Source organism: Sus scrofa, chromosome 1 (assembly GCF_054392235.1).
Source record: "Sus scrofa isolate SSC_HxYL_T2T_F1_AM1 chromosome 1, Sscrofa_HxYL_maternal_Yorkshire_Landrace_v2.0, whole genome shotgun sequence".
Classification (NCBI taxonomy): Eukaryota; Metazoa; Chordata; class Mammalia; order Artiodactyla; family Suidae; genus Sus; species Sus scrofa.
This window is the reverse complement of record NC_139383.1, coordinates 158,254,102-158,326,021: the sequence shown is the minus strand read 5'-3', so window position 1 is coordinate 158,326,021 and position 71,920 is coordinate 158,254,102. Positions and strand designations below refer to the sequence as shown.

General features: G+C 44.2%; 1 protein-coding gene and 1 long non-coding RNA gene across 5 annotated transcripts; one reads left to right on the top strand and one right to left on the bottom strand.

Annotated features, from left to right (window-relative positions):
• Positions 1–27,067: 27,067 nt before the first annotated feature.
• Positions 27,068–43,940, bottom strand: LOC146406815 (uncharacterized). The gene is made up of 4 exons (XR_014840749.1): positions 43,836–43,940; positions 30,560–32,729; positions 29,185–30,458; positions 27,068–28,694 (listed from the first exon to the last, which is right to left on the bottom strand). It is a non-coding gene; the product is annotated as an uncharacterized LOC146406815 (long non-coding RNA).
• Positions 43,016–59,887, top strand: GALR1 (galanin receptor 1). Of its 4 annotated transcripts, XM_085017564.1 has the most exons (4): positions 43,016–43,190; positions 43,813–44,202; positions 48,725–48,790; positions 55,744–59,887. In XM_085017564.1, exons 2-4 carry the CDS (start codon positions 43,891–43,893, stop codon positions 56,059–56,061), a joined length of 696 nt encoding a protein of 231 aa, XP_084873690.1. In that variant the 5' UTR covers positions 43,016–43,190; positions 43,813–43,890; the 3' UTR covers positions 56,062–59,887. The 4 variants fall into 4 exon arrangements, with proteins under 4 accessions (XP_084873690.1, XP_003480474.1, XP_084873675.1 ...); XM_003480426.5 differs by lacking the exon at positions 43,016–43,190 and having other exon boundaries at positions 43,288–44,202; XM_085017549.1 differs by lacking the exon at positions 43,016–43,190 and having other exon boundaries at positions 43,387–43,896.
• The last annotated feature ends 12,033 nt before the right edge of the window (positions 59,888–71,920 follow it).

Sequence of the window (71,920 nt, the reverse complement as noted above, 5' to 3'; positions counted from 1 at the left end):
ATTATTTATGGTAGGATAACTTACTTTGTTCAGCTAGTCCCTTACTGAGGGATATTATTTTCCAGTTTTTATTTCCAGTTTCTTGTCAGCATAAACCATGCATCAACATCTCATACAATTGTCCTTGGTTTTAGCCATATAATTTCTATGGGACAGATTCTGGGAGATTTGGGGGTGGAAGACTTTGTGTATTTTTGATTCAACAACTGTTTTCACATTGCTTTTGAAGAAGGGCTACAAAGCTTCTCATTTCCTTGGTAACAGAGGAAGGTAACCATTTGCAAAGCAGGGGTTTCTGAAATCAGAACATAAACATCTTCCTGGCATGGCTGGATTTTATTTCTCTGCAGAAATACTCTCATTCACTGCATTAAGACTCTTCACAACCCTCCAGGAGAAAGATGGGGCTGCAATGCAAAATTCCTTCCACAATGATGAAAACACATTTATTTTATCTTGCCTTGGCCTGATCTCCTAAAGCTCCTTTCCCAAGGAGCTCTGGGGTCTGATCAGCTTTGCTTCCTTCTAGCAGAGCTGCTGGGTAAATCCGTGAACCTGGAGCTCACCTGTCATGACAGTGCATGCCTATCAGCTCACTTATGGAAATTTCACATGGGGTGTGAAACTCGCCACCTATAGAGCAGAGAATTAATGCAGCAGGGTCTGATGTGGTAACCCTAGCCTTTAGAAGTACCTTGTGGCTCTCCTCTTGGCCTCCCACTGTCACATTGTGTGTGTGTCATTACTTTATCATTTTATTATTTTTTTAGTTCAAAAAATTTTAGAGTGTTTTTATTTATTTGTTTATTTTTAGTGGAGAAGCTAATTTTTAAAATTTATTTTTAAGTGATTTTTATTTTTTCCATTATAGTTGGTTTACTGTGTTCCGTTAATTTTCTACCGTATAGCAAAGTGACCCAGTCACACATACATATATACATTCTTTTTCTCACATTATCCTCCATCATGCTCATCACAAGTGACTAGATATGATTCCCAGTGCTATACAGGAGGATCTCATTGCTTATCCATTCCACTTGCAATGGTTTGCATCTATTAACCCCATACTCCCAGTCCATCCCCCTCCCTCCCTCTCCCTCCCCCTCCCCCTTGGCAACTACAAGCCTGTTCTCCAAGTCCATGAGTTTCTTTTCTGTGGAAAGGTTAATTTATGCCATATATTAGATTCCAGATATAAGTGATATCATATGGTATTTGCCTTTCTCTTTCTGACTTACTTCACTCAGGATGAGAGTCTCTAGTTCCAACCATGTTGCTGAAAATCACATTATTTTGTTCTTTTTTATGGAAAAGTAGTATTCCATTGTGTATATATACCACATCTTCCTAATCCATTCACCTGTTGATGGACATTTATGCTGTTTCCATGTACTGGCTATTGTGAATAGTGCTGCAATGAACATATGAGTGCATATATCTTTTTCAAGGAGAGTTTGGTCTGGATTTGATTCTGGATGCAAAAGAGTGGGAATTCTATGTCATATGGTAGTTCTATATTTAGTTTTCTGAAGTGCCACCATACTGTTTTCCATGGTGGTTGTACCAATTTACATTCCCACTGACAGTGTAAGAGGGTACCCTTTACTCCACACCCTCTCCAGCATTTGTTATTCGTGGACTTATTAATGTTGGCCATTCTGACTGGTGTGAGGTGGTTGTGTCATTACTTAGATTGCCATTTCCAAAGTGACCCTTGAGGTTTGAAAGTTAATAAAAGAAAAACATACATAAGATTTTACTGTAATGGTATAAAATCAGGAAGAACAGCTTTTAAAATTCTGGGCCTGGTTAACCTTATGTGTTTTCCTCTTCGAAATAGCTTGATGATGAAAGTAAAATGAAACAGGGAGACAGGATTAAGATGGCAGAATAGAAGGACTGGAGCTCAACTTCTCTCCTGAAAACAACAAAATTCACAACTAAAGGCTGAGCAATCTCCACCCAACTGGACTGGAAACCTTAAAAAAGATACCCTACTCCAGAAGAAAAAGAGGAGGACACATCAAGAGGTAGGAGGGGCGATTTCACAATATAAACAACCCCATACCTCCCGGGTAGGAAGCTCCACAGACTGAAAACTAACTGGTTCACAGAGACTCACCTACAGGAGTGAGGGTTCTGAGGCCCATATCAAACTCTCACGTGTGGGGATCTGGCACTGGGAGAAAGAGACCCTGGAGCATCTGGCATTGAAGGCCAGTGGGGCTTGTGTACAGGAGCTCCACAGGACTGGGGGAAATGGAGACCCCATTCATAAAAGGCACACATGGACTTTCACGTGCACTGGGTCCCAGGGCAAAGCCAAATCTCCATAGGAACCTGGGTCAAACCTGACTACAGTTCTTGGAGGACATCCTGGGAAAACAGGGGTGAATGTGGCTTGTTGTGAGGGAAGGACATTGAAGGTAAAGCTCTTGGGAATATTCAGCAGCTGCCTTTCTCTGGAGGTGGCCATTTTGGGAAAATCTGGCCCCACCCATGAGTCAGCCTGAGAAGCCCCAGGCCAAACAACAATCCAGGTGGGATCAAAGCCCTGCCCCTCAGTAAACAGGCTCCCTAAAGACCCCTCAGGCACATAGCTTCCTCTAATCCCATCCAGAGACTAAGCCCCACCCACCAGAGGGATTAGAATCAGCTCCACCTACCAGTGGGCAGGCATCAGCCCCTCCCATCAGGAAGCCTATAGCAAGCCCCCATACTGACTTCAGCCACAAGGGGGGAAGACACCAGATGTAAGAGAGGCTATGATGCTATTATCTATAAAAAGGTCACCACACCAAAAACCTATAAAAATGAAAAGACAGAGAACTATAACTCAGATGAGGGAGAAAGGAAAAACCCCAGAAAAACAGCTAAGTGATGAAGAGATTCTCAGCCTCCAGGAAAAAGACTAGACTGTTGATGCTGAAGATGATGCAAGACATTGGAAATAAACTGGAGGCAAAGATGGATTACTTACAGGAAACACTGACCAAAGAGATACAAGATATAAACCTTAACCAAGAAGAGATGCAAAATACAATAACTGAAATAAAAAAAAAAAATTCACTAGAAGCAGCTAACCGCAGAATAGAGGAGGTAGAAGAACGAATAAGTGAGGTGGAGGACAGATTGGTGGAAATTACGGATGTGGAACAGAAAGGAGAAAAAAAGATTGAAAACAAATGGAGAGAGTCTCAGACAACTCTGGGACAACGTGAAACGCACCAACATCCATATTACACGGGTGCCAGAAGGAGAAGGGAGAGAGAAGGGGACAGAAAAAATATTCCAAGAGATAATAGCTGAAAACTTCCCTAACATGGGAAAAGAACCACTCACTCAAATCCAGGAAGCCCAACGAGTACCATATAAAATAAACCAAGGAGGAACACCCCGAGACACTTATTAATCAAACTAACCAAAATTAAAGACCAAGAGAAAATCTTGAAAGCAGCTAGGGAAAAGAAACAAGTAACATACAAGGGAACCCCCATAAGGTTATTGGCAGATTTTTTCAGCAGAAACTCTGCAGGCCAGAAGGGAGTGGCATGATATACTTAATGTGATGAAAGGAAAAAACCTCCAACCAACATTACTCTACCCAGCAAGGCTCTCATTCAGATTTGAAGGAGAAATCAAAAGCTTCACAGAGAAGCAAAAGTTGAGAGAATTCAGCAACACTAAACCAGCCTTACAACAAATACCAAAGGATCTTCTCTAGGCAGAAAAGACAAGACAGCAACAGGGAACAAAAATTCCACAAGTGACAAGGCTCACCAGTAAAGGTATATATACAGTAAAGATACAAAATCATCCATGCACAATTATGCCACCAAAATCAGAAATCGTGAGAAGAGATGGGTACAGATGCAGGACACTGGAGATGAACTTGCAATTAAGAGATCAACAACTTAAAACAATCTCATATACATATAGACTCTTATATCAAAACTTCAGAATAACTGCAAACCAAAAATCTACAACTGATACACAAACAAGGACTCTCCGGAGAAGAAATATATCTCATAGTAAATAAGTGCATAATCCACCATGAAGGGGGTCATTTGACATGATTCTTGGAATGCTGAAGTCTTCTTACATCTGATTCTGATTTCCTCTCCATCAAAGAATCTATGATAATTATAATTAAATAATGCAACTGTACAATTAAATAATACCGTTCTACAATTGTATTACTAATAAGCATTTCTCTCCATGGTACAATGTAAGGTCTATAATGTCTTGTTTATCACATCACCTAGAATGGTGTAATGCCTATGTTGAAGAATCAATAAGATGTAACCAAATGTGAGGACATATGTATATAGTTACATTGTTTTTTAACCAATTTATGCAATTTATATTTTACTTATTTTCAGAGGGTATATTATTTTTGTTATTCTTACCAGTTAGGTTATTCTTTTTATTATGCTATATAAAATATTTATTGGTATATAAGGCTTTCTTCTTTATAAACTTTAGTTGCACAATATACACAATTGTAATATAATGCTAATTTTTAAAGAAAAATGGAAATGTAATAGATAATACTAAATGGTAAAGATGAAAGCCACACAAAATGGGATAAAGTATAGAATAAATTTCCTATTTGTCTCAGCATATCTTCCATTCCACTTCTCCGGAGGGAGTCACTTAATCTGCTTCTTAAGATCCATGATATAATAATCTGTGTGAATGTAATTGTGTTTAAATATATGTATTTTATTCTGTAAAAAATAAAAATAAAATTTCAGAAAACAAAGACAAAAAAATAAAGATGAAAAAGCACATTTTAAATCAACTATAATAAAAAAATTAATACTAAAGATGATGCCAGTAGTACACAAGAAAATCTGAAAGTTCAGTTCACTCTGTTGTTGAAAAACAAAGTTTGATATTTAAAGGAAGGTGAAATAGAATGCCTTAATAAAGAAGAATGACCATATAGGATTGAGCTCACAATAGGAAAACAAACAAACAACTAAGTCTCAGCCATTTTATATCTAGGGTGAGTGGGAAAATGTCCCCGAAGAAGCCGTGATTGAAGCAGAGCCAGGAGGGATGGTATGGGCGCTGTCCAGTGAAAGAGATCAGGTGGGGTTTCCAGGCTGACAGCAGCCAAGCCAAGAGCTCCTGTGGGTGAAAGAACAGGTCCCGTGAGTCAAGGTTACTTGGGCTCCCTGGCACACAGTAGGTGAGCATAAAGGCCAAGCTGGATAAATCCAGGGAGGCGGTCCACTCACTCATCCATCCATTTACTCATCCAACAGGTATTTACTGGCAGCTACTTGTGCAGAAACCCCCACTGAGAGTGCACAGGTGACAGCAAGGGTACACAAAAGCCTGACGTCCATCTAGGTGGCGTCATGTGGGGGAAATGCTGGCAGGTGGCTGTGCCAACAAATGGGAAATTGTAACTGTGTCAGGATGGATGGCAATTTTAGTCACTAAAGGGTTGGAAATGCATGTCAGAGGCTCCAGGGAACCGATAGAGAATTTTACACCATGAAATAAATGTAGGGTTTTAGATAAATCTCTGACTGCTATATATGGGCTGGGTAGGACTGGAGGCAGAGTGATGAAGTCAGATTATTAGCAGTCCCCTTATCCACAGGGCATCTGCTCCAAGATCCCCTGTGGAACCACAGACAGTACCAAACCCTATAGACATCATATCTTTTCCCATAGTAACAAGTGTATAGAGTGTGGATAAGCTGGACAGAGAAATGTTTCATGTCCTGGGCAGGATGGAGTGGGACAGCTGGAGTTTTTGTCTCTCTACTCAGAATGGCTAGCAATGTCCAAGTTAAGAACTGTTTCTGGAATTTTCCATGTGATGTTTTCAGATCTTGGTTGACCAAGGGTAACTGAAACTGTGGATAAAGAGGTAGGGTGGGGCTACGTGTCACACATGCTGGGCAAGGGCTGATGAGAGCCTGAAAAATGGCACAGCAGGAAGACAGAGCAGTGGGAATGTGGAAGAACAGACAAAGGATGGATGGTGAGGAGTCTGCAAGAAAGGGAGCTGCACAGGTTGCTTATCTGGGGTAGCTGGTCCTGCTGTTACAGAAGAAGAGGGTTTGGGACACTTGAGATCACAGTTCTGTGGCTTCCTAGTGGCCCGAGGCATCTCTGGGTTCCTTCTGAACTTTGTACCCTGTACCCACCTTCCATAAACCTCTGAAACTTTATCACACACATTCATTTACATAGCCACCCCTTATAGTAAAGAGAGAGGAGCAGTCCTGTTCTAAGGGGCTTTGTGTCCTAATTGAAGAGTCATGCAAGGAGGCAATGAACAAACAGTACATAAATCAACAAATTACTTACCAAATCCCATTTGGGATGTACTTTTGATGTTTTTGAGCTCTTTGGAAATCTATTAATGTCTTTGACAGTCTAATTTATTTTATTTTATAAACAAGGGATAGTTAGCTCTTATGTTTTCAACTCCCTCAGACAATCCCTTTTAATCGGTATATCCAGAGAATTCACATTTAAAGAGACTATTAAGGAGTTTGTGTTGTGGTGCAGTGGTTAATGAATCCGAACCATGAGGAACGATGAGGAACCTAGGAACCATGAGGTTGCAGGTTCAATCCCTGGCCTTGCTCAGTGAGTTAAGGATCCATTGTTGCTGTGAGCTGTGGTGTAGGTCATAGATATGGCTTGGATCTGGCGTAGCTGTGGCTGTGGTGTAGGCTGACAGCCACGGCTCCGATTAGACCCCTAGCCTGGGAAACTTCATATGTGACCCTAAAAACACAAAAGACAAAAAAATAAAAAAAAATAAATAAAGTGACTATTAATACAGTTGGATTAGTATCTATTTTGTTTGCTTTTAGTCATTGCATTTGTTCTTTCTTTGCCCCAGTCCCTTTTTCTACCTTCCCTTGTTTTAAATGAGCATTTTATATGATTCTGTTGATTTCCTTTCTTAGCATATCAAATGCATTCCTTTAAGAATTGTCCTTTCTTAGTTACTCCCTTAAAGTTTCCAGTATTTTTAACTAATCTAAGTCCACCTTCACATAACAGGTATATCACAGATTCCTAATGCCAGAGTATTCCCAATTCTTCACTCCCATCCTCTGTGTCATTTATTTCAACTATCTGTGTCACAATAATTTCCCAATCCAGTCGTGCTTTAATTATCTTAAATCAGCATTTTAAATCAATTAATAATAAGGAAAATAAAATATTTTATTTTATGTCCATTTATTCTTTCTCTGATGCTCCTGACCATTTTTTTCTTTCATATGTGTGTTTCTGACCTATATCATCTTCCTTCTGCCTGAAGAACTTCTTTTAACATTTCCACCATTTTTATTTGTCTGAGAAAAGTCCTTATTTCTCCTTTTTTTTTTTGGCCTCATCCATAGCATGTGTAAGTTCCCCGGCAAGGGATTGAACCTGTGCCACAACAGTGATCAGAGCCGCTGCAGTGACAACACCACCCTTCTGTGCCACAGGGAAAGCCTAACATTTAAAATAGTTCATTCCAATGCTTCTACATGCATAATTCTTGACAAGAATTCTCCTGTAATTCTTATCTTTGTTCTTCTATACATAAGACATTTTTTCCTCTAGCTTTTAAAAAGATTGTCTCCTTTAAATATGGTGTGCCTGAGTATAGAGGTGTGTGTGTGTGTGTGTGTGTGTGTGTGTGTGTGTGTGTGTGTGTGTGTGTGTGTCTCCCACTTGCTGGGCTCTGTTCTTCCTGGACTTGCAGCTTGATGTCTGTAATTCACCGTGGGAACTTTGTGGATGTGGAGTTGGTAAGTGACTTGAGCACCTCTTGCTAATGAGCTGGTACCAGCTGTACCACCCATTGCCCTAAAAGTCCTCTATTCCCAGTCTGTTCATCCCTCCACACACCCCTTGCCCAGCTTTGGCAACCACTGATCTTTACAATCTTTCCACATTTTGCCTTTTCTGGAACATGGTATAGTTAGAATCCTACAATGTGTGGGCTTCTCACTTAGTCACGTGCAACTCCGTTTCCTCCAAGTCTCTTCATGGCTTGATAGCTCATTTGTTTTTTATCAGTGAATAATATTCCATGGTCTGAATGGACCACAGTTTATCCACCCACCTACTGAAAGGCCTCTTGGTTGCTTCCAGGTTTGGTAATTATTAATAAAGCTGCTATTGGGGAGTTCCCATTATGGCACAGTGGAGATGAATCTGACTAGGAACCATGGATTGCAGGTTCAATCCCTGGCCACGCTCAGTGGGTTGGGGATCCAGAATTGCCGTGAGCTGTGGTGTAGATTGCAGATGTGGCTCTGATCTGGCGTTGCTGTGGCTCTGGTGTAGACCCGCAGCTACAGCTCCTATTCAACCCCTAGCCTGGGAACCTCCATATGCCACAGGCGCGGCCCGAAAAAGACAAATAAATAAATAAAGCTGCTATAAACAACCACTTGCATAACACTTTGCAAAGGACCCTCATTCCTAGTACTTCAGTGGTTACTCGCAGGTTTACACTTGAAGGACTCAGGGTCCAGCTGAAACATGTAACTTTCTTCCAGAAATACAGAGAGCAGTGGGTGAAGCTTGGAGCACCGCAGGTGTTCTGATTCCTGCCCCCACCCTGCCCAATTATAAAAATATAGGATAAAATTTTGGATTGAGGTTATATACACATAATTAATAGGCAGAAAAAAGGACCCCTTACATAATTGAGATATTGCAGTGTAACTTTTCATAGCTCATTTAATTCACAAGAATAATTCCCCCCATTTTTTATACTTTCTTTTTGAACCAAATTTCTGGTCATAATTTTCATTTGAAAAACATTTATTTTATAGCTTCTAGTTTCTAAAATTAAGATTTCTCATTCTAGGATTTCTTATAGGATATATTTTATCTTGCTCTAGAGACAACGTTGAAGCTATTAGCGTTTAACTTTTAAAGAAAGTAACAACAGAATTCAAAAGTTGGATGTTGGCAGATTCTGCAGGCCCCATGTGACTTGGGAGAGCTGCTCTTCTTTGTTTGCTGACTGAATGTGTTGGCTTTGAGGCAGGCTGGGGTGTGGGGGCCTCAGCAGATGGTGGAACCACGTGGCCAAGGAGTGAGGGCCTCTGTCAGCATCATCAGTTAGGGTGACATTCCCTGATGATGAGTACGTTTCAATACCATAGAATCTCCAACGCGTTCTCTCTGCATGTTCTACCAAGTCGGACATTTTAAAGCACTGAGTCTATATCAGCTCATCCAACCACGTGTTCTGGTTATTGGGCTGTTTGGGCCTTTAGGTATTACTCAAGCAGACAAGGAAGGAGTTCATGGTGAATTAGTCATGCCATCTTAGCCTTTGCCTTTAGTATGAGTCAGAAACAGATAAAAATACATAGTGCCCATGGCAACAGGGTAATGATGCTCTTTTCTCTACGGCATGCTTTTATTTTAGCCCATGTATCAGAGAGTTGGCTCCAAAGCATATTGGGTTAAACTAGGACTTCTCAATCATGGCACTGTTGAGATCTGGGCTGGATGATCCTTTGTCGGGCTATAGGGAGAGTCTGTGTGCTGTGGGATGTCTAGTGGCACCCTTGGCTCTATACACTAGATGTCAGTAGCAGCCCTTCTCTGGAAGGATAAAACCAGCCCCCACTAAGAACCATTGGTCTGAATATCTTCCCATCAGTTTTGAAAAGAAAAAATCATCTTCAATTCTTCCCAGCAAGGTGTTTCTAATGGTCCCAAAACAGGGCATGTGGGATACTTGTAATGGGAATCAGCTGTGTGCCAGCCTACAGATGAGCCCTTTTCTGCCCTGGTTCAATTTCTTCTCTGGTTAGATCCTCTGAGAGAATCTACTTTCTAACCTTTGAAAAGTGGGAGAAGGACAGTGATGACTCGAGTATGTTGGGAGTGGGTGGGGACCTATTTCAACCCTATGTCCTACCTGGCGACCATCTGTGCTCTGAATTCCAGGCCTTTCTAAGGGTAATTCTCTGCAGACACCTGAGTCTTCCCTTGCTCTCTCTCCCAGGTCTTTTCCCACTTCTGCACGGCATTGTCTGCCTTCATACTTTAGGATTTGCTAGTACAGATGTTCTCCTAGTTTTGTTAAAAGGGCACTCAGTTTCTTATCTTTTTTTTTTTTTTTTGTCTTTTTAGGGCCACACCTATGGCATATGGAAGTTCCCAGGCTATAGGCCGAATCAAAGCTGTAGCTTCCAGCCTAAACCACAGCCACAGCAACGTGAGATCTGAGCCACATCTGAGACCTACACTTCAGCTCCTGGCAATGCTGGATCCTTAACCCAATGAGCGAGGCCAGGGATTGAACCTGCATCCTCATAGATACTAGTTGGGTACATTATCCAATGAGCCATGAAACTCCGGGTTTATTTTCTTGTTTTTATTCTACTGGAAAAATTTATGAAAAGTCATAAATGTGTTCATTCTGCCAAACTAAAACTGGAAGGGCCTGGTACATTTTCACAGAGGAAATTTACTGATGAAAGGAGAAAACAGCAAGCATCACAAACCTGACCACTGGAGTCCAGAGTGCCTTTCAGCCGGCTAAGTCCATGTGGATGCTTCCAAAAGAATTTCTTTTAATTTTCAAATGGAAATCTCTGTCTTCAATTAGTTGAACTTAATTTTTGTTTGCCTGTTCAAGAGGCGTCTTTGCCAAATTGACATCACTTATTGACATTTTTCAAGCTATAAATGTTGATTATTTTATTATTATTATTATTTTTTGCTTTTTAGGGCCACACCCATGGCATATAGAGGTTTCCAGGCTAGGGGTCCAATCGGAGCTACAGCTGCCAGCCTACACCACAGCCATAGCAATGCCGGATCCTTAACCCACTGAGCAAGGCCAGGGATCAAACCCGCAACCTCATGGTTCCTAGTTGGATTTGTTTCCACTGCGCCTCGACGGGAACTCCTGATTATTTTATTTTTAATTGAGATAGAGCTGATTTACAATATGATATAAGTTTCAGGTGGCCAACATAATGATTCACAATTTTTAAAGGTTATTATAAAATCACAGAATCACATATCAGAATTTATTATATTGGGAAGAAATGGGTTAGTGGCTTGTTGCTGCCTGTCTTACTGTGTGTGCTAGAAGTGCCCAGATCTGGCACAGTGCTGGTTGAGCTGGAGGTTCATCACCACTGAGACCCACATCTGTCAAGTTTGCACAAAGCCATGGACCTCTTTCCTCCAGATTCTTAAAAGCAGGGCTGGGCAGGGGGCCTCAAACTTGTCCTGATGAGCTTGTGGCTATAGTGAAGCATCAACCTGATTCCCAACTATCACCTGAGAAATGGATAAGGTGACCAGTCCCAGGGTGCAGAGGGAAGGGCAGGGAGGCCCCATTTTTTGGGACTGTGGGTGTGTGTGTGTGTGTGTGTGTGGCCCACTCCCGACTCTGCACCCGCCATGTGCAGAGGCTTCACAGTACTGCCTGACACCAGCCGCTCCAGGGCTGATGGGGACAGGTTCTTGCCATCACACCCCTCTGGCTCAGTATGGCTACTGTTTGGGGCAGGTCACTTGAGGGGGGCATCCTGGGCTGTGTCCTGACAGCAGCATTAGTGACTTCCACTCGCCAGGGGCCAGTACTCGCCTTTCACAGGTGTGGTGACCAGGATGGCTCCAGATGTGCTCTCTTTGCCAGCATGTCTTATTTCTCCATCAGTCTCTGGACTTTGGGACCAGTTCTCCAGGCTCCTCATTGTCTACACCCACCTCGGTGAACTGCACGCTGTCAGGCCAGCACAGGCACCTGTTTAGTGCCTCACTGAGAACTTGGTGAGCAGTGGCTTCTGGAAGAGACACACTGGGGAATCTCCCTCAGAGTGGGCTGCCCCTTGACCCCCCACCCCCTGATTGCTTATCCCACCCCGCGTTGGTGTCGCTTTCCACAGACACGTGTCTCTGAAGCCCCTGGGTACCCCCCACCCCCACACCCTGTGTAGATGCTTCTCTTTCTCCACCCCTCCCTCCCTTTGTCCCCGTCTCTCCATCTTTCTCTCTTCCCCTCTGCTTAGTCCTCTGCTGCTCTGACTTTGGCCCCAAAAGCACTTCCTCAGCCTCCCCATGTCCCCAGGTCACACTCCTTCATGGCTCCGTGCACTTTTCAAAGGCTAGATATGAAATGGCAGCTTTATTTTGTCACTGTTTGACTATTATCCATCTCTCCCCATAAGCTCCTTGAGGGCAGGAGAACCTCCCTCTTCGTTCTAACGATGATATTCATGGAGCTCAGGCAGGCTGTGTATCAGGCACGTCTGCATTGTCCAGGCAGAAAGCCACCAGCCAGAGTTGGCTGTTTAAATTTAATGAAATCAGAATTCCCTGATGGCTCAGTGGGTTAAGGATCCAGTGTTGTCACAGCTGAGGCTCGGGTCACTGCTGTGGTGTGGGTTTGATCCCTGGCCCTGGAATGTCCACATGCAGTGGGTACAGCCAACAAACAAACAAACAAAAGAAAGATATAAGTGAAATTGGCCTGTAATTTTCTTTTTTCTGCGTTATCCTTGTCTGGTTTTGGTACCAGGGTGATGGTGGCCCCATAGCTCAAAGTCAGTCAGAGTGAGACACCAATATCAAATGCTATCACTTACATGTGGGATCTAAAAAAGGGACACAATGAACTTCTTTGCAGAACAGATACTGCCTCACAGACTTTGAAAAACTTAGGTTTCCAAATGAGACAGGTTGGGGGGTAGGGGGATGCACTGGGGGTTTGGGATGGAAATACTATAAAATTGGTTGTGATGATCATTGTACAACTATAAATTCAATGGAGTAATAAAAATGCTATTAAAAAACAAAGAAATAAATTTTTGGAAATTGAAATTAAATTAAAAATTTAGTCTCATTCACAGTAGGCAAATGCCCCCTGCACGCTTGGGGACTGACTGCTACCTTATTGGGTTTACAGAATTATAGGGCGCTTCTCACTTGCCGAGTATTGTATCAGTAACGGTCTGGATTTTGATGAATTAGAGTGAACAAGGTGAAATCCTGCCTCTATGCAGTGTGCCCTCTGATAGATGGTCTCCTAGGAGTCGAGTCTGATAGAGGCTTTCCGGTGTAGATGCTCACCAAGAACTTGGGGAAGAAATGAATTAAGAAACAATTTTCCCGTAAGGTCAATGCTAGGATGTTACCAAGCACAGTCACATGCAGAGAATTTCTCCTAGTACCTCAAGTACGTGGGAATGATGGGCGCGCATTCAGCAAGCCTGTCTCAGTAATTATTTAATATACGCCCTGTTTCCCCAGGGTGCTGAACAGAAAAATAAACAGTGGGTAATTAGGGACGATTTGGCAGCTTCTGCAAGCTTCCTGATACTCAGAGAATGCCTTTTTAAAGTTTTTGCTCTTTTTTCTATAAATGAAAGTTCATCTCAAGCCTATATAAATTATAAAAACTGGAGCTTCCTTTGTGGGTCAGTGGGTTATGAACCCGAATGGTATCCATGAGGATGCGGGTTGGATCCCTGGCCTCGCTCAGTGGGTTAAGGATCTGGCGTTGCCATGAGCTGCAGTGTAGGTCATAGATGAGGCTCGGATCCCACGTTGCTGTGACTGTGATGTAGGCTGGCAGCTGCAGCTCTGACTCGACCCCTCACCTGAGAACTTCCACGTGCTGCAGGTGCAGCTGTAAGTATATAATATATAATATAATAAAAACTTTTCTCTGAGGAAATAAAGGTGAGAAATGAAAACATTTGTAGACAAGGTACGCAGTGGGCTGCAGTTGGATAATACTTGCCCTTTTATTTTGGTTTGCAAATGTATTGTTTCTTTCAGGAAAAAGTTAATGTTTTAGGAGAATTCCAGCCACCATCCACCTCCTTCTCTAAGTGCTTTCTCTTTGCTTCCTGGAATGAAGATGGGAACCTGGTAGGTGACGGCACCTTTGACCCTGCTGACCTTTCCTTTCACTGGAGATGAGATAGGACATTTCTGGAGCTGATGACTTGTTTGGGTTCTGGCTGGACAAGCAGCTGACTTACCTGTTACTTTTAGGCCAGTAGCACGGGGTGTGGGACACGGTTGTACAGGCAGGATCCGCTTGGTTCAACCTGTGCATGGTGTTCCAGAAATGCCTGAGAGCCTGGCTCTGCTCCCCTCCCCAGGACCCGGGGGCTGGGGTGAACCCCTGGGAGGTGCCATGAGTGCCAAGTGAAAAAAATTCTCCACTTGCTGAAACACATCAGGACAGTCCACTCACATCCTTCTTGGGCAGTGCCACCTCTGGCTCATCTTGGTTTTCCTGTCTGTTTTTTGTTTTTGTTTTTTAGGGCCGCACCTGCAGCATATGGAAGTTCCTAGGCTAGGGGTCAAATTGGAGCTGCAGCTGCCGGCCTACACCACAGCCACAGCAACTCGGGATCTGAGCTGTGTCTGCGATCTATACTGTAGTTCATGGCAACACCAGATCCTTAACCCACCAAGTGAGGCCAGGGATTGAACCCACATCCTCATGGATACGAGTCAGGTTTGTTACCGCTGAGCCATAACAGGAACTCCTGGATTTTCCTGTCTGTTGATTGTTCTTTATCATCCCAGCTACTTTTATCTGGCTCTTCTGATGGGTGATTCTGGATCACTCTCCCCAACCCCACTCTCTGAGTTCTTCTCAGGGTGGGCCTTTCACCCCTCAGCCTCCTTGTTTCTGAGCCACAGGGTAAGCCCAGCTCCCTGGCTTGTGGGTGGAAGCAGGCAGGGTACCCCCCAGGCTGGCCCACCTCCCATCACCTCCTCTGCCCATTGATAGCTGGAGGGGTGGGGCTCCCTACTCGGCCTCCCCTGAATTTATTTTCAAGGAGATGAAAGTAGTTGAATCCCCATTACTGGCCCCTGGAGTGACCTGTGGTCCAGCAGCGGGGTGTCCGTCGGAGGCAACAAGGAGGCCTTCTCCCTGGAACCTGGGTCTCTTTGCGTGGAGGTGAAAGCAGGTGTGTTTTTGTCTCTGCTTCATCTTTTTGTGTCTCTGAGGCCTGCGGTCCTTAGCATCTGGCCCTGTAGCTATTGACATTAGTACAAAAGAGGACTTAAAGATGTTCTGAGTGTAGGGTAACCCTGGGCTGTCCTTGCCTGCGAATTAGTGGGGTGTTGGTCTCCATTTGCGGCCCTGGTGGTGGGGGTTACTGCAGGATACAGTTAAGAAGCTCACAAACTCCATCACTTTCAATTTTCCACACACAGAAATACTCGTGTGGGTCGTTCTGAACAGTGATGCCCATTTTCTTTACTTGGACTTTGTCTTAGAATCCAGGGAATAAACATTGGTTGTGACGATTCATTTTATGTCAGGTTGGCTGAGCCAAGGGATGGATGCCTGGACATGTGGTTAAACATGATTTCTGGGTATGCTTGCGAGGTATTTCTGGAGAGATTAGTATTTGAAATAGGGGTTTGGGTTTAGCAGACGGTCCTTCCTGGGTGGGAAGGCCTCCTCCAGTCTGTGCAGAGCCTGCCTAGGATGAAAGGCAGAGGAATGTGTTCTGCTTGACCGGCTGAGCTGGGATGTTCATCTCTTGCCCTCAGGCCACCAGCTCCCAGGCCTTCAAACAATGCACCTGCTTTCCTTGTCCTCCAGCTTCCTTAATAGACAGTGTGAGCCAATGCCTTAGAGCATGCCTCTTTATAAACTCACACATGCACATATCAGTTGTGTCTCTGGAAAACCCTACTACAATGGCTAATAAAAGGTTTATTCTTGGAATCAAGGGCCTCTCCTGAAGGTGGACCACCCAGACTGCATGTTGCAGAGGAATCACTCTTGCTTTGTCACAGCTGCACCTGCTAGGCTCTGTTCCTCCTTTAATACTTAATCTGTGAATGGATGAAGATGTGATATATATATATACACATATATATATATATACACACATATATGGATATATATACACATACACACAATGGAATACTACTCAGCCATAAAGAAGAATGAAATAATGGCATTTGCAGCAACATGGATGCAACTAGAGATTCTCACACTAAGAGAAGTAAGTCAGAAAGAGAAAGACAAATACCATATGATAATACTTATATGTGGACTCTAAAATATGACACAAATGATCCTATCTACAAAACAGAATCAGACTCACAGACATGAGGAACAGACTCGTGGTTGCCAAGGGGGAGGAGGAAGGAGTGAGATGTTCTGGGAATTTGGGGTTACCAGATGCAAACTATTATGTTTAGAATGGATAAGCAATAAAGTCCTGCTGTTCAGCATAGGAACTATATCCAGTCTCTTGTGATGGAAAATGATAGAAGACAGTATGAGAATACGTATGACTGGGTCACTATGCTGTACACCAGAAACTTGCACAACACTGTAAATCAACTATACTTTAATACAAAATATATAAAAAAGAAAGAAAACTCAGGAAGAGATAAATGCCCTGGACAACATGCCCACATGGAGAATCTCAGGAAGGGTAAGACTTAAAAATTTCCAATGGAAACTCGCTTTGATACATATCATCCCAAATCCACTTACCACCAGGCCAGGAGAATATTGTGTATTACAAGCAAATTTTGCAAATGACATTTCAAAGATATCATTTTAACCTAATTTAGGTGCATTCCGTTATGATTCTCGACGTACTGCTGTGAATAAAAAATTCAATTACGGCAGCTAGACAAATTAAAGTTTTTCTGGAGGCAGCCAGCAATTTTTTTCTTCCTTGCTTCCTGAGGATGCCAAGGAGTGTTGCTTGATTTTTTAAAAAGCAGGGGCCAGCATATGCAATCATGTTGGAGGGTCTGAAATAATTTTCCTCTTCCTGTGAATTTCCATGGAACTGTCTTGAGCTCTGAGGTCACTTCTGTAAGAGCCAGCATAGATGGGTATAGAAGCTGCTAGCATCCCTAACTGCCCTTGCAAGTTAACCAGGTGGCCCTCAAGTGGCGACAAGAAGACATAGTTAGTCAACTGAACTATTTAGTTGAATTGGAGGCTAGAAATTGTAAATTTCCAAGCCCTTTATTAAGCAATTCATATGTTTATTTAAAATTTGAACTCTAGCTGGATAGGTCACATCTTTCACATATCAAATAAGAAAAAACAATCCCCCTTTCATGCCTTTAAATCTGTATAGAAATCTAGTAAGGAGTATCAGTGGCATCCCTGCAGCATCAAGGTGCAGGTTCGGGCCCTGGCCTGGCACAGTAGGTTAAAGGATCTGGTATAGCTACAGTGAAGGTGGCAACTGTGGCTTAGAACTGATCCCTGGCCTGGGAACTCCATATATCACAGGGAGGCCAAAAAGGAACAAAAAAAATCTAGCTGAATTATTCGTCTGTTTTGTTTGGAGCTTATCGGCTCAGCCTGTGTCTGCTCCTCTCTGGGACCCTTTCCTCTGCTTCTGGCTGGCTGGTTGGACTCAGCTCTTTGTCCCTCTGCCTAAGTATGTCACACTCTTTGGAGGATCTCTTCCTTGTTTGCCAGGATTTGTCTTACTCGAGTTCTTGGTACATTTTGGGGGTGGGGTATGGGAGAGAAACCAGGAGCAAAGGTACCCCAGTCTCAAGTTTAATTTAGGTCAAAGACAAGGAGGTGATTCTTTTTTCCCCTTGTCCTTAAAAGAGAAAGCCTATGGCCTCCTTTCTCTCCTACCCATGACCCACCTTCCAAAGAGTCAGTGATCTGCCTTCAAGTTATTTTCAATTTCGCCTTTCAAACTAATGGGGGATTTAGTAATATTAAGGCAATAGAAAATCAGACTGAATTTTCAAATCCTTAAAAAGGAGTTGTTTCCATTGTCTATCTAAAGTATCATAAAAATAAGCACAGTCACTGTGGAGAAAAGTCCACAAGCTTAAAGGTGAGAATGAATGTTCCTGACCTCGGCAAGACTCACTCTCCTGTTGGTCTGGGTCCCAGGTGCTTTGCTGCCAGCCACTCTTATATGCTTCTGACATCTCCTGGGATTATGCAATATGCACGTCTTGTGTCTGGCTCCTTTTACTTAGGATGATGTTTTCAAGGATCTTCAGTTTTGTTTTAAATACTATCTACTATCCCACTGTATAGGCAGACCACATTTTTTGTCTATTATGAATACTACTGTTAGAAACATTCAATTACAAGTTTTCCTGTGAATGTATGCTTTTCTTTTAATTGGGTATATACCTAGGAGTGGAATTATTGCATCACATGGAAACTTGATGTTTAACCATTTGAGGGGAGCTGCCCAAAGCAGCTGCAACATCTTACTTTGTCACCAGTGATGTAAGAGGATTCAGATTCGTCCACATCCTCGCTGATATGTTGCTATATGTCCTCTTGATTTTTGGTTTGTTTGTTTGTTTTTGTCTTTTTAGGGCTGCACCTGTGGCACATGGAGGTTCCCAGGCTAGGGGTGGAATTGGAGCTGTAGCTGCCGGCCTACATCATAGCCACAGCAATGCCAGATCTGAACTGTCTGTGACCTACACCACAGCTCGCCAAAACACCGGATCCTTAACCCACGGAGCGAGGCCAGGAATTGGACCCACAACATCATGGTTCCTAGTCTGATTCGTTCCACTGCGCCACGGCGGGAACTCCCCCATGTGTCTTTTTGATTTTAACCATCCTAGTGGGTGTTACTTTGTACCCTGTGGTTGTGATTTGCTGTCTCGGTTGACAAGTGATATAGAGCCTCTTTTCATGTGTTTATTGGCCATTTGTACATCTTCTTTGGAGAAACACCTGCCCACATCATTTCCAATATGAAGGATTTTAATTTCTTTTTCTTGCCAAGTTGCCCTCTAGTACAATGTTGAATAGCAGTGGTGAGAGTTGCATTCTTACCTTTTTCAATTCTTACAGAGAAGGCTGTCAGTCTGTCGGTATTACCCATGATGTTAGCAGTGGGTTTTTCCTGAGTGTTCATTATCAGTTTGAGGAAATTTTTTTTTTTAAAGAATATTTTATTTTATTTTATTTTGTCTTTTTGCCATTTCTTGGGCCGCTCCCGCGGCATATGGAGATTCCCAGGCTAGGGGTTGAATCGGAGCTGTAGCCACCAGCCTACGCCAGAGCCACAGCAACGTGGGATCCGAGCCGCGTCTGCAACCTACACCACAGCCCACAGCAATGCCGGATCCTTAACCCACTGAGCAAGGGCAGGGATCGAACCCGCAACCTCATGGATCCTAGTCAGATTCATTAACCACTGCGCCACGACGGGAACTCCAGGAAATTCTTTTATTCCTAGTTTGTTGAGTGTATTTTCAGTCATTAAAGAGGGTTTAATTTTGACAAATGCTTTTTCTGCCCACTTTGCTGTTTGTGCGTGACCTCCACAACAGATGCACAGTGACCAATCACCAACAGGGACTGAAAGAAGCAATGTGATTGGTCGCTGACCACAAGGCACATCTTATTTATGCAGTGATTTGTGGACTGAAGAGCATTAGTGATATTTGCCCTTCATACAGTTACTCACATTTCATTGTTCGCAGTAACTGAAATTTGAATTGGGTTTTAGTTTCGATGGTTAATTTTATGTGTCGGGTTGGCTAGGTCATGGTACCCAGGTATTGGTCAGAGGCCAATCTATATGTTATTGTGATGGTATTTTTTAAGTTGAGATTAACAGTTACATCATTGGAGTTTTGAGTAAAGCAGATTGCATTCCACAGTGAGGGTGGGCCTCGTCCAATGAGCTGAAAGCTCAAGAGGAAAAGCTGAGGCTCCAGGAGAAGGGATTCTGCCTCCGGCTATCTTCAGACTTGCCTGCAATGTCTGCTTTTCCCTGATTCTCCAGCTTGCCAGCCTGCCCTGCAGAGTTTAGAATTGTCAGCTCCTAGATTATATGAGCCAGTGCCTAAAATAAAACACATGTCTCTTTTCCTCTCTCTCCATTCTTCTACCTCTACATCTACACACACACACACACACACACACACAAATACAAGCATACACATGTGCCCACATCCTCCTGACTCTGTTTCTCTAAAGGGCCCTGGTTAATACACGGGGGGCGCTGATGTGTAAAGTGTGGTGCCTGACACTTGCGCATAGCAGACCATATAAAGCAATGACTTCCTGTGTCATCTTTGATTTGTTCTTCCAAACTGGGAGAAATGTTCAGAGGCTTCCACTTAGCCTTCCCACTCTGATGGCACCAACCTCACCGACAAAGGCACTGATGGAGGCCTCGGCCCTCTGAGGGGGGACTCAGGGGACACCCCACGTCCCAGCTGTGTACGGGATGCTGGGCGTGGACGGCAGGGGCGTCACCATAAATGGCAGTGGTGCAGACGGCTGTAGATGCAGAACCTGGTTCTCTGGCTGTACTGGAGAGGAGGGGATCTGGACGCGGCAGAGCCAGGGGTGTGCGTGTTCACTGGAGGCCAAGGGAGAGCGATGATCTCGGTGAGGAGCACGGCTTGGAGTCTTATTAAGCCGCAGGGAGTCATCAGCTACTTGGTGCCAAGATTGTGCTGAGAGCAACATAGTCAAATAAGTACTACTTCTTTCCAAAGTAAACTTCTCAGTTAAGTATTTTTTATATTATTTTAACTATTCAGATAAATACTTTTGACAGATAAAGGTTTTTCGGGGATTGACGCTGGCTTTTGGTTTTTAGAAACATCCCCGCCATCAGTAACCACCCGGTTCAGTACGTTGTTTGCACTTCTCTAGAAATTTCTTTGGAACGAACTCAAGGGGGCGCTATAGAACCACTATCGAAAAAGAGCCGGCGGATGGTCGGTCTGTTTTTGTGTGTCATAGAGGCATATTTCAGAAAAATCAGAATTATCCTCTGCTGGCTTTGTCGTGGCAACTACAGATTCAGGGCGTTTTATCAGCTGGGATTGGTGAGTTGTTTGTCAGAGCAGGCAATGAATAGCAATTGATTGTATTGGTACCTAGAATAATATTTGAAACTTACAGAATAATTGAACATTTCTTTTTTTATCATTAAAACATTACAAAATATCCACTCAGTTAATAAAATCACACAGTATACGGTTATTTAGTAAAATGTGGAGGATCCCATTGTGCTTTCCCCAGAGGATGGCCTGGGTCCTTCCATATTCACGTACAGACGTGGCTGTAAACATGTAGAAATATTTATGTTCATATATGAGATTTTTTTAAAAACGTGACCAGGCTATACATACTGTCTTGTAAATAGATTTTTTTTTTTACTAAGTATATTTCTTGCTGCATTCTCTGTTAGCACAGACTTGGATATGTCATCTTAGTATTTTTCAGTACGCCTTTCCAGTGGGCAGATGGAAGGCCATAGAAGGCATGTATCATAATTACTTTTTCCAGCATAATTTGGTTAGGCATTTAGATAATCTCCAATTTTCTTACTGTTACAAAGTACAGCAGTGAGCATCCTTTCCTATGAAGTCGTTGACCTTTAGTTATTTCTGTAGGAATGACTCCTGAAAGAGGGACAGCCCACTTTGAATCATTGCCCTCACTGAGATCACTCATGAGGCTTATTTCAGAAAAAGGCATGGCCTTTCTTACAATTTACTCTTCCAGCTGAAGTTTAGAACCGTTTTTGTCAAGCTCCCCCATCACTCACCTACAACTCCAAAGACGTTTCGATTGAACGTGCACTGAAATTACAGATTAATTTGGCGGGGGGGGGATTACTAAAGAGGGCTGTCACCATTGTTGTCTGTTGTCTTTTTACACCTGCGTCTAGATACTTGGCATATACAAAGAAATGAGTTCATAAGAAAGCTATGCTTTCTTGTTAATCTTATGTTGAACTACTTTATTTTTTTTATTGAAGTAGAGTTGATTTACAATATTGTATTTGTTTCAGGTTTACAACATAGTGGTTCAACATTTTTATAGATTATATTCCATTTAAAGTTCTTACAAAATAACACCTCTATTTCCCTGTGCCATACAAAGGTATCCTTGTGCTTATTAATGGTTTATACCATCAATGCAGGCCCCTTTTTTTTTGTTGTTTGTTTGTTTGTTTTTTTTTTGTTTTTTAGGGCCACACCTGCAGCATATATATGGAATATGGAGGTTCCCAGGCTAGGGGTCCAATCAGAGCTACAGCTGCCAGCATACACCACAGCCACAGCCACACAGGATCCGAGCCACATCTGCAGCCTACACCATAGCTCGTGGCAACACTGGATCCTTAACCCACTGAGCAAGGCCAGGGATCAAACCCACAACCTCATAGTTCCTAGTTGGATTCGTTTCTGCTGCGCCATGATGGGAACTCCACCAGGCCCTTTCTTGGTTGCCTGTGGTCAGCCTTTTTTTCTCTGTGGAAATTGCCATTTTCTCCTTCTATCACAAAATTCTCAGGATGTGTCTAAAGATAAGTGGGTGGGGGGATGTGTTGGGGTTGTGGGATAGAAATCCTATAAAATTGGATTGTGATGATCATCGTACAACTATAAATGTAGTAAATTCATTGAGTAATAAAATAAATAAATAAATAAATAAATAAATAAGTACAATAAAATTTCATCTTACTTGAAAAGGGGACCTTTTCAAGATGAAGAATTTTTCTCTTTCAGATATTCTGGACAGGCCCTTTCCATGATTTCTTGGCAATTTCTTTGCCCCCATTCCCTCTTTTGAGGTCGCCTAGAGCCTGACACTGGAGCCCAGGGACCCTACTTTCTCTTTTCCCTTTCCCTCCTCCTCCTTAGTTTTTCATTTCCTCTTTCACTCTGAAATCCCTCCTTGGCTCTATTTTGCAGCTCCCACTGTATTTTACAGAGTTATCAGTGTATTTTAATGTCTAAAAGCCCTTTTCTTCTCTGATTGTTCCATCCAACTCATTTTGTGAATGTAACATCTTCTTGAATCTCTTTGTAATTATTTTTTTCCCATTCCCTGAGTTATCTCCGTTTTCCCTGTGTCATTGTCGACTGATCCTTCTTTCCCAGGTCACCGCTTTTTATTCACACGTCTTTGGTGACCATTCACGCTGGATTGATTTTCAAGACTGTGTGAATCATACCGCAGGGGACAGCCGGTGTCTCAATCTCACTACACATTTCCTCCTCCAACAAGTGGAGACGTGCACGCGCAGGCAGCGGCTGTGTCAGGTGCCTGGTCTCCCTCCCTGCGTATGGACACCCCCCTTCTGGGTTCATCCCCACAGCTGCCAGTCCGCCCCTGAATTTATCTTAGCTGTTCCCACTGAGATTTGCTGAGATACAGCATTTTCAAACCCTGATGTCTCTCTGTATTTTATACTCTCCGTGTGTGACAATTAAAAATCTTAGGCTTCTTGTCCACACGTTACTCCAGACCCAGATGCCAACATCTTAACTGCCCTTTGAATGCGACTCCTGTCTGTTTTCTAACACGTTCTGTCTCACCCTTCACCTCATTTCTTCTCCAGATTTTTTAAGTCTGGGATCTGCTGTACCCAGGTGTAGAAAGACTGGGTTAATTGGTGGAAGCAGTGGCCCCAGGGGATATTTTGGGTAGAGCGCTGCTCAGCGCTTAAGGGAAGGGACAGGGGACAACTCCAGATTCCGAGTGTCTTTGACCTCTGCTTCTTTATGCCAGGAGCAGTGTGTATTGAGATTTATAAAGACTCTGCCAACTCCACTTAATTTTTTTAGGTGATTTCATTTAGGAGGGATATATCATGAAATGTTTAGGCTTATTTTTGCTTATTTTCATTTCTTGCCAGGTTTTGATATGATTTTTTTTTTTTTTTGTCTTTTTGCTATTTCTTGGGCCGCTCCCGCGGCATATGGAGGTTCCCAGGCTAGGGGTCGAATCGGAGCTGTAGCCACTGGCCTATGCCAGGGCCACAGCAATGCGGGATCCGAGCTGCGTCTGCAACCTACACCACAGCTCATGGCAACGCCGGATCCTTAACCCACTGAGCAAGGGCAGGGACCGAACCCGCAACCTCATGGTTCCTAGTCGGATTCGTTAACCACTGCGCCATGACGAGAACTCCTGATATGAATTTGATTGTCGGTCTTCTATTTTGGTGTTGTGAAACGTTTTGCATTCTGTCGCAATTTGGCAGAGACTTTATTAAGAGGCTGAAAGTGAAGTGAATGTCCCTTAGAACTTGAGAAAATATTAGCTCTTTACTGAAAGCACAAAATCTTGAATGTCAAGATTAATTAGGTTATTTATTTATCTGAGTTATTTCAGCAGAATTTGTTCTGAAATAAAGATACCACAGTTGCTTCTGTCAACGCTCGCTTGTTAAAATCTATGAAGGAGAAACAAAGGAGGCAAGATTAGGGAGCAGATACAAATGAATCGAGGGGCAAGAAACTAACACAGTATGGAGTCATTACCTTCAGGGCTCAAGATCTCTTGTCATTATTGGGATTTGGCTTTGCATAGGTTAGGCTTTTTGTTTTGTTTTCTTTTGCTTGTTTTTACGGCTGCACCCCAGCATATGGAAGTTCCCAGGCGAGGGGTTGAATCGGAGCTGCAGCTGCTGGCCTACACCACAGCCACAGCAACACCAGTTCCCAAGCACATCTCTGACCTACACTGCAGTTTGTGGCAACACCAGATCCTTAACCCACTGAGTGAGGCCGGGGATGGAATCTGGATCCTCATGGAGAGTATGTTGGGTCTTTAACCCACTGAGCCACAACTGGAACTCCTGGTTTTGATTCATTAATAAACCACTTTTATTTAACTTAAAAGCATTATCCCAAATCTGGGATACAGGACTCTCCATGTTTGGTAGTAAACATTTTAGTGATGGTCTGATGATGAAGTGATTTACACTCAACCTGTTGAAAATTTTATTTTTTCCAGTGACATATTGTCTTATACCCTCAGGACTAAGACTAACATCACAGAATGAGGTTGCTAAACACTTTGAATAGTATGAATGTCTTTGAAATATCTTCTCAATCCAGCAGCTGGAAAAATAAAGTTGGTTACAGGATGCAGCCAGTAAAAACGTCACTCTCAGAAGGTGATTCTGTGTGTTGCCCTTTTCTGTTTCTTTTCCCCAACTCTAGAATATTTGGGAGCAATTGATTATTTCCAGTGACTTAACTGCTTTTTCAAAAGTGCATGTATTTTAATTGATCAGAAGTAGGTTTCAGATATGACAGCATTTTACCGTCATGGTCCTTTCCCAAACAGTCAACATTCTATGTCATGCAATTCTGATCAAATGACTTATTTCACACATTGCTTATTTTAGAGGTGTCTTCTCCGAGATAAGTCAAATAGTCACAGCATCTCTATGACCCCTAGTCCAAGCTGTGTTCATTGGCAGACTGAACTCATTGCTGATATTAGAGCAAGCCCAGTCTTCCCCGGCCAAAGTGCAATAAGGTACTATGACCATTTGCACTTCTCCTTCAAATGTGCTCCTCTGGGGTCAGCCCGCCTTAGAACACATACCCCTTCTGGATGGGGGCTTTATGATTTTAAATCCTGTAGTTGCAAAAGTGAAGACACAGATAGACACATGCCAGGCATTCTGTAAATAGTTCTTGTTCAATTGAGGCAGAACCAGAGGGAGCCTTGAATGTGATCCAATTGCTTCTTAATATGAGTCTGTCTGGGGAGCTAAATAGCCACTTAACAGTGATAACATCTTCACTGTCAAAACAGCAATCAGTGAGTGTTGACATTGTCAAGATGGAAGTGGTTCCCATCTTGGCATCAGTATCATTTAAAAACCCTCACAACTGCAACCTGAAAATATCTATCATTTGTCTTACATCTATCGTCGTATGAACGAGGCATCTAAATCTAAATATCCATTGGCAGTAGACTAGAGTAGACTAATGAAATAAATTATGATAATCCATATGATGGGCAAAGACACAGGCAAGAAAAAGAATAGGTAGATATTCATTCACTGATGTGAAAGATTTTTAAGGAATATTAAGGGAAAGAACCAAAATCCAGATTTTTTTTTTGTATATGCTATCTCCTCATTCATTTAAATAAAAATATGTTTATGCTGTATATTTATATATGCATATATGTTTTTTTCTCAAAGGGTAATTTTTAAACCATTTCAGTGCTTTCTTGGGGGCAAAAGCAAAGACTAAAGGGGAGGAGGCTTTTCTATCCATTTTTTGGTACTTTTTATGTGTTGCCAACTTTTAACGTTTATTTTGTTTTGCTTGAATATACATAACATAAATTTTACCTTTCTAATTGTTTTTTAAGTGTATAATTTAGTGACATTCATCACATGGGCCATGCTGTGCTGTCACCACTCTCCATTTCCAGAACTTTTTTGGCATCCCAAACTGAAAGTCTGTGCCAGTTAGACACTAACTATCCAGCCGTCTCTCTCCAGCCCCTGGTAACCTCTAATCTACTTCCTGTCTCCAGGAAGTGACCTGTTTTAGGTACATTCAATTTTACATCTTTCCTCATGACTTGAATTTTCTAACCATGTGCACGTGTTACTTTCATTTGTTACAGAATGTCAGCATGATTATCAGGGCAAAAAGTTATGGGCCATTTTCAATTCTTACTTATGCTTTTCTGTTATAAAATCACCCTGGTAAGATAATTGAATATACCTGGGTCAGAGAGTGAACCAATGTACCATTGCTTTCAAAATACAAGAAGACACTCATTTTTGTGTAATTCCCAGTGATCCTGTTACATTATTGGGCAAGTCACTGCACACATAAAGGAAAGGGGTTATTATCGCATTAATATGCAGCAATTAATTAAGTTAAACTTCATTATAACAAGCTGATTAGAACATTAGGTCATGAAACGTGAGCAATTCATTCCATGGCTTTCAATGAAATTGTTAAACTACCTTACTAAATGAAAGGATTTGATATAATAAATTAGCAGAAAATAATAGATAATTTTTGATGGCATAATTGTCACTGGCTCTAAGCACCGCATATAAACTCACCACACTTCTAGGTAGTTAATCTTAAGGATATTTGTTTTATACTTTGGGTCACAATTCAGGGTCATTTCTGCCCCCCCCATCCTTTCTTTCTCTCCCTCTTCAGGTTCTTTCTCTCCCAGATCCATTTAAAAATGAATCAAGGCCTCGAGCCAAATGAATGAAGTGACTAGTTAAAATTTCAAGCAATACTGAGTGATGGCAAGTTTCAGAGGCAATAAATCCTGTCTTCATTTTTTCTTTTTGGTCTTTTCAGGGCCGCACCTGTGGCATACGGAGGTCCCCAGGCTATGGGTCTAATTGGAGCTACAACTGCTGGCCTACGCCACAGCCACAGCAATGCAGGATCCGAGTCCCATCTTTGACCTACACCACAGCTCATGGCAACACTGGATCCTTAACCCACTGCGCAAGACCAGGGATCGAATCCGCAACCTCATGGTTCCTAGTTGGATTTGTTTCTGCTGCGCCATGACGAAAACTCCAAGAAATCCTGTCTTATTTGACAGAAATTTTGTTCTGCTCTGGCAATCACTATTTCTTCATGCATGAGACATGCTTTGTTGGGCTGAAGTGTACCTTTCACCAGGTTTATTGCCAGAAGTTCTAGTGATAGTAGACAGATACTTTTTCTGGTTAATGCTTAGCAGAGCTTATTTTCAGCAACCAGCTGGAAACAATAAATCAAGAAACCTCTGATTTAAGGATTTAAATGTAAGGTTGAAGGACAAAAATACAACAAACAAACAAAACACAACAACAAAAAAGCAAATTCAGAGTTCCCATTGTGGTGCAGCAGAAAGGAATCCGACTAGGAACCATGAGGTTGGGGGTTCGATCCCTGACCTTGCTCAATGGGTTAAGGATCCGGTGTTGCTGTGAGCCATGGCAGACATGGCTCAGATCTGGCATTGCTGTGGCTGTGTAGGTGTAGGTCACAGCTGTAGCTCCAATTTGACCCCTAGCCTGGGAACTGCCATATGCCAAGGGTATGGCCCTGAAAAGACAAAAAGACAAAACAAAAACAAAAATATAAATGTAAGGTTGAAGGATTGCCTTGGTGAATATCTTACTTAAGGATTACCTTGGTGAAGTTAACTTTCTACAGATGCTGAGTATAAAGTTCAAGGAACTTCCTCAGATCTCCATACATACTTATTTCCTAGGTAGTTGATTTCTTTCTTTCTTTCTTTCTTTTGTTTTTTTAGGGCTGTATCAGTGGCATATGGAGGTTCCCAGGCCAGAGGTCAAATCAGATCTATAGCTGCCAGCTTATACCACAGCCATAGCAATGTGGCATCTGAGCCATGTCTGTGACCTACACCACAGCTCATGGTAATGCCAGATCCTTAACCCACTGAGCAAGCCCAGGGATCGAACCCATGTCCCTTTGGATACTAGTCAGGTTTGTTAATCACCGAGCTATGACAGAAACTCCAGGAATTAATTTCTTTCTGTTACATCTTGCAGGCCAGGATCTGTCTGATCTTAGTGAGCGGGGTGTGTCTCTTAATTCTATGACTGTGGAATCTTACAGCTACGGCTTATTGATTCACACTCAGGCTCTGGTTTTAGTCTCTCTTTGGAAACAAGGACCTCGTATTCACAGGTCGTGGTATTGAACTTGGGTTCCAATGTGCATCCTCTGCAGGAGACCCTAGGAGGTGAGCTCTGTGTCTTACTGACTTCCTTGGCCCCCTGTGTTCTCCTGCTGCACTCACGATGCTGGCATCAGCTCTGAATTGAGCTGTGAGCACTGTCCAAGGTGACAGTCGCATCCTGAGGAAGAGGCTGCCTCTGCTGATGACCTCCTGGATGTCCCTGGATGCCACTCACAAGGTGTTTCGTGTGCATTATCTCCTGCAATGATTAAAACAAACCTATCACACAGGTCGATTAACACAGGTCAGCTTAGAAAAACTGAGTCGGCTGTCCCAGTGCACTCAACGAGTACGCTGGGACCTGAATCTACATCCGCCAAGTGCAAAGTTCATGTTCTTTTCTGCTGTGCTTCTATGGCTTCATCACAATGAACATTTCCACAGTTTCTTTCGCAAGTTATTGTACTGTGTACATACAATGAGAATAAGACACACCTCAGAGATATTGTGGGTTCAGTTCCAGACCATAGCAATAAAGCAAATATCATAAAAAAGTGAGTTACAGGAATGTTTTGGTTTCCCAGTGCATATAAAAGTTCCCTGTACTGTATGCACTATAGGCTATTAAGTGCGCAATAACACGATGTCTAAACAACAACATACATAATTTAAAAATACTTTGTTGTTACAAATGTCACCCATTACTTGAGCCCTTGATGAATAATATTTTTTCTGGTGGAGGGTCTTACCTGGATGTTACTGGTTCCTACCTAAGCAGGGTGGTGGTTGCTGAAGGCTGGGGTTGGTGTGACAATGTCTTAAAATAAGACGACAATGAAGTTTGCTGTGTCGGTTTTCTCTTCCTGTCATGAACAATTTCTCCAGAGCCTGCAATGCTGTTTGATAGCATTTTCCCCGTAATAGAACTCCTTTCCAAATTGGACTCAGTTCTCTCAAAACCTGCCATTAATTTACCAACAAAATGTATGTAATGTTCTAAATCCTTCTTGTCATTTCAACAAGCTTTACAGCATCTTCATCAGTAGATTCTGTCTCAGGGATCCACTTTCTTTGCTCATCTGCAACTTCTTATCCGTTAAAGTTTTATCATGAGATTGAAGCCCAGTCCCATCTTCAGACTCCACTTATCATTCCAGTTCTCTTCTTCTTCCACCATGTCTACCATGTCTTCCGCCAAGACCTCCACTGAAGTCTAGAAGACCCTCACGGTCATCCACGAGGGTTGGAATCAACTTCTTCCAAACTCCTGTCAATGTTGGTATTTGGACCTCTTCCCAGACATCATGTATGTTCTTAATGGCATCCAGAATGGTGAATCCTTTTCAGGACGTTTTCAACTTACTTTACCCAGATCCATCAGAGGAATCAGTCTATGGCAGTATAGCCTTAGGAAATGTATTTCTTACACAATTAGACTTGAAGTTGAAATGACTCCTTGATCCATGGGCTGAAGAGTGGATGTCGTGTCAGCAGATATGGCAACAATATTCATCTCATTGCCCAACTCCATCAGAGCCCTTGGGTGACTGGGTGCCTTGTCAAAGAGTGGTAATACTTTGAAAGGAATCTTTTTCCTGAGCAGTAGGTCTCAACAGTGGGCTTCAGTAAACCATATTGTAAATAGATGTGTGTCATGCACGCTTTGTTGTTCCCCTTAGAGAGCACGGGCAGAGTAAGTTGAATGTAATCATTAAGGGCTTTAGCATTTTCAGAAGGGTAGTGAGCACTGGATTCAACTTGAAGTCACCAGCTGCATTAGCCCCTAACAAGAAGGTCAGCCTGTCCTTGGAAGCTTTGAAGGCAGGCATGGACTGACTCCTCCTCTCTAGCTATGAAAATGCTAGGTAACACCTTCTTCCAATATAAGGATCTTTCATCTAGATGGAAAAATCTGTTGTTTAGTGATGTGCGTGGTTATCATAGCTGGATCTTCTGGGTAACTTGCTGCGGCTCCTACCTCAGCACTTGCTGCTTCACTTTGCACTTTATGTTATGGTGACAGCTTCTTTCTTTTTTTCTTTTTTTTTTTTTTTTTTTTTTTATTATTTTCCCACTGTACAGCAAGGGGGTCAGGTCATCCTTAGATGTATACATTGCAGTGACAGCTTCTTTCTTTAAATCTCATAAGACAACCTCTACTGGCTTCAAACGTTCATTCTTCAGCTTCCTTACCTCACTCCGCCTTCATAGCGTTGAAGAGAGTTAGGACCTTGCTTTGAATTGGGCTTTGTCTTAGGGAATGTTGTGTCTGGTTTGTTCTTCTAGTCAAACAACTAAGACTTTCTCCACATTGGCAAGAAGGCCGTTTTGTTTCCTTAACATCTGTGTGTTGACTGGAGGGGCACTTTTAATTTCCTTCAGGAACTTTTCCCTTTGCATTGACAACTTGGCTGACCATGGTGCAAGCTTTCTGCTTTTATCTTGCCTTTTGATGTAACTTCCTCTCTGAGCTTAATCATCTCTGGCTTTTGATTTAAAGTGAGAGGACTGCAACTCTTCCTTCCACTTGAGCACTTAGATGCCATTGTAGGTTTATTAATTGTCCTAATATCAATATCATTGTGTCTCAAGGAACAGGGAGGCCTGGGGAGAAGGAGAGAGATGGGGCAAAGGCCCGTCTGTGGAGCAGTCAGAACACCCACTGCATTAACCCTTTAAGTTCGCTGTCTTGGATGGGTACAGTTCATGGCCCCCCAAACAATTACAAAAGTAACATCAAAGGGCACTGATCACAAATCACCATAACAAACATCATCATAATGAAAAAGTTTGAACTATTTCGAGAATTACCAAAATGTGACGCAAAGACACAAATGCTGCTGGGAACATGGAGCTGATGGACTTGCTCAGGGAAGGGCGGCCACACAGGTCCAGTTGGTAAAGAACTCAGCATCGGTGAAGCACGGCAAAGCAAGCTGTGCCTGGAACCACTGTTACAAAGCAACCGTGCAAGGGTTACATGTCCACGATCAGGTCCTGTGATGTGTGTAGCTTTGAGCTTCCCATTGCCTCCCTGCCCTGAGCAGACTGCCCTGCATGACTCAGACACAGAGAAGGAGCGAGCTGGTATTGGATGTCAGGAGGCCAAGCTCAGGATTTGGAGAAAGTTCTGTGTCACAGGGCTGCTTGCTCGCGTCCATGGATAACATGTGTGAGATGGCAGGATGGCTCACCCAGATGCCTCTGTTTGGTTTTTCTCAGTCTGCACCTTCCACAGTGACAGCACCTGGGGCTGCATTATTAAGCAGGGGTGTCATGCTCTCCGCCACCCCCTGTGCAGGAGAGACGTCCTGGCCCAGCCCTCTCCTCTAACTGGCCCAGGTGACTGCTTGGGCCAACTCTCTGTGAGCAGGGCAGATGGACATTACATGTGCTGAGTTAGATGTGCTCCCCCAGTGGGGACATACAGCTCTGATTGTCCCCAGTGCAGGCTGGGAACCAGGTGCATGGGGGCCAGGGTTGGATGCCGATGGCTCGTGTTGAGTAGTAGCCGCTATGCAAGGCTGGCTGGGGCCAGGGTCAGCGGTGCCAAGGAGGTGCAGCGCATGAGGCAGTTGACAGCCTTGCAGCAAGGTGGCACGGAGTCCTGAGAGCAGTGGGGACACTCAGGACCCAGGAGGGCAGGGGGAGCGAGGCTTGGTGAGATGCAGAGCTCTTGCCTCCCACTCATCCTCTCCTCCTGCTTTAAGTCCCAGCTTCCAGGCCTGGGGGACAGATGGAAGCCCTTGGAAGCTGGTCCAAGGCCAAAGTGGATTTCAGTCATAACCAAACAGTGGGAATTCAGGGTTTGTGGAAGGGGCTTGTGACCTTTCACGGGAGCCTGGGAAGGAGTGGCTTTTCCACTGCTGAGACTCCTGAACCAGATAGGCTTACCATCAGAGTCTTCGCTTTCCATCAGCAAAGATGCTCATGAGCCCTGACATCGTGGGACAGGCCCTGGGTCTGTGGTCCGTAGATGCAACCTTGATGTTCACCCTCATCACTAGGTCCCTAGAGATGCCAATATGTCAGGACGGATCAGTGATATAGGACGAGGGGAAAGGGGGCGGCTCATAGGCTCTCACCAGCAGTCCCCACAGGCAGTCACCTGCTGGGATAGCTCCTCTTTGCCAGAAGTCGTGGTTCTGTTCTCGCAGTCACAGACCTTGGCATGATCAGTACTTTCTCAAGATGAACAGGGTCTTCCTTCACAGAGCGGCAGCCCCTCCTCGGCCTCCTCGCCAGTACATCACAGCTGACTCCGATCTCACGCAGCTATCGAAGGGGTCCTGTCCTAGGGACATTAGCACAAACCTCTGTTGGTCAGGAAGCTTTGCCCATTTCAGGTCTGAGTGTTATGGCTCCTTTGTGCCCCTCAAAGATACCATTCTAAACTCTGTGAGTTATGGGGTGGGATTGATGGAAAGATGAAGTTTGGGGGAAAAGTCTCAATAAAGTGAAAGACTATAGGCCTACACTTGACATCCTTAATATTTGTCTGTAATGAGTCATAGCTCTTGCTAAATTTGGGGTTTTGCCTCTCTTTCCGGTGCTTGTGAAGGAAACAAAAATATCGACTCTTCAACCTGCAGATGTGGACCACATTTTGGCATCACACAGGATGAAAAGAGTTCACCAGAACAATTTCTTGTTAAATGTTTATGTGTTTTATTAACCATGTCCTCTGACCGGCCCCATGGTGAGTCTCTTGGTTATAGTCTGTAGTTTCTAGTGTAAGTGTCTCCACATCACATATGGAGAAAGGCTTAGGGAAAGTTCAGCTATCCAAAGGGTAGACACAGTGAGCTTCTAGAATTGTTTTGAAGATAAATAGGATCGTCTAGGTAAGGTAGGTAAGGATGAAAACTATCATTTATAGTACTGTCATTCATAGACATATCTTTGAATATGTCTATGAATTATATTGCAGGACTATGATATGTCCAAATAAATTCTAAACCAGACTTTTCTGATTCCATAATTCATTTTCTTCTCTTAAGTGTTTTATGAACTCTTCTAAATATGTAATTTGGAATTTTCATACATTCTTGACTATGCTTAAACAGATCTGAGAAAGTATCTTTTCAGTGATATAGTCAACACTGTAATAGGTCCTTAGTGGGTGCTTTACCAAATAGGAATTTATTATTTAATAAATTTCATCCAAGTAACGCTCATATTTAGATGGGGATTGTTAGGTTTCACTAACTGTCATTTGATTTTTTTTCCTTTTTTTCAGTGGCACCCATGACATATGGAAGGTCCCAGGCCAGGAATGGAATCCAAGCCACAGCTGTGGCAAAGCCAGATACTTAACCCACTGTGCCACAGTGGGAACTTCCTGATTTTTAAAAAACTGAGATTGGGACTTAAATAAACCACTAACCTAAAACTGACTCTAACAGTAGAATAAGGAACAGAAATGCAAAATTTAATTGGAAAAGATGAGAGAATTTGATCCCATGTCTTAAAGGTGTTGTGGGCTGAGGGGTGGGCCATGGAGACACAGCCACAGGCTGGTCCAAAGTTTCGGGGTGAACATTGCCCTGACCATGGTAGTCTTCACTTGTCTCATCTTTAAAAGCAGCTCAGAGGAGTTCCCGTTGTGGCTCAGTGGTTAACAGATCCAACTAGGAACCATGAGGTTGCAGGTTCAATCCCTGGCCTTGCTCAGTGGGTTAAGGATCCGGCATTGCCATGAGCTGTGGTGTCGGTCATAGACATGGCTTGGATCCGGCGTTGCTGTGGCTGTGGTGTAGGTCATAGACATAGCTTGGATCCAGCGTTGCTGTGGCTGTGGTGTAGTCTGGCAGCTGCAGCTCAGATTTGACCCCTTAGCCTAGGAACCTCCATATGAGGAGGGAGTGGCCCTAGAAAAATCAAAAAGACAAAAATAAATAAATAAATAAATAAATAAAAGCAGCTCGGAGATGGGACCCCTGTGTGGTGGTCCTTCTGGGATGCCCCAGCCCCACCCGAGGCCATGCTCTGTCACCAGAGAGAGCAGTGACACAGGTCCTTTTCGGGAACCATCTCCACTAGATGAGGATTTTGAAAGTCATGAGAACAACAGGGCCATGAGTGCATAATGCACATTGATGACAGAACTGGGCAGAGGGGATAAGAAAAGTTCACAATACCTGAGTGAAAGCAGGTGCACAAAACCTTTTGTGCAGCTCAAGTTGGTTTTATGAGCAGTAAGTCCTAAAATGTTGAAGGTAAACATTTATACAGGAAAACAGCAGATGGAAACGATTTTCCTTAACTTAAGCAGATGGCTGGCTGTCAGTGAAGTTCTCAACTAAAATGTCTTTCCAGAAAACCATGTCATGGTGGCCCTGAATCTCGTATTCTTTCTACCCACTGTGTCCCTTAGGAAAATAAACCCATGGCCCACAGATCCAAGTAGGGCTATTTGAAAGCTTGTCTTCATTCATTTAACAAATGGATCAGGAGACCACAAAATACGCAAGGGCTTGCATCTCTGAGATACGACCTCTTTACATGATTAACAGAACCCTAAGTTTTGCAGCCTCTGCTTCTGCACTTTGTCGGCGGCCACAGCTACATCTACACATTTGGCAATGCTCTAAAGCTTAGATGGTTCCAGAAATGGTTACCCTGCACTGTCTCCATGGCAGGCAGATCTGCCTTCATTAGATCAAATGTCCTTAGTGTTCTCAGAAGGGCCACCTCCCGACCCCTGACCCTGGGTTAGGTGTTAGAGAAATGGAGGGAAATCCAGGCCAGGGGAGGATGTTTCTCCTCAGTGCTGAGGTGAAATGAAGGACTGTGCTCCCCACAATTGCTTTAACAGAAGCGTAGCCTGGAACCGAGGGGCTAAAGGAGTACATTTACGATAGAATTGGAGAAATGAAACCAACGACGCCTTCTAAGTAGTGGGATGCAAATTGATGTTAAAGAAAGAAAATAATGAAGCCAGATGTGTATTTCAGAAAGAACAAGGTGAGATATCATCGAGTTCCAGTTATGTAAGTGGACTCGGAGGCATTTCCTCAGCATAATTAGCCAGAAAGTGTCTGTGAGCCGCAGCAGGCGACAGGCATCGTGGGCACATCAAATGATGCTGGAAAGACTTCTGGCCCACTCCCTGCCCCCGGGAGCATTAGCAGACAGGAGTAGGGACAGCTCACTAATGACATCATGGTCTCCCAAGTTATTGCAAGTATATTTTGCTCACTTATTATTTTTATTTTTATTTTTTTTGTCTTTTTGCCTTTTCTAGGGTCGCTCCTGCGGCATATGGAGGTTCCCAGACTAGGGGTCTAATCGGAGCTGTAGCCACTAGCCTATGCCAGAGCCATAGCAACGCGGGATCTGAGCCGTGTCTGCGACCCACACCACAGATCATGGCAATGCCGGATCCTTAACCCACTGAGCAAGGCTGGGGATCGAACCCGCAACCTCATGGTTCCTAGTTGGATTTGTTAACCACTGAGCCATAATGGGAACTCCAAGAATATTTTGCTCACTTTTGATGAGGTTAAAGGGGTGTGTCAGGGTAGCAGTGACATTGTTCAAGGATGCTTTGCTTTCCGCCTCACCTAAGTTTTGCCTGTCACAGGACCCAGGCCATTTTCTAGACGTGCAAATGACTTTAATTTCAAGGCCCATGTTTTTCTCATCTTTGATTTTCCAGCAGCATCTAGCACGGTGGACTTGCATTTCACAGGAGGCTTAGGAATACAGCTTTCATTAAAGAACTTGTGAAAATTTGTCAGTTTATAGTTTGCACACTTTTTTGGTGTGTATTTATTACAATTCAGTAAGAAATATTTCTTAGTAAAAGATCCATGGAGAGTAATCCCTTCTTCATGTAAATGGCCTGTATTCATTCCCAGTGCAGGGACTGTGCACTGATTCAAGTGGTTTCCTTCAGGGAGTGAATGAATGAATGAAGGAATGCATTAGTGGAAAAAAATTTCTTTACAAGGAGGGTTTTTTTTTTTTGGGGGGGGGGTGCTGCACCTGCAGCATATAGAAGTTCCCAGGGGTCTAATCAGAGCTACAACTGCCAGCCTACGCCACAGCCACAGTAACACGGGATCTGAGCCGCGTCTGCAACCTACACCACGGCTCATGGCAGCACTGGATCCTTAATCCACTGAGCGAGGCCTGGGGTCAAATTCGTGTCCTAATGGATACTAGTGAGATTTGTTTCTGCTGTACCACAATGGGAACTCCAAAGATGTGACTTCTAAATTAAATGTTGAGTAGCTCCTCACTATTTTTTGAGCTTGATTTCCTTAGAAATGCTAAGAGTAAATATAATGATTACCTTAAATGTGAATAAAGAGAAATGAACAAAAAGTTAAACAATGTAAAAATTGGAAATTTTTAATCTGGAGAATGGACCAAAAATAACTGGTTTTAAGTATCTGCCCATTTAAAGTACATCGGCTTTTACATCCTCTGCTCTTTAACACAGATCTTACTTCTCAAATTAAGCTAAATATCTAAATAGCTGAGCCCTGTTATGTACGTCTCCCATGAAGCAGTCTATCTCAGGCCATTTTCAGAAACTGAACTAAAATTCACTTAAAAAAACAGAACAAAACAAAACAGGAGTTTATTATGTTATGTGATTGGTTGGTCTTCAGACATGGCTGGATCCAGCAGCTGTTGAACTGCGGTCAGGGCTCCTCTCTAGGCTGTTATCTGTGGTCTCAAGGGGTGCACTTCCCAAGGCAAGAAAGGCAGTTCTCACCTGTGTAGATCTCTCTGCCTGGCTTGCCAGAGGGGCACAGCCTCTGGCATCTTATGACCCACCAAGCATGGACAGGTGCTCTTTCTGGTGCTGGATGAGGATGTGGGAGGGATCAGTCAGGATTGCTACAGAATGTGAAGGTGATGCTGCTTACCCCTGTGAGGGATGCTGGGCAGATCAAACATGTCACAACAGGGGTTTTCTACACAATGCCCTCACAGGGCATTTTCTCTAGAAGACAGCAACCACCTTACAGTTGCCAGGACAGCCACACCCCAAATATGTACCAACAGTGTCAGATTAAGAATTCCACACATGGAATGGAATTGGTCCTGCTGAGAGCCTTGGGTGGCAGGACCTGGGGCTCACTCGGGGGCAGAGGACTGGTGTCACAGCCACTGTCATCTCATGTCATCTGACCCTGCAGCCCAGAGAGGCCACTGTAGTGGAAGAGCAGGTGGGGCTGTGCTCCTCTCTGGTCCTGGGGTGGGGAGGGGAGCAGGGGCCCTAGGTCAGCTTGCACCCTCCCTGTGAAGATGACGGGAGTGAGCAGACAGCTGTCCTGAGGAGGCCCCAGTGTGAGCAGAAAGGGAATTCAGGGTACACAGAGTGGGACAGAGCCCGGGACTTCAGCAGGAGCTGCAGGGGACTGTGGCCACCTCTCAGCAGAATATAAAACTAGCACGTTTCAGATATCTGAGTAATTATTATTTCTAAGGATAGAGAAGTCATTAGAAACATGAGTGATGAGAAATAAACAATTTATAAAACTAGTTCTGGTGAATTAAAAAAATATATCTATGAGAACTCAAGGGAGAAGATGAAGAGAGGATTGTGGAGCCTAAGGAAAACTGACAAATTGGCCAAGAAAGGAACTGAACTGACAAGAAAGCGATGAAGAGACACCAAGGCAGAGAGTGACGAGGCATTGGCCCTGTCTCTCTGAAACCCAGGACGAGGATGCCAACCTTGAGAAAGTCAATACTTAAAGAGATACTGGCTGAGGATTTCCCAAAATTAGTGAAAAAATTAATCCCCAGCCTCAAAATCTCAATAAACCCCAAGAAGGACAGAAAATGAAAAGCATCAAAAACACTGATGATAAAGAGAGGATACTAAAAATGGAGAAAACAGTCAAGTGAGCTACAAAGCAATGGCAATAACATGGCAGCTGACTTCTCAAGTGCAGAAATACAAGCCAGAGGAAGGTCAAATAACTTCTTTGCTGTGCTGAGAGCCAAGAGCTGTCCCTCTGGCCGACCAACAGTCCATGACAAGCACCAGCTAACCACAGCTTTAGGAATAAATGAGCAATTTTTATCACTGGCCCTTACTAAAGGAAAATTTGAAATCTGTTCTTTTTTCATTTTTTAAAGTTTTATTGAAGTGTAGTTGATTTACAATGTTGTGATAATTTCTGCTGTACAGCAAAGTGATTCAGCTATACATGCACACACATCCATTCATTTTCAGATTCTTTCCCCATACTGAGTATCACAGTATATCAGGTAGAGTTCCCTGTGCTATACAACAGGTTGCCCTTGGCCAATCATTCCACATACCTCAGTGCGCATGTGCCTATCCAAACCCCCAGGCCATCCCTTCCCCGACCTTTCCCCTTTGGTAATAATAATTTTTTAAAAGTCTGTGAGCCTCTTTCTGTTTGCAAATAAGTTCATTTGTGTCCTTTTCTTAGATTCCACATTTAAGCAATATCATGATGTTTGTACTTCACTGTCTGACTCACTTCACTTAGTATGATAATCTCTAGGTCCATCTATGTTTCTGCAAAAGGCATTATTTCATTCTTTTTTATGGCTAATATTCCATTGTATCTATGTACCACATCTTCTTTACCCATTTCTCTATCAATGGACATTTAGGTTGTTTCCATGTCCTATTGTAAATAGTGCTGCATTGAACATAGGGATGCATGTGTCTTTTTGAATTATAGTTTTGTCTGGTGAGCTGCCCAGGAGTCAAATTGCTGGATCATATTATAGCTCTATCCTTAGTTTTCTGAGGACACTCCATAATGTTTTCCATAGTGGTTGTACCAATTTACATTCTCACCAACAGTTTAGTAGAGTTGAAATATATTCTTCAAGAAGAAGGAACACAATCTCCCCCAAAGGCCTAAGAAAGCACAAAGAAGGGTGGACATGTCAATCAGCAAGCACTTGGTTGCATAAGGTGGACACTGATGTGTAACCCAACAATGATAATGGCTAATAAGGGGGAAATTCAAGGACTGAAACACTGCACAACAAAGCAGGACTGAGAATGGAAAGGTGGGAAGAGAAAGGGTGACTGATCTGTACTTCCTCCTGTTTATAATGTTTGGTCATGATAGCAAATGATTTTACCTTCTATCAATTATGAAGGTTTTAGTAACTTCTAAGCCCATGTTCCAGCCCTGATCTCTCCCATTGACTCAAGACCAACCCATGCCATGTCTAATAAACATTTAAAGTTTAACAGATTTCCCCCATCTCTAAATCCATTCCTTTTACTCTTTGTCTTGATTCAGCAGATGTCATTTCCCCCATCCAGGCTGTCTGGATGTCCAGCTAAGACTCTAGGACCATCCTTTCTTGGCTCCTTCTCTCCCATCTTAAAACCACCCACCCACACATCTTGCTGGCTCAACCTTTCAAATATCCTGAATCTGAAATTTCCTGATGCTCTTGGTGCCTCCTGTTGTCTATATTTATGCAAACTTCCTTGCTGATCTTCCTTCTCTTTCTCTGTTCTTCTGCAGTCTGTTCTGGAAAGCAGAGCAATGATCCTAACATGCAGGTAGAAGTGCCCTGGTGGTTTTCCGTCTGAGTCAGAATAAACCCCAAGGCTCTTTCCTTGATCTCCAAGGTCTGGGAGCATCCCTACCACTTTCTCCATGTGATCTTTTCTGACATCATGACTTATAAAATGCCCAGATATTTCTATTTACACACTAGGAATGCAGGTGTGATTGTCCTTCAAACATGCCACGTGTACTTGTCCCTCAAGCATGTCCCTGCCTGATGCTTTTTCACTCACTAGGATGGTCTACCCTCAATGTACAGAAGGCGACCTGAATGTCTGTGTGCCCCCTCACTCATATGTTGAAATCCTGTCCCCCATGTGAAGGTCTTAGGAGGTGAGGAATTTGGCAGGTGATTAGGTTTTAGGGTGGAGCCCCAGGAATGAGATTAGTGCCTTTATGAAAGAGACCATTTAGAGCGTCCTCAAACCTTCTCCGTCTAGGACCACAGCAAGAAGGCAGCCATCTAAGAACCAGAAATCAGGCACCAGATTTGCAGGTGCCTGGACCCTGAACTTCCAGCTTCCAGAACTGTGAAAAATAAATTTCCATTGCTTATAAGCCACCTGGTCTATAGAATTTTGTTGTAGCATTCTGAACAGACTAAGACAAATGGCATTCTTCTTTACCTCCTTCAGGTTCCTGCTGAAATGTCAGACCTATTTCCTGAATACTACATAATTGCACCCTATGATCATCCCACTCTTTCTCCTGGCTTCTTCTTCATAGGATTTGCCATATGGTGTATTATAGCTTTATTTAAGTTAATATCTTCTCTCTATAATAAAAGATCAAATAGATCCATGAGGGAAGGGACTTGGCTTTGTTGGTTGCTCTATCTTTAGAACCTAAAACAATTCTGGGCACATAGCAGAAGCTAAAGGGTAACTAGTAAAAGAATAAAAATAGACTACATTCCTTCCCCTTCCAAAAAGAGGGAGTAGTGATTGCATCTTTAGACTCAATCCTGAAGAAGTCAAAAAAAGAGAGGGAAAAGAAACAAATAGTATAAAATAAAGCATTAAAAATAAGTCCACATTGACTAATAATAACTTATTACAACAATAAATGTAAACAGATTAAATTCACCAGTTAAAAAATTAGAGATTATCAAGTTGTATTTTAAAGTAATTCAGTTATGTTCTGTTTCTAAGAAATACCTGGAAATCACAGAACACAGGAAGATTGCAGAAGGTAGAGCAGGCCAGTAAGAAAAAAAGAAGGTTGGTATATACACAGTTATAACAGGCAGATTACATCTTAAGGGAACTATAATACCAACCACACAATATTAAAATAAGGCAAAACCCCATAGTATATTATTTAAGAACATATGCATGTGCTGTAATTGTATAAGTAAATGACTGACAGATGACTCATATAGGTTACCTGGACCTGGGGATGGGGGAGGAGGTGGAGGTGGAGGTTGTGATTGGGGAAGTTTATAAACATGGTTTCAATTCTTTTACTCTTTTATTATTCTATGCTGTGTGCTGGGTATATAAGTATTTGATATAGTTTCATCATATCTGTTTTTAACTATGTTGAAAATAGATCATAATAAGAAAACTCTTCTCCAAATCTAATGACAAACAACTTTTGATTCAACAGGCTATCCAACAGGCTATCCTCTGAATGCATAGGTCAGAGAGCCTCTTGGGAAGGAAAGTGACACTGAGGGGCAAGACAACTGAATGAGGTTTCCAGGCATCCTCTTAGGAAAGGCAAGGGCATTCTTGCTTTAGTAGGGTACTTGGATAAGAAAGTTACTTAAACTCAGTTTCATCCTCTGGGAATTATGTGTGGATATAGCAAGGGAATTGTGAGTATTAAATGAAACAATGATGCAGGTAAAGTACTTGGTACATAGTAGGTGTTCAATAAATTGCATCAAAATCTTTCTGGAAATGAAGTGGAATAATAAAACTAGCAAGATAGAGGGCTTATATAGCTCTTACTTTCCAAACTTCGCGGCGCAAAGTCTGCCTTGCCTCACTTCCCTTACAACACCTGCTGGAGGGAACGCTGTACCCTGTTCATCTCTGCATTTTGTGCATTGTGTCTGGTGCCTAATAGACAGCATCTGGAGAAGGTTGGAAGCATACTGAGGTTCTTGAAAGTGAAAATGAACAAATCATATAAACACAGAAAATGAATGAATCAAGTTCAGCTCTCTAGTTGGGAACTAGAGAGATTATATACAAGGATAATATTTATAATCTAGACTTAAAACAGCTCTTTTTGTTGTTGTTGGCCGGTCCACATTTCTCAACAGCGGTATTAAAAGCATCCTTTTCACCTTACAAATGTTACAAGTCTTCTGTTTATGTCACTCAGATGGATAACACAAGTCAAAACTGATGATCTCAAGTTGAGCGATGTAAACACAACTCCTTCCCCTTACGTCTCATCCACGTTCATCCAGAAGACTCAAAACAGTCCGCTTGTTTTTCTTTCCTGTTTATTTCCTCCCTAGCAGTGGGCAGGGTGGGAGTGGGGATTAGGGATTTTACAAAACTCCAGAGAGCACCAGGGCCAATCACCAATTTCCTGGGCTTTATTCCTGGAGGGCGGGGGGAGCACTCTCCCCGACCGCCGCCCCAGGAGGGAGAGAGATGGACGTGTTGACGGGTGGGAGGCCTGCGTGCCACTGGCCTCCCCGCCCAGCGCACACTGAGCGCGCCGGGCTTCCCTGGCCCGGGGCAGGGGCCGGTGCCGGTGCGGTGCGGTGCCGCACCAAGAGCCTGCTGCCTTCTCAGGACGCTGGCAGGTCGGCACCGAGCGGAGGCGAGCGCGCGCAGCTGATCTCAGCGAGGAGGTGGGCGGCGACCCATCCCTTTAGGATCCGTCCAGTCTCTGAGCGCGCCTCATTTTCCGGTGGGACGGGAAGGCCCCCGCAAGCGGCGCGTATTTCAGCCCGGCGGAGCCCTCACTAAGTCCCAATTGCAACTGGAGAGCCCCCGCCCCCCACCCCCCAGCACGACCTGCCAATCACCGCGAGTGCGCAGACTGCGCTGGCCCGGTTGGCCAAAAACTGCGAGGGTAGAGAGGCGCCGGCAGGTTGGGAGGCGCTGGGAGCCCTCTCCAGCGACCGCACGGTGGGTGCGTCGCTGCGCGCGGGGCTGTGCCCCTAAGCGCCGAGGAAAGGCAGCGGCTCAGAGCAACAGGTGCAGCCCGAAGCCACTCCCGGGACGAGAGAAACGACCTGCAGGGGTTCGGAGCTGGTAAGGCGCAGAGAGGGTTCTCTACCCCGAGGGCTGCACGGGCAGGTCCCTCCTCCTCGGCTCTGTTGCCACTCAACGGGCGGTGGTGCTTGGGTAGGGGGATTCCCGCCTCTTGGGACAGCTGCCCGGGTCGAGAAGGTCCAGATTCTGCCCGCGTCCCCTCTCCGGCGGCTCCGTACAAAAAGACGGTGCCCCTAGGCACAGGCTCCCGGGCGCGTGCCCGTCAGGGACACTCAGGCTCGGAAACTCGCGCTCTGCGTGCCAGGGCTGGGATCTCGCGACCCCCCGGCTCCCTCCTTCCCCGGCCCGCACCTCTCCCTGCGCGCCCCGGGCGACCCCGTGGGCCATGGAGCTGGCGGCCGGGAACCTCAGCGAGGGGAACGAGAGCTGGCCCGAACCCCCGACCTTGGAGCCCAGGCCGCTTTTTGGCATCGGCGTCGAGAACTTCATCACGCTGGTGGTTTTCGGCCTGATCTTCGCACTCGGCGTGCTGGGCAACAGCCTGGTGATCACCGTGCTGGCGCGCAGCAAGCCGGGGAAGCCGCGCAGTACCACCAACCTGTTCATCCTCAACCTGAGCATCGCCGACCTGGCCTACCTGCTCTTCTGCATCCCCTTCCAGGCTACGGTGTACGCTCTGCCTACCTGGGTTCTGGGAGCCTTCATCTGCAAGTTCATCCACTACTTCTTCACAGTGTCCATGCTGGTCAGTATCTTCACCTTGGTGGCGATGTCGGTGGACCGCTATGTGGCCATCGTGCACTCTCGGCGCTCCTCCTCCCTGCGGGTGTCCCGCAACGCGCTGCTGGGCGTGGGCTTTATCTGGGCATTGTCCATCGCCATGGCCTCCCCGGTGGCCTACCACCAGCGCCTCTTCCACCGTGGCGTCGGCAACCAGACCTTCTGCTGGGAGCAGTGGCCCAACCAGCACCACAAGAAGGCCTACGTGGTGTGTACCTTCGTCTTCGGCTACCTGCTGCCGCTCCTGCTCATTTGCTTCTGCTACGCCAAGGTGGGGTGAGGGGCGCGGGGCGGGCGGGCGGCAGGCCCGAGGTCGCTCCTGGGTCTCTGCGCCCCTTCCTGGGCCCCTCCCCTCTGTCCCCATTCCGTCGAATTTTCCGCAGGGATTGCTCGGAGAACTCTCATTTGCTCTGGCATCAGCTGGAGCTCTAGGGTTTGAGATGCTGCGCCAGAAAGTTACCTGGAGTTCAGGTGACGCCAGGGAAAGTTTGCAGGTCACTTCCCAGGCATCCTTCCTGCCCCCGCAGCAGTTAGCTCTAAGCTAGTCACCTTCTCAGCAGGTGAAACTCGCAGTTTTAGCGGCTCAGCCTGCGAGATGATCACCTCTCCTGGTCTCAGGGTCACCAGGCTCCGTCACCCAGAGGGCAAGTCAGCGGGGAGGTGGGAGAGGGTCCGCGCCCTTCTTCAGCCCTCCCCCGGGGCCTGAGGGGGGACACCCTTCCCCCGGGGACACAGGGTGAGGCCGGCGAATAGGCTCTGTGAAACCGACACTCCTGGCGACAGAGCTTTGAATTTTATGTTACACACAGATCAGGCGTTATAAATCCAACTGGTTAAACAGTATTTCTTCAAGGAGTCTTGAGCAGAGTCTGCAGAGAGCTTTGGATGGGTGGGTTTGCAGCTAGCTGCAGTGTTTCCATCCCTTTAGAAAGGGGCAAACAGGGTTAAGAGATTCAGGTAGCAGCTCTAAAATCCTAGAGAAACACTTTTCACACACCTCTAGTCCAGCTACCCCTGGCACCCGCTAATTGGGAAGCTTGCTATTACCCTCCTGGTTCACAATGCTTCCCCCAGCTCAGCACAGTCACATTGTCTTTCATTAATAACCCTAGGCTTTGACGCTTTTATACTCATCAGAAAGTCTTAAGCTTTTACACAATTTGTTTATGTTAGAGTGAAATTCTATGCTGAATAATCATGTGTGTGATTCATGCGGTGAAGCCCACTGTCCTTGATGTACCCTCGCCCGGTACCATCACCTTTAGAACCTGCTTCTGCAGCCAAATTCAGAAATTTCCACCATTTTATCTTCATCTCTCTGCCTCTCATTCTATTTTGGATACTGCTGTGACTATAGGGCTCTGAAGAATCAGGTCATTCATTTTTTTTTTCTTTTTTCTTTTAATTTTCCCACTGTACAGCAAGGGGGTCAGGTTATCCTTACATGTATACATTACAATTACAGTTTTTCCCCCACCCTTTCTTCTGTTGCAACATGAGTATCTAGACATAGTTCTCAATTTCTTATATTCATTCATAGAATGCCCCCTGCCCTCCCCCCAGAAATGCTGAAGATAAGCCTCCTGGTTTTATTCCCCCCCCCCCCCCCATATGCAGAGTTGTGTCTGTTTCAAAAGGTCATATTGCTGGATATGAGCTGAAAGAATGTCCTGCTTCAAAGGGCTCTGTATAAAGAGATGCAGTAGAGACTAGGTGATTGGGGAAGAACTGCAGCTCAGCTCTTTGGCAAATGACCTGTTTATGCATTTGGTCTTCTGCAAATGCACATCAAAGGTTGGTCTGCACAGCACAGTGATCTGAATGTGTGCACTGTCTCATTTAATCTGCAGGCAACCCAGTGGGTTGGAGCTGGGGTGCTTGTTTTATTGATAAGGAAAGAGGGGTTTGGAGGTGTGACCCAGATTATGAAGCTGGTCAATGGTGCAGGAAGGATTTTAGTGCAGGGATTCTCAGTCTGCTGAGGGATGGAAAGTTGCTGAGAGCCAGGAGGCCAAGAATGTTGTTGGGACTAGAGAGGTTCTTAAAATATTTGGTTCTTCATTCATAATTACATGTATTAGACTTGAAGCATATTCTTCCCTCATTTTCTGAAAGTCTTTCAGGCACATAATTTAGGTCTTAAGGAAAACCACAAGGTAAACTCCTAGGAATTAACTAGGCTACATTTCTGTCATTTGAGAAGTTATAAAAGTCATATACAGGCAAAATTTTAAAAAAATTCAATAAATACATGATCATTGGGATATTCTTTACATGGAAATAGTTTGCTTTTAGGCACAACTTGGAAATTTCTTTTGGATTCAAGGTAATATTTGCAAATTCACGCCAGAGCTTGAATAGGTGGGGCTTAATGACTTGGCGGTTGCTTTTCTTTGGTTCTGCGGTCAAGTGAACACTATCCATTAAGGATTTTGCTGCTTAAATATTACATTTAGGACCCATTGTTTCCCCAACGTCCAGATCTGATGGCCACCATGAAAAACTGCAAAGATCAAAAGCATCTAACATTTCAATGTTTTTCTTTCTTTCTTTCTTTGACTTAACAAAGGAATTCCATTCCAGAGTTGACTTCTGCACTTCCTAGTGTTGATTGGGATGGTTCTTTGCACGTAACACCCCTGGGGAACATGGGGCGTGGGCTGGAGAATGACTCTGGTGCTCCTTCTGCTGCCGTGGAGCTGTTCTTGTCCACGCTTTTCCTCCGGGGGAATGCTGGTCCTGGACGCTCCCTGGTCTCACATGAGGATGTCCTCTTGACCTGCCCGCCGACCAAGTTCCTCTATGTCCCCAGAGACATCTGAAGCCCAGGATGACCTTGGCATGGGTTTGAGTATAGGCCTTCCTAACACACTCCTAAATGCACAGAATCAGAGCATTGCCACTGTGCCAGCATCTTCCTCTTCCAGGGAAACCTACTCATAACTCATTGTGATCCCTGCTTTTTTCTCTTTTGATGAGCAGGTCTTCATTATGCACCTTGGTCATCAGTGTGGATCACAGTGCAGGCTCTTTAGGGGAAACGGAGCAAAGAGGAACATACTTGAGTGTTCTCTCCATTGACCACTCAGCAACTTTCCTTAGGCATTTTGCAGTTCCCGGGGTATGATCCCCTGAGCTTGCTGAAGGAATGAGTAGCCCCTAGGCAGCGTGGAGAAGCAGACAACATTCCACTTTTCTGTACAGAGGCCTCTCCAGGCCTCCCTCTCAGATTTTGTTTTGCAACCTCTCCTCTTGTCCCTGGCTTTCAGTGACCAGTGTTCTCCTGTGGTCTTCTGGGAAGGCTGCCCTCCCCATCCCCAGGAACCTTGCCAGGCCCCTCCTCTCCAGGCAGGGCTCTGCCATCCCTCTGCTTCCCCTTGAAAGACTTCCTCATTTGATCCTGCAAAAGCCTCTCTTCCGTCTTTGCCTGTCTTTCTCTTTTAATGGCCCAGTTCCTGTTGGCAGAGCAGTAAACCCACCGCTGGTCAATGCATTGAGCGTGATCGTAAGTGTTCCTGTAGCAGCTGAGAGGCTTGCCTTGCACAGGATGCTGAGCCGCTCTGAGCAATGAGAAGTGGTTCAGTCAGGCTGGGAATTTAGAGCTAGAAATTCACAGCCCAGTGAGGGCTGCTTGGCTTGCAGGGGGCTCAGGGCGTGGTGAGTAAATCCCGTGGCTTCTCAGGGGGTGATTGGTGACCCCAGAGGGGCTGCATCCAGTTGGGTGGAGCAGGCTTTCACCATGAGCCCAACTCATTTAATTATGTCCAGGCTGCAGTGTTAGAGGGGCGGGAAAGTGGCTGGAACACTGCTTCCAGTTTTTTTGGAGAGAAGCACTGAGCCATCCATAGACAGTCTTAAGCTCTTAGTCATCCAGAGCTAATTTTCCTTAGATTTTCCACTTAGATAGAACATAATGAACTCAGATCAGAAATGGTATATGTACAACTGTCTTGGCCCTGTTGTATAGCTTATGTTGTATGTTCTTATGTACAACCAAAATGTCTCACATCATTTCTTCTGAGCTTTACATTGGCCAGAGAAGACACAACTGGTTTCTCTAAGGAAGGAAGACAGTGTCTCCCAGGTAGCCCCCTTGATGGGTGTGTTAATTATAGAACTTCACTGAATGGTCCATTGAGCATCATGGATGCTGGATTCCCCACGTGTGAATCATCTAAAAGCATAGCACAGTGGTAGGATTAGAAGAAAGGATGAAAGGGGGCCTAAGAGACTCAGATTCGCTCTAAGGAGTCTTGCAATGGTGCAGTATGCAGAGGGAAAACAGAGGGAGTGCTAGCCCCATGGAAGAACTATTTTGTCTTTCTACGATCACTTGCTCCCTTTCCCCATCAGATGATACATGAGAGGGAGGTCTCATGTATCATCTCCCCATTTCCAGAATTTGACATACAGCAGAGACCTGGGGATTGTTAAAATGCAGAATCTGGGGGAGTCCCAGGTGGAAAGTAGGCCAACAAGGATGCATGTGTGGATAGTGGTGTGGCTCTTTCTGGGCAAAAACTCAGGCTGCTGGCACCAGAATTCTCTGCAAACAGATGCTGCAGCCACACATGGCACCTGGGCACCACACCTGGGCGCCTCTCAGTATGAGAGAAACAGATGTCCTTGGAATTCATAGTAATCATTATTCTGCCACCTTCTGTGAGTTCCAGTTTGAATGATTTTATAAACAATGGTGTCCCCGTTTCCGAATGCCAAGAGTCATCAGTGCAAAATGGACGATGCATTTGTGGGTCTGAGGCAAACCGATTTCACTAGTCTGTGTTTTTCAGGTCCTTAACCATCTGCATAAAAAGTTGAAGAACATGTCAAAGAAATCAGAGGCATCGAAGAAAAAGGTAAAATTCCTGGGCTGGTGTGATACGTGCCACTGCTAGAGTGTAGTTTATGTCTGTTCTTAGCTGTCCTCACATCCACTCCATCCTGTGAAATTTCAGTTCCTCAGCACAGAGTTGAAGCGAGCCTATCATTAGGCAGAGGGTTGAAGTGGAAAGTCATCTTAGAGGGTGTTTTGGGTGACTTGCTGCAGGACACAGTGGGTGGAGGTCTCTGGAAGGAGAAAACGTGTATTTTGGGGACCCTTAGCCTCTATAGAAGGTGGTTCTAGGTCGACTGGAACATAGTATAGAGTAGCTGGATCCCTACTTTGCATGAAACTATAGTCATTTTATTGTGTATTTGCCAGCTCTGATGTGATGGCAGAAGGCCCTGCCTTAATGGTCTTTCCAGAGTGTTTTTCTAATCTCTCCTTGAAGCCTCAGAAGCAGATGTACTGTTCTCTTCTCTTCCTCTCAGATCTGTGCTGATGCTGGTCCAAGAGGAGAGAATTAAAGATGGGACGGACCTCAGGTGAACTCGGCCCATTTTTAATTGCCTTTCTCGGCCCATGCATCCTGATTTCAGCAAGCTTCTCCTGATTCATCTTATAGTACTTCACGTCCTGTGATTTGTTACAGTTTACATTTTCAGGAAAAACTATTTTACACATCAGGGCTAACTTATCATATGATCATATCTGTATCAATTCTGATTTTATAAAGTAGAATGAGATTATTAGACAATGCAGTTAGGGAGGAGGAGCTTATAACCAGACAGATCTACCCACTCATATTACTCAAACATCTTAAAATACCTTGTTTTTCCCCTCTCCATGTTTATTATGATCAATGACACCTAATTTGCAGAAATTACAGTTTAGTCATATTTATTTCAAAAAAATTCTACGTATGTGAAGCACCGTTCTTCCCGACTTCCCTTGTTTATAAACAATAATGTGGCTTAGAACACAGCTGTTCCCAGAGTCCGTGAAAAGAAATGGCAGACAGTTGGTTAAAAAGCACAGAAGTGAGCTTGTATTTGAGGAGGTTCTGGTCCTTGGGGAGGGAAGGGGTTTGCTGGACTTCCACAAAGGTGACACCCCTGGAACGTGATTCATGCTCGATTGATGTCACAGATTTTCTGCTTCCAGAAAGGAAGGACACAAAAGATCTCTTTAGCATTGGCTGGCTCTTATTCACATGTTATGGCTAGTTTTAGTCTCTGTATTTGAAAAGTGTTGGAGAAATTCCCAGAGACGAAAAAGTGATTAAAAGAATAAAAATAAATCTTGTAAGATATGATTAGAAAAGCTTCTGTTTTACAGTACAAAGATGTAAAGATGAGTGACTAACAGTGACACTGGCTTTATATGTGTGTGGGTATGTGTGTGTAAGTACGTATCCATGTGTGGGCATATGCTGTACACGTGTGTGCAAGTGTAATTCTTGCCATGGGAGGAGGTCTTGGCATAGGGAGAAGGGAAGGTTTTCTCTTCCATTCCCACAGCCTCTGACCTTTAAGAACCATGGAACAGATGTTGGATCTCTTTGGATAAATTTAATTGCCTCCTTGTTTGCATAGAACAAATAAAGTGTGGTGCTGGTGGTGGCATGTATGTGTGCGCGTGTGCGTGTGTGTGTGTGCGTGCACCTGCATCTAGGGAAGGGCTAGCAGAGGTTCAGGGGTGGGGTAGGAAGAGGGGATAAGGAGCGAGAGAAGGAAGGTCCAGGAGAGGGGGGATGGAGGAGGAGGGTGGAGGATCCAGGACAGAGGGCGGAGGTTGGACCGGCTCATGGCAGTGCTTCCCCAGGTCCTGGCTCAGACAGGTGCTCCTGGTGCATGTGTGCATTCAGTTGCTGGTAGACAATGGGTGGTATGATACAGTTTTGAAAGTCTGCTCATTTCAGCTGCACCTGTTCCCCCCATCCCGCCCCTGGCCCCAGCAGCTGAGCCTTAGGGCTCCTTTGGGGGCTGGATCCATCCACACAGGGATGCCCGTAGTGCTAAGGCTGTCACGCTCATGGGGCAGAGAGTTAGGCCTTTGATCACAAACATGCTGCAAGTTTGGAGGCAAATATAGAAGACTATGAAAGAGTAATCACAGCCCAGAGCCCTCTGCTTGATTAATACCAGGCTCTGCCAGATACAGAGAAATAGCTTTGGCACAAGGCAGATCAGATACTAAAACCAGATTCAGAAGACTCTGCAGGGGGACAGCCACCCTGTTAGGTGACTGCTCCTAATGGGAAAGTAGATGTGAGGCCCTTGGTACCCTCTCCACCACCAGCCTCTTCTAACAGCTGCTCTTTCCTCCCCTCTGGCTTGAAGTGAGTCAGCCAGCTTTTGGGCTGTCATTTATACAATTTACAAAATGTTTTCCATCACTCTCATCTTTTACTCACTTTTTTCTTCCCTGCCAAGTTCCATTAGATGTATTATGAGTAAAATGCTTTGAAGGAAAAAACCCAAGAAAACAGATGTCTCGGATGGCTTGAAAAAGAACATCTCACGGGAAGAGGAGAGATTAATATCTTCTGGATACTTTCAGCATAAGGAACAGAAAGAAGGCAGAATAATTAAGGACCCAACCTCAAGTATAAGAATTAGCATAGAGACCTAGCACATAACCTTAAATGATAATTCTGCTCTATCAGAAGGTGAGACTGTGATAATGTACTTTCCACGGACAAGGGAGGAAGGTCATAAATGCCCTGGGTATAACTCTATCTGTGATAGAGCCTGATGAGCCTATAAGAGATGAAAATAGCCTCCTTTGCCACAGAGGGGCTTCTCTTCCTGCCTTTTGACGTTTCAAGGGGGGAGAGAAGAAGCAGCTTTTGCCAGCCTTTCTGAGGACAAGGCAAGGGTCAGCCTAGGTGCTGTCAGTATTGACAAGACACCTTGGCTTTGCATTGAGTGGCTGAGATAATTTGCTTTGGTTGTGACTTTCTTGGTAATTCTTTACTGGTTCTTCAAACACTGATTGAGATATTTAGGTTTTTTGGTTTTGTTTTGTTTTTTGTTTTTGTCTTTTTAGGGCTGCACCCAAAGCACATGGAGGTTCCCAGGCTAGGGGTCGAAATGGAGCTGTAGCCACTGGCCTACGCCACAGTCACAGCAACACCAGATCTGAGCCACATCTGCGACCTATATCACAGCTTACAGCAATGCTGGATCCTTAACCCATGGAGCAAAGCCAGGGATCGAGCCTGCGTCCTCATGCATACTAGTCAGCTTTGTTTCTGCTGAGCCACAGTGGGAACTCCCCTGATTTAGAAAGGCAGATACCCTGGCATCACCTGTGGAAGCGGAACCCCAGGGAATGAGGCCTGGATATCTGAATTTTCATAAAACTCTGCTCTGCATGATGATGGGTGTGCTGATCTGCTGGAAACCTGTGTTTGGGGTTGTTAGTGCAAGTGTGGCATTTTGACCAGTTCTTGACCTTGAGCTAACAAATTCCAGGCACGTATTTTCTGAGTTGGGTGTTGGAAGCAGTAGTGAATGAAGAGTGGTGTTTTGTGGTGTGGACTTCTTTCCTGCATCCCCTCCCACATCTTCTCACCCCCCTGGCCCTGGAGGCACCTGTAACAAGCATCTGTTGCAAGGGGGATGGAGAAAGAAGCTGTGCCCAGGGGTGTGCTCACCTAACGTGTTGCTGTGGCTGGAGTGGGGGTCAGTGAGGGCTGCAGGGCCCCAGCTCCTGTACCAGCTAAGAGAACATCAGCTGTGATAGGCTGAGGTGCACATGAAACAGGCAGAAAAAAATAGTAAATCCTCACATATTCTTAGCTGGGAGTCCAAATATTCTATTACACAGACACTGTGTTAAACTTGGGGATCGGCCTTTGATAAGTGATACAGTTTATATAAGTTCCTATTGAGTATTCTTTCCTCATTTTTATATTGTAAATGGTAATCCAGTCACATTTCAGAGCTACAGGTAGACCAAGAAAAAGAACCTCATTCAAAAGACCAGTGAACATGATAAAATAAAAAGTAAATTTTGAATGAACCTGGGTAAATGCACAGTCACAAACACTCTGTAGAAAATATACCATACTGACCTACAATGATACAAAGAAATGGCTCTTATCAATAGGCTACTAGGGGAGTTCCCATCATGGCTCGGTGGAAACGAATCTGACTAGTATCCATGAGGATGCAGGTTTGATCCCTGGCCTTGCTCAGCAAGTTAAGGATCTGGTGTTGCCATGAGCTGTGGTGTGGGTCACAGATGCAGCTCAGATCTGGCATCGCTGGGCTGTGGTGTAGGCCAGTGGCTACAGCTCCGATTCGATCCCTAGGCTGAGAACGTTCATATGCTTTGGGTGCAGCCCTAAAAAGACCAAAACAAAACAAAACAAAACAAACAAATAAACAAAAAACCAGGCTGCTGGGGTATATTTCTGCCCTAAGCCTTGCACTTGTAAAAATTTTTACTTGTAAAAGTTTTTACTTCCTAAAAGGAGCAATGAAGTGGAATATCCAAAGGGTATTCATTTTGTGAAGTAGAGAGACGTTCTTCTGGTCTTAGAACAGCTGATGTTTCCTGTTCTATTTGGAGGTATAATTAGGTCTAGATTGTTTTTATTAAATCATCTGGGGATGCCTCCTCTGCAGTAATGGATAATGGGTGGATGGCGGACAATCCCTTAATGTACAGGAGAAGATTGCTTGTTTGAGTGTTGCGTGCTAGGCGGCTTCCCTCTGTAAACCTAGTCTCAGGTTTGTCCCTGAGCTTGTGAAGGTTTAAGTGGACCAGTGGAGTCCTTGTGTTGGGTCATCCTCTTTACAGGCCAGGAAGCTGGGCCCAGGGAGGCGACCTCATTCTTCAAAGGTCCTACCACCGGTTTATGGCTCATGTCAGTCCTAGGCTTTTGCATGATCCATGGCGCCTTCTGATGGTGAGCTGAACTCCCATCTCTGGTTCTGCCCTCCATGTCTGCCCTGACCTTGACCTTGACCTAAGTCTGAGCATCTCTCCTGCCTCTGCCTGGGTTCCTGCTTCCAGCCTGTCCCTTTGACAGCTGGTCCCCAAGTCAGTCAGCTGCCTCTTGGCCTGCAGGAAGAGCTGGGGTCTTAACTCCTTCTGTGCAGGGCACAGGATTCTAATTTTTGGGAAATAATGGGAAAGCGCCTTATCACATGGGGCAGTCCTGCAGAACATGGGGACTGTGCTTTCCCAGGTGGGGGTACCTAGTTGTGCAGTCACTTGGCTCTGTCTTATTCTCCATCCCTGTGAGGTTGTAGGAGGAATAAGTCTCCCTCCTTCTCTTTCTCATCCTCTCAACCTCTTTCCTGCCTCCACATGTCCCAGTCAGGATCACCTCTCTGGAGGGAGCCCCCAGGGAGCACTTACAGTCACCGTAGGGTGGTGACTGGGAGCAGGGGCAATGATCCCATACTCTCTGGCTCTGGGATGTGTGTGACGACCAAGGCTTTAGATAGTCACGTGTCCACTCTGCATGTCCAAGATCACGACCTGGGCTCAAGCTGCAGCACCAATCTCAGGCAGGTGGCTCCAAGGCATCTCTCTTGTCCTCAGTGTTCCCTTCCCCTTCAAGGAGTAAATGCCCTGGAAGAGAATGGGGCGCTGGCACAGGACAGGGAGCCAGGCAGCCCTGAATGATTCCGCTCCAGGCCTGAGCCCACGGAGCTGCCCAAAGGCTCTGCTCTCCAGGCAGAGGGGGTGGGTGCGGCTGGAGGCTGCTGGGCAGATCTTGTGAGAAGTTCTTTCCCTGGGACAGAGCTGTTCAGAGATGGGTGGAAGATTCCATAGGCTCTGGCTCTAACTTTGTACCTGCCATGGGACACGAGGCACTGACTTAAGCACGCTAAGCCTTGGTTTCCTTATCTACATCCCGGATCAAGATAGGGTCTGCCTGGGGTGGTGGCGGCACCCAGCCAGCAGTCAGCCAGGGTGCCCGGTACCACCTACTGGGCCCTGGATCTGCCACCAGGGAGTCAAACCTAGCCTGCAGCCTTCTAAGGAAGAAAGCAGCTGACACACTTTCTATTTTTTTTTTTTAGGTTAAAAAAATGTTCATTGTCCACAGTCTTTTGTTCGAATCCATAGAGATGGTGTTTTCAGTTCATCACATGGTTAGCTTTTCAACATGTGCTTAACTAGTGGCAAAGAAACAGGAAAAGGTGTCCTAAGACTTAATCCCAGTCCTTTAGGTCTATAGCCCATAGAAGCTGTATGGGCGTTTGCTCAGAGCAGGTGCAGAGGGAAACGGGGTCCAGGGCACCCAGGTGCAGGGAGGAGGGAAGTGGGCTCCCACGTGCGAGGGGGAAAGTCTCCTCTCCTGCTGAGGTCCTTGCTCAGGGGAGAGCTTTTTCCATCCTCTGCTCAGCAGAAATCTCAACGGACAGGCAAGAACCCCGCCTCTGATTTCCAGGTGTTTCAGAATTAGGAGCAGCAGAGAAGGGCTTAAGTTGCAAGTGAAGAGTTGGTGGGATGGGCCCAGCGACTGTTGGAAACGGCTCTCTGGCTGCACTCACGCACCCCTGTGTTGCAGTGTCTAACTTTGTCGGTGTTCAATCTGGAGAAGTTAACATCTATCCTGGTCTGTTGAGGCAACTGTTGGGAGCAGGGCTCGTGCTCTCAGCTGAGATGCCCTGGGAAACAGCTCCACTGTGCACCTCGTGTCGGAGCTTGCTGGGTTTTAAAGTTACAGTGTTCAGTCTCTGCCTTCCTGTTCCCAGGACCCTAAAGCAGGCTTCCTGTTACCCACATGCATCTCACATACAGGACAGAATTATTCCTATGGAGTAGGAATAAGATCAGTCCTGAGGAAGTTTTGTATAAAACCCACTATATGAATTGAAGGTTGACACTGAAAGCAGGTTTAATCCTCACTCTACTCTGTGAAAATTGACGTAAACTTATCTCATAGGGTGCTGTAAAGTGCTGGGTTCCTCTTCTGTTATAATCCAGGTCTCTCCTTCCTTTTTCCTGTTCTTCTAGACGGCACAGACGGTTCTGGTGGTGGTCGTGGTTTTTGGGGTTTCCTGGCTGCCACACCACGTAATCCACCTTTGGGCTGAGTTTGGGGTCTTCCCACTGACCCCCGCCTCCTTCCTCTTCAGGATCACGGCGCACTGCCTGGCGTACAGTAACTCCTCTGTGAATCCCATCATTTACGCGTTCCTCTCGGAAAATTTCAGGAAAGCTTATAAACAAGTATTCAAGTGCCACATTGGCAAGGAATCCCCTCTTCATGACACTAAAGAAAATAAAAGTCGACTAGACACCCCACCATCAACCAATTGTACTCATGTGTGAAAAAAGACAGACTTTTCTTAATGTGGTATTTCCATACGTGGATGAGACACACACAAAAATGCATTGAGGTATTAGGCAAGGCAACAACTTAATAGCCACTCAGATTATATTAAGTAAATTCCACTTGTGTTTAAAAAGTACTTTGATTTATATGGAAATCGCTAGGTCTAGTGGAGATTATTTCTAAATTTTATTTTATTTCTAATTTCTATTCCCCACACAAAAGAGAATGATGTATTTTTATACCCCTTAAGAAGTGAAAGTTCAGGAGAATTCCAGAGATATATTCAATTCATCATAGGAATAAGGACCTATAAAGACGGTCAGGAATATATGTGACCTACATTTTGAAGCAAATTTATTTAGAAAATACGTTTATGCTTCAGTTCTTCTATTTTTAGATGAAGGGTAATGTTATAAAGTATGTGTTTTCAGATATGATTATGGACCCATGAAAGTTTTCCCTAAACTTTATTTTTGTGGCCACTTACATAGAGACACATCTAATCAATGGAAATAAATTTATTTTCACTGGTCACATTTGCTCCCAGTTGTAAATAGTGTACAGGGCTTCTGAGATGTGCCGTGTCCATCTGTGATCACGAGGTCTATTAAGTTTATCTCAGGAGGTCCACAGATGTTGCAGCTGTGATCCTGGGGTGTTAGCCATCGAGATGTCAAATAAAAACTCTCCTATGAACTTGGTTTTTGTACAGCTGAGTGAAAAAATATCTGGGAAAAGCAACATCTGCAACTATTCTAAAGTGGAAGCTGGGAATGAGTTTCTGAGAATGAAACTGGGCATTAAAATTATATAAATATATGTACTTGGCCAAGGTAATTTGCTATGCTTTGAAATAATTCTGCCCAAAAGAGAGAACTTTAAAAATGTCAGTGAAGATGATGTGTAGAAAATAATTCCCATGAATTCAGAATTCAGTAAGTCACGTGAAGAAAGTGTACTAAATGTTTGGTTCAGACATGGTTTGAAGAAAACAAGTCTTGTGAATGGAGATACCGAGGGATATGTTATCTCGGACAAACATATTTTTTTCATTAAATTGGTAAAAATGTCTAATGCTTTTACCCCAAATATAGTTCCATCTGGAAATGTTAATTTGGTGTTCAAATCATCATGACTTGAGTTTCAAGGGTAGTTTTGTGACAATTTTATATTTATTCAAGTTTACAACTAGAAAAGGGTATGAAAAGACGAAATAATTCCATATTAAAAATAGTTTTCAGACTGCAAGACTCTGATACATTTTAGGATGATACAAAAGCACACCATTTTTAAAAAAAAAAAACTTTTGTGTAATATGCATCTGTGTCCAATCGGTGGTTCATGTGAAACATTTAATTTTAGATCAAAAAACCCAACTTGATGGAAGCCGTTGCATGTTTACTTCTCTCGTTCATGAATTTATTTTCACTAATTGTATTCCTCCAGCAAACAGCGTTTACATCTGCCACGGTATAAACACTTCTCTGGACAGGAGAAGAGCAAATGGTCAGAGAGGATGGGACCTCATCAGCTTTTCCGTTTGATGCCCAGGGAAAAAGTTCTGTATATGTGTGTGTATTTTAAAGAACAGCATATGTCCTTTGCATGGAAAATTGTTTGCACTTTATTCAGATACAGCTGGATATAGCAGCAGAAACGCTTTATCCCATTGGTGATACCTCATGTGCTTTTCGAAACTTGAGCTGCCACTGGCAATGCAAGACAGCCTCTGTGTGTGTGAACTTGCACAACTGCAGGAAGCTGTGCCTCCTGGTTGCCTCTGGGATTGCATGGGGGAAGGCAGTGATTTCCTGCACCAGAGCTGTTCTCGTGTTTCCCCCTTCTGATTCCTATGCACACGAATGGAGTATTAAAGCAAATACAGTGGTGAATATTGCTATTTTCTCAGAAGTCTTTGCCCATTAAATCTTGGTTCCTCCCAGATGTTTCTGGTGGGGGCGAGACGCTGGAGGCACAGCCCTGCAGTGATGGACTTGCCGAATCCAGGTGTGCCGAGTGTAAATTCAGATCGCTTCGTTTTATAGTTAGAGAGGATATTCTTTCTGCTCAGTGTCATTTTAATCTGTTCCTTGTGTTCAGAGCTTTGATTGCCAGCCCCTGTCACAGACTTTGCTGGGGGTTGGTCTCCAAAGATGTAGAAGCCTAGTAGGTGGTGATGCTTCCTGGGTGAGGAGTTCCAGGACTTCAATGCCACAAGGATTTCATTACCAGCCAGGGGTTGAGGAGGCTATGAACTTGCCGGCCATCTGCTTCCTGGGCTCTGCATTCCTCCTGTGTCATTAACGGGACCAGTTCAGAAAGAAGCACCTTCTCTTTCTTCACTGAATAACTGAGGCCTCCCACCCCAACACCAGTCACCAGATTCGAGGAGAGACATCCGGTGCGCGTTTGAAGCCAGGCTGCTGGAAAGCCTTGTTTTTTAGTGAACTTCAAAGAAAACTGATGATTTCTCCTTAGGTTTGGCTGCCTCGGTGCCCCAAGGCAGCTGTTATTTTTCTGGGCCGTTTGCTTTCACACAAGGAGGCAGCTCTGGAATATTTAAGTAGTGGGTGTGCTGGTTGTTTCAATTTCATAAGTAAGCACTTTGGTTTCCTGCACGCTGTGCAGGAGACTTTCTTGTCCTGTGTTCCCAGGGGTCTCTCTGCTGTATTGGTCACAATTGTGCTCAGTGGTAAGGGGCTGAGGCCATTTTCTGAGTATCTTAGGGAAATATTTGTGCTGTGGATGAATTGCTTCACTGCACACAGTGACTCAAACCATCGTTCTCCCTCCTCCAGTGCCCCCAACCCTGTGCCTCTGTTGTCACCTTCTTCTACCAAAGTTTCCTCACTCTGACAGATACGGCAGTGAAATTCCTCTTTCCCCGCAGGGATATGGGGTCCAGTGGAGAGGAGGTGTCTGAATTGCATGAGTTGCACAGTGACTATCAGCATTTTAGACCACCTAATCTAACTGCATACGGAATTTTGAAATAAATATGTCATCAGATAAACAAGTCATTGACAACTGCTTGACAAGTAACTTAATATGCAACATTTTTTTCAGGGCTACACTTGCACTATATAGAAGTTCCCAGGCTAGGGGTCTTCAAATCAGAGCTGCAGGTGACAGCCTACAGCACAGCCACAGCAATGCCAGATCTGAGCCGAGTTTGCAACCTACACCACAGCTTGTGGCAACATTGGATCCTTAACCCACTGATACATGCCCCATGGTGGGCAGAAATGCAGATACTCTGGGAACTGGTGCTGGCGGAGAATTAGCTGAGCCTGATATGAGCGTGTATTTCAGGCTGCATCAGTGTCTGAGCTGGTGGAGAGCAGACCTCTGGGCCCCACAAAGACAATGGAGGCAAATGTGGAGGGAACAGTTTGGGTCTGTGGGGTGAGGTGCCCCTGTGACCCACAGCTGATGTAGCAAATGAAGCCCGGGGCTTGGTCATGACTGGAAGTAAGTATCAGACTCTAGGAAAACATGCATAGAATCCTTTCTTCTGCATGGGATAGAATAATGGGAAGGCCTTCAGAATGTCGTGGGCTGTGCCAGATCCCTAAAGGTTCACTGGATTTCCAAGAAATCACAGAGCATCATCTGTGTTGGCCACAGAGCCTGCTCCTTGGAGCCTGGGACATCCATAGGTGTCCTGCAAGACCATTGGCTGAGGAGGAGGAGTTGGGGAAAGGGGCTGAAGGGGGAGTGGGCTCCACGTTTCTCCTCTCCAGTTCCGCCAGAGTTTTGCTTTAGTTTGCCTTCAGATTGCAATGTAATGTATCATTGAAGATTAAAGGTCTATGTCATCCATTGTCTGGGTTGACTGTTTCTGATGAGTCCTTCATTCACTGTTTATACTCATAAAAGGACTAATGTGTTCTTTTTCATTCTTCCTGCTGTTTCTCAAGGTCGATCAATATTTCTATGCTTGAGATTTTCCAAATTTTGTCACCTTCGAGGGTTTCATGCATGGCCTGGGCCCAGCACCTACTATACATTCATTTTTTTCTTTGGCTGGGCTGATGTCTTTTTCCTGGTTATCAATACTTCTCCATTTAACAGTGAAGTATCATTGCATCAGAAATGCACGTGTTGAAGAAAAGAAAAGAAAATCATGGACTTGGAGAATAGACTTGTGGCTGTCAAGGGGAGAGGGAGGGAGTGGGATGGATTGGGAATTTGGGGGTAATAGATGTGAACTAGTGCCTTTGAAATGGATAAGCAAGGAGATCCTGCTGTATAGCACTGGGAACTATGTCTAGTTACTTATAATGGAGCATGATAATGTGAGAAAAAAATGTATATATGTATGTGTAACTGGGTCACCTTGCTGTGCAGTAGAAAATTGACAGAACACTGTAAAGCAGCTATAATGGAAAAAATAAAAATCACTATCAATGAAAAAAAAAAAAGAAATGCAAGTGTAGAAAGCAAATCCCTTTTCTAAGAGAGTGCAAATGACCAATTTCTGCAGAGAAGTCGGGCAGTGGAACAGTTCACTGGCATGTTTCATCCTGGGGCCCTCTTTGGGGTGCTGGCTCAGCGGGGCTGCACCTATGTGAACCGGTTTCCTGAGAATGGCCACGGTCACTTCTGTGAGGCTATGACTCTGGATGGCAGGAGGACTTGTGCTGCTGGACTCTGCCTGAGGCTGCAGCGGCTCCCCTGGGCTCTCTCTGCCTGGCCGTGCTGGTCATTTTCCCTGACCCACTCAACTGTGTAACCACATCCACTTCTCTAAGGAGATTCCACTGGCCCTGGGCTAGAACCTTCTGAAGATAGAGTGTGGATGGAATTTTGGAACGTGTAACAGCCATAAGTGAGAAACTCAGAATTAGAATATACACATGTGTCTTGTCATTTGCCTGGCATTTAGGTACCACTGGTTAAACAAGGTATCCATTTAGAAACAGCAAGGATCTGAGAAAGCACAAGTGAGTGGAGGGTCATGTTGATTTTCAGTGGAAATCTCCCCATCCTGTTAGAAAGAAAGAAAATCAGCATAACATGCTGTTTTGGTATACTTTTCAGGACCACTTCACTTTGACTATGAGAAAATATTGTTTAGGATAGAGGGTATGTCATTTTTCTTCTAAAGAGACTGTTGCTGATGTGTGGATGTAGCTAAAGAAATTGATTTTGATGCTGCAGCTGCAGCTTAGGGTCAGCAAACACGAGATGAGTTTGGGGTACCCAAGGCATTCCAGGCCCATTTATCTTCACAGCCTTGAGGGTTCTATGGAGGAACTTTACCCAGAAGACGCTGAGTTAGTGAACAGGCTCCCGAGCTTGTGATAGTTTCAAAATAGGGCCAGCATGGAAAAAGAATTAAACTTAATATTTCAAATCAAATATAGAAACATTTATATGTAATGGACCCATAAATATAATTTCCCTATGTTGATTTTCTAAGAGTCAGGTTTTATTGCCATATACGATGATAACAAAGATTTGACCATGAGGGATAGGCATCCAAAGATTGGTTGATCAAAGCTTTTAATTGCTCATGTTACATCTGCCAGGTGGAGTGTGGTCGAAAATGTAATGGACATTAGGAACCTTGACTCTGGTGGAATTCCGCTGGTAAATCGCTGTGGGAAATATTCTTTGGTATCATGCCATAAAAGAAGAATGTGAGAAGGAGGAATGTGTCCCCACACTGACTCCACACTCAAATGAGCTGGGGGGTGCAGAGGTCCTGATATTCTTTCTGCCCTTCCCTGGGAGCAGTGGTTCTCAGTGTTACCAGGTGTCAGGTTCATCTGAAGAGTGTGTGAAAACTCAGCTTGCCAGACTTCACCGTCACTGTGTCTGATGCAGTAGATTCAGTGTGGGGCCCTCAACTGGCGTTTCTAACAAGATCTTTGGTAGCATTGATGCTGCTGGTCTAGGGACCACCTTTTCAGAATTACTCCCTAGTGTAACTGGTTTGAGGTGGAGGCCAGGCCTTGTTTTTTAAGGCCTCCAGGTTCACTGCCATTGTCGTGAACCATCCTGTTGAGTAGACGGCCCTTTACAAGTCTAAACCTTTGTGGTTCTGTGCAGGAAAAAAAAAAAAAAAGAAAGAAAAAAGTGCTTCTATTTGGATTTTTACTCTTTACATTGATCCATTCATAAAATACCTATTCAACTATTACATGACCGAAGCTGCAGAAATTTATGGTTTCAAGAGCATGAAGGCGTTTGACAACTTACATATATGGATTTCGGCGGTTATCATAATTGTTCCGTGGAGAGAATAAAATTGATTTTATTTTAATAGCTTTGCTATTAAAAATAAGAAAAGAGAACCTATACATTCACTTTGTTTCTCTAAAATATAGAGGGGGAAACAGTAATCAAAATTGTTAGGTGTGAGTTTTTGAACTCAGTGTTTAAATTAAATGTGTGCATGTCTTTCTGGGTGGCTGCTAGTTTTTAACTACATTATTATCTCTAGGAGATAACTGTAACTTACTCTGTGTTTAAAGTTTTTTCAATTATATATCACCTAATAACACAGTAGTATGGAAAAGGATGAAAAATCCAAGTGTATTGTGCTTTTATTTTACCAACGTGATGAATTTAAACTGCTGTGTAAATAATGCGGAGCTTGGATCTTCTGCCATCAGATGCTGTAATAACTCTTCTCTAAAGTTTGTTTCTCTAAAATTTATCTCATCATCTCTAAAGTTAGCATGACTGTTATGTATAAACATAACATGAATAATAGTAAACTTGCAAAGCCAAACCCCCTAAATTAAGAGTTATGTTAATCTACTTTGTAGCAAATGTAATCCTTCCAAAGCACCCTACCTCTGCGTTCTGCATGAAATGTAGCTGAAATCTGTAATTCGGATCAGTTTTCTTGAAGTGAAAATAAAATTCGTTCTGGAAGTATCCTTATTTATGAGTATGCTATTTTCAAAAAAAGCATAATTGCACCCTCTTGTAAGGTATTTCCCGAAGTATAGGAACATAGAGCGGGTTTGTTAAGTTCATTTTACTCATGGGAAAAATGGGCCAATCATGTTTCTGGAAATTTGACACATATTCGAAAAGGTTTTCCATTCTGCTCTTCCCTCCTCCTCTTTCACCTTCTCTTTCTCCTTTCTCTTTTATTTTTATTTTTTTGTCTTTTTATGGCCAGACGTGGGGCATATGGAAGTTCCCAGGCTAGGGGTCAAATTGGAGCTGCAGCTACACCACAGCCAGAGCAACACAGGATCCTTAACCCAATGAGTGAGGCCAGGGATTGAACCCAAGTCCTCATGGATACTAGTCGGCTTTGTTACCACTGAGCCACTATGGGAACTCCTCGTTTCTCTGTTTTCCTAAATAATACATATCTGCTGCTTTTATAAAGATGTCATAAAATTACCACAAGAAATTATAAAGAAGAAAGTAAGCATTCATCCAAAATTTTATTATGGAATTTCAGGAAAATTGGACCGTCTGATGCATATTATTTATAATAAGACTATTAACCTTAATTTTACTTGAATTTAATCAGCTAAAAAAGAAGCGAAATGGAAGAATTGCTAAATTTTAGTCATTTACCATAAGTTAAAAACAATGATTATGAAAGGTTGAAGGGACTCGGAGTCATTATATTTATAACTAAAACACACTTTAGCTTTAGACAGTACCTAATTTTCATCTAACGGAAAATTATGGTTCAAAAATCTCAATTGCATGTTTAAATTTTTTCGTTTCTTACCAGTAATTTTTATTAAAAAAATTCTCTCCTTTATGAGCTCTATCTTTGGATTTGGATCCCTAAGTAATGTTTTATTCCCTCAGTGTTCTCAAATTCACTGTATTCTGGAGTTATTTATTGCATGCTAGACTCTGCTCAGAATTTTGAATGTTATTAGGAAGAAGTCTGAAGGTAAACTGGTTTTCTGCATTTTAGGTAACCAGCTTTTTTTCTGCTCTGTAGTAAATTCCTGTGTCCAGTCTGTGGTGCAGCTTAGGGTTGAATGGTACCTTAATTTTCCTTTCCACTTCCTGTCATCTTTATTCTTTAAATTAGTAAAAGGTAGTTCCCTATTTTTCTTTGGCATATGTACGCAAATTTGGTATGATTTTCTTTATATACATGTGAGAGAAAGGGTATTGATCTATAGAAGGTGTCATCCATTGCCAAGATTTTAAGATGAGGACAACAATTACAGTAATTTTGATGTAGTGGGTCACTTACGCTTCCTTTAAGTGAAAAATATTTTAAAAATTAATAGACTGGTTAGTTAAGAGAAAATTATGTCTTTGATAAATGCCATTTAAAAATATGTATTATAATGTAATTTTCCCCAGGTGTAGGACTGCTTAATGATATGGTAAAATATCACTTAAAAATATAAAAAATTCCAGTGCTAGTGACATCCCATAAATACATAAACATGCAGATATGAGGAATTAAAATAGTATATTTGGGAGCATCCATCAATGAGATGACATTGCTGCTTTGTGTATCTCTTAGTTGGTTCCGTTTTTCTAACCTCACACCCTTTGGTCCCACACGGCTGTATCATCTGTGTCTCACAGGACTGCACCTGGTTCTTTTTGGTCATTCTCTGTCTTAGAGGCTGAATAGCTTATAAACAACAAAAGTTTGTTCCTCACTGTTCTGGAAGCTGGAAGTCCAAGATTAAGAGGCCAGCAGATTTGGTGTCTGGGAAGGGACTGTCTTTTCTCTCCCCCCTCCCCGCCCCACCCCAATGGCAGAGGGGAGGGAGCTCTCTGGGACTTCTTTTATAAGGATGCTAGTCTCATTCATAAAAGCTCTGCCCTCACAGTCTAAATCCTCCCAAAGACCCCACCTCCAAACACTATCACACTGGGGATTTGGTTTCAACAAATTAACTTTGAGGGAATAGCACCCACTTGATAATCAGAGTCTCTCCTGCCCTGGTTTTATACTCACTCCTTGCTGTTGCCCAGATGCAGGTTGCCAGCTCATCTGTCCTGTGTCCCCAGGCTTGAGGTCCAGCTTGGCACCTGAGTGAATTCAGGACCTTCTCTGCTCATCCAGGTCACTCATCATATGTTGATGGGAGGAGATAGAAAGGAATGTCTGTCTGTACCGCTCACCCTTGACATCTGCAACCTTTTATGTCCTCGGATGGCTGGGGATGGATTCAGGGGGATTATGTTCCTTTCGTCTCCCCAACCCACTAGTAACTATGACAATAGGGCATTCAGAGGCAAGGAAGTGGGGATGGATTGTGTCCGAGGCTGGTGAGCCCTTTAGCCAAGTGCCTTTCTTCCCAATGGAGATCTGAATTAAGTCTGCTAAATTAACCTCCAACTGGAAGATGCACACCTCTACCTTTTCAAGGGCCAGGCTAGAGATGCTCATTCATAAGATAACCTTGTGAGGGTGATTACCTTCTTCCAGGCATAAAGCTCTCCTGAAGAGTATACCATTGCGTGTTAAATTTCTAATTTAAAAAACTTAAATTGGTGCATCTAAAGCTGCTCATTGTCTTTGATGCTATTATGTAAAATGCAATTGGAGCATATCTGACTTTCTGGGGCTAACTGTGAGAAGAGAGGGTGCTTGTACACACTTGAAATCAAATATTCATACATAATAAGAGCCCCTCCACCTATGACATCTAATTTAATCATGGAATGTGTATTGCAGTCTCTTATCCAGACGTGATTTTTGATGAGTGTCCCTCAAGAAATTTCATCATGCAGAGATGTGGAGAGAGGATGAATAAAATCCTAGGAATTTGTTTCTGGGGGGAGAGGACACTCTAGGAATAGAATATTGGCAGAGTAGGCATCCATCATTCTTAAGATAGACGAATAATTGCCGAACAGTAGAATATGCTATGGCGGTTCATGCCAAATATCTAATGCACTCTCGTTTATCTCTTTTACTAGAAAATACTTCATTAATACGAGTTCAGGAAGATTACCTTAATGAACAACATCTGTGGTCCAAAGACAGATGTTGAATATTCTTTATCATTTAGCTTATGCATAAGTGTTCTTTTGAATAGCATTTGTCTTTAATACATAATAATGTATATTTATAATATAAGATACATATTATAATATGTAATATAAGACATAATCTTTGTTTCCCTGAGCAAGGTAATCACATGGTTTTAAGGGAGAAGATACATTGTTTATAAAACAAATTCATGGAGATATGAAGGGGCAAATGAGTGTTCAGTAAAAGTCATGTAAGAATCAAGAGAGGAAAACCACAGAATTGCAGAGTTGCCAGAAAGACCTTGCTTGGCACTTCTTGTTTCTGGCCCTAGAAGGACATAGAATTTTTGTCTGCCTTACGCCCTCAATCCTTGAAGCCCACTGGCCTTTGCTGACTCTGATGCCTGGAACTGATGCCACAATCATGGCATTTGGGAGTTCCTGTCGTGGTGCAGCAGAAACAAATCCAACTAGGAACCATGAGGTTGTGGGTTCAATCCCTGGCCTTGCTCAGTGGGGTAAAGATCTGGCATTGCCGTGAGCTGTGGTGTAGGTTGCAGATGGGGCTCTGATCTGGTGTTGTTGTGGCTGTGGTGTAGACTGGTAGCTGTAGCTCCAATTAGACCCCTAGCCTGGGAACCTCCATATGCCACGGGTGCAGTCCTAAAAAGAAAAAAAAAAAATCGTGGCATTTGGCTCTTAGAAAGAAGTTGGGGGAATCTTCTTTCAATTTCAAAGAAAAAGAAAATTATCCAATTTTGGCAAAATCACAGAGAAAGGGGGTGAGTTCAGTGGGTACCAGCCTCCAGTTACCATGTCTGTTTTATGTTTCCTTAAATTATTCGACACATAGACATGTAGCAAAGATCTATTAATGAACTGGATAAGAACATGGTTTTTCAAACTTGTGTCAACTCCATTTGGAAAGCTTGTAAATACAGTGATCCAGGGTACAGTTTGTAAACACAGTGATCCAGGATATAGTTCATTTTTCATCCAGCAACTCTTGGGGGTTTACTGTGTGCTGGGGATCTGTGAGATTCCCGTGATCTCTAAATGAGGAAAATCCACCTGCCTTTCAGTCTGGGGATGAGAGCACTAAGGCCTCAGACAGAACAAGCATTGCCAGGGGCACGTGCTCCTGCTGGGTGCCCAGATCCCTGCCATCTCAGTCCTTGGGAACCGTGTGTGGGGAAGCATGGGGAGTGACTGGTAACACCTGTGTGCCCTCCTGGCCTCCGCCCTGATAAAGGGGAGGGAGGGTATTTCAGGGAAAGGAGAAACCAAGCAAGTGACCAAAGCAGGGTTGTGATTAAGCACTTGATGCTCTTGAGGTCAGTCTAGAATGTGATGAGGACAGAAACGGGCATGGAAAGTAGTGGGACCACAGGACTGAGCCCTTTAGGTCAAGTTCAAGAGTTTGCTTTGTAGCTGATGAGTGAGGTGTGGTTGAGAGATGTCAGGACCATGCAGATTGGCACTCCAGCTGGTCTCTGCAGAAGTGAGGACACAAAGAGCTTTTGATTATGTGGATTCCCTTTTGCATAGTCATGACGCTAGGACTTAAAACAGAAAAATTTAAATATCTGTATTAGTTTATTTAAATAACCTTAACTTGCCTATTGTATATTTTAATGCAGATAACCATGTTTGTAAGAAAATGTGTGCACACATGTAATGAGGAGAGTCGCCTTGTTTCACATTTCATTTCCCTGGGGACCACTAGTGCAGTTGGATGCTGCCGGCTTGCTTGGTGCTGGGTGCCCACAGTGTCACCTGCCATTGCTGGTTCTCTATCAGCACAAACATGAACATGTTGCAAAAGGCAAATTCCATCTTCTATTAAGATGAAAGCAGTCCTGACCCCTGCAGTTTGCCTTCTGACAACCATGGATCTAGAGTCCGGAGGAAGAGTACGGTTAAAGATCCGATTCAGGAGTCATCATCTTGCAGGTTGATGAGAGACCCAGAGGCTCAAGGGTAAATATCGGCGAGGCCACCCCACTCAGGGCGAGTAGAGGTGGAGGTGGCCCTGTGGGACATTTGTAAAGCAATGGCCAGAGCCATGAGATAATCAGAAGACAAAGGTTTTACAGATAAAATGCACTTTCTAAAACATAGAATAGTAAAACCCTACATGTGGTCAAAAAGTTCTATAAAACAGTTTTCAAAGTGCCCATTCCATTTTCCATGCAGGACAATGTCCGTGGGGTCCGTCAGAATAGCTTCAGTGGGGAGTGAAAAATCCAGCTCCAGAGAAAGAACAGACAATGACAACGTGAAGCCACTAATTTTGACCACTCCTTCTAAAAGATGTTCTGTGTGTTACTGATCAAACTTGGCTCCCCCAATGCACAGCAAAGCCAATCCAGTGACACTGGGTTGTGATGAAGGAAAGTACGGTATATATTGCAGGGCACCCAGCCTGAAAAGTAGGCAGCTCATGCTCAAAAGACCTGAATACCTCTAGGCTTTCAGCGATGGGCCTTAAAGGCAAAGTGAGGGATGTGGGTGCAGGATGTCCGATTGGCAGGTGCACAGTTCTCTGGTTGGTTGGATGCTGCTTCTGGAATCTCAGTCATCCACCTTCTGTTTCAAACCAGTCTGGGATCTGTCTGCTGGTGGTCTGTTAACTTCTTCCACCTGCTGGGGGTTTCTGTATCTGCTAAATGGCTCCAAGACATGGCTCAGGATGCTCTCTTCAGCCCTTGAGCAGGAACTCAGGGTCCTTGACTTTGTTATCAGGCTAAATGGATATTATTTTTGTCTTGCTGGACAGTTTTCCTTTGTTTCTGCATTTTCTCACTTATATGATTAAATTTGCTCTTTGAAACTTGGAAGACCTAGGAGGCTAAAACTTTTTTTTTTTTTCAACAAATAAGAGGCAGGGGACACAGGGTCCCAGCAGGAAGGCATGGGTGGAAAATGGAGGAGAAAACAGAGCAGATGCCCTGAGCTGGGAATTCACAGGGAGATGTGCCTCAGTGCTGATCTAGAAACAGGTTAAAAGTTTCTCTTCTCTGTTGTGCTAGATGGTGAACATACAACCCCAGCCGAAACTTATCACACGAGGACCTTGTCCCTAGAGTCACACAAGCTTCCTGCCCAGACAAAGCCCTGCATTGTGTGAAGGATTTTTCTGCCCAAGAAGATTGTAAAATAGTTTTCCTGTGAAGGACATATTCTATAAGGAAAGACCTGAGGCATTTGTGCCTCTGTTTTGTTTAGTGCTTTTTTTTTTTTCTCGTTTTGCTCTTTTCCTGATTGCCATTAGATCTTTTTAGCTATTTTTGAAAACAATGCTTTTCAAAACAAGTCAGAAGCCTCAAACATTTTGTTCCTAACATAAAATTTCAATTTGCCAAGCGTACACTCAATGACTGCCTCAATCTTTTACTTTATTCTGATGTTGACATGTGGTCACAGATAATATCTGCAGAGGCAGTGGGGAGCATGAGGCCAGGGGTGGCTTAGAGGGGGCAGTCCATACAGGATGGGCATTGTTCGTCCAGCCAAAGCCCAGAGAGCACCGCAAAAGGCAAAGCACAGTCAGGAGGCTGCTCTCTGGGGGTGGTCCTGAGGGTCACAGGAGCTGGTGGATGTTACAGAGTCCTTTGTCAGATGCCAAGTGTACCTGAATGTTAATTATTTCCAAGGTCACTGTCATCACCATCGTAGCAAAGTTTATGCCCCTGGTGGTAGAAACCAGGCTTTCTTCCCCGTAATTTGCTTTTGAATTCTTCTAGGATAGGGACCCGTCTTCCTGATCTGTGTGTTGCCACAGGGCTCAGGAAGCACTTCTTGGGCCAGTTCAAATCCTCCCTCTATGGCTTTCCACCGGCTCACCTGCCACACACACACAGCACACACATACTATACCACTCACACCACACACACACCACACACGCCATTCACCACACATACATACCCCACACACCACACACATGCTATACTATATGCACCATTCACCACACACATACACCATGCATATTAACCACACAAGCCACACACACACCACACATATACTGTACCACACACACACCACACCCTCCCACATACCACACAACACACACACACACACACACACACACACACAACACACATACTATACCATATACCACACATATACACACTATATTCCCCCCGCCCCCACATACCTATGGGAGCTGAAGGGGTGTGGTGGCTGGAAGACTCCAGGAATGAGGGTACTGAGGGGGAGTGGGCTGGGAGGAATGGTGGCAGCAGACAGGCAGCACAGACTGCTTGGCCCTCAGGTGGGCATCTCCTGCCAAGGGGCCCATCCCCAGGCCATGCAGCTGCTGTAATGTGAAGCCTTTACTGGCCTGAGTGTCTAGGTCCAGAGACCGTGGACCAATTTTCATAAAAATATAGCAGATTTGGCATTGATACTGGGGCTAGCGTGGGTGGGGATTAACTATCATGGCTGGCAGTGCCTGTCATCGGAGTGGCCTGTGGACTTGGGGGGCAGCATGGATGAACATACAGCTCCAGGACAGGAAGCCATTTGTTCTTGACTGTGTCTGTGGGGACGTCACAGGAAAGAGGAAGCCTCTTCAAGTTTGCAGGCAGAAATAAAGGGAGACAGAAAATTCAGTAGTTCTGCACCTTTCAGGTTTAGAAGCACCAACTGCTCTGGTTCCCTAATGGTAAGGATCAGGGGAGGAAGAGACACCCCAGGAGAATCTTTCAACTGATTAAACTTTGTCTCAGGACAAAGATGAGACTAAGGATGCAGTACCTAGTAGGTCCTATGAATTAATGATGTGACTCAGGGCAAAAGTCCAGATTAAGGCTTCCCGCAGAAGCCAGACAGCTTCAACCTGTCTCCTTCTGTAACCACTGTCCAAGCTTATATTGCAGGCCCTGTGACAGGCCAAGAAGTCGAGACACAAGGTATTGGGAAAGAATAGTGACTTTGGTGGGGAAGCCAAAACTTGAGAAGGTGCTGGACTAGTGTCCAAAAGAACCCCCTTAACTCAGAGTAGAATTCACGCTTCTTTTATGCTAAGGAAAGCGCAAGGTTAAAGGGTAAAGGCCGATTGCAGACTTCGAGGAGGCTCCTGGCCTTCAAGGGAAGCAGAACATTTCTTTTTCTTCTGCTTGGTCATGTGGGAAGGATTACAAGCCTCCTGCAAACTTCAAGTTGTTAGCCTTTACTTTTGTTTCACCATTCTAATCTCTGCAAGTTTTCTAGGCTGAAATCAAAATTATCTGCAAGTAATAGCCACAACTAACTGGGGACTGTGGGATGGAACTTTCTTCAGGAAACTTACTAAGCTATTGGGCATAAGCAACGTTTCTCTATTATTTAACCCCCCCCTTTTCTTTTTGTCTTTTTGCCTTTTCTAGGCCACTTCCCATGGCATATGGAGGTTCCCAGTCTAGGGGTCTAAACGGAGCTGTAGCCACCGGCCTATGCCACAGCCACAGCAATGTAGGGTCTGAGCCGCTTCTGCAACCTACACCGCAGCTCACGGCAACGCCAGATTCTTAACCCACTGAGCAAGGCCAGGGATCGAACCCACAACCTCATGGTTCCTAGTCAGATTCCTTAACCACTGAGCCACGACAGGAACTCCTACTATTTAACCCTTGATGTGTGGGGCCAAATTGATAGAGCACAGGAGCTGGAAAATGAGGGAGGCATTTTCCACACGGTGTTAGTTCTGTCTTCCTCTGTTGCACTCCTGGTCCAAGAAGGCATGAATTTAAAAACGGATGGCAAGGAAGTGTCCAGCCACCCTGAGAACACTGGGTGTGGTCATTGCATGCAGAATTAACTTGTATAAAATGGGTAAGAAGGAGTTCCTGTCGTGGCGCAGTGGTTAACGAATCCGACTACGAACCATGAGGTTGCGGGTTCGGTCCCTGCCCTTGCTCAGTGGGTTAACGATC

Coding starts and splice junctions, on each gene's coding strand:
- GALR1 (XM_003480426.5), top strand. CDS start 43,537: ATGGAGCTGGCGGCCGGGAACCTCAGCGAGGGGAACGAGAGCTGGCCC. Junction 44,203..48,724: donor TTTGCTTCTGCTACGCCAAG/GTGGGGTGAGGG, acceptor TGTGTTTTTCAG/GTCCTTAACCATCTGCATAA. Junction 48,791..55,743: donor CAGAGGCATCGAAGAAAAAG/GTAAAATTCCTG, acceptor CTGTTCTTCTAG/ACGGCACAGACGGTTCTGGT.